At 37.4% G+C, this 72089-nt stretch overlaps 1 long non-coding RNA gene across 1 annotated transcript; it reads right to left on the reverse strand.

The window, feature by feature from the left end:
• Positions 1-4308: 4308 nt before the first annotated feature.
• LOC138814713 (uncharacterized) lies at positions 4309-7171 on the reverse strand. Its single transcript, XR_011368057.1, has 4 exons — positions 7070-7171; positions 6578-6769; positions 5835-5877; positions 4309-4894 (listed from the first exon to the last, which is right to left on the reverse strand). It is a non-coding gene; the product is annotated as an uncharacterized lncRNA (long non-coding RNA).
• Between the last annotated feature and the right edge of the window lie 64918 nt (positions 7172-72089).

Below are 72089 nucleotides of genomic sequence, written 5' to 3' on the forward strand. Positions count from 1 at the left end.
GTGTGTTCATTTTTGTTAAATTCCAGAAACTTTCAGATTTCTATTCTAATCTCTTCAGTGCCCCACTGGTCATAAAGCAGTGTGTTGTTCACTCTTCATGGGTTTGACCTTTTTTTTTTTTTTTTTTTTTTTTGCTTTAGCTGTTTAATTCTAAGTTTATTCTGTTGTGGTCTGAAAAGATATGTGAATTCAATTAATTTTCTTTCAATTTGGACAGAATTTCTGTGTGACATAGGATAGGTTCTATTTTGGAGAATCTTCCATGACCTGCTGTGAAGAATGTATATACTGATACTGAATGTATGTTCTGTAGATGTCTGTTAGGGGTAGGTGGTCAATGTAGTTATTTAGGTCTTCAGTTTATTGGTTGAGTTTTTCCAGTATAACCAATTGATGGATGACAATGATGGGTTGAGATGTGTTTTTAGGTTGTGTAGTATTTGGTTGATGATGTAGGGTGGTCCAGGATTCAGGGCATTGATATTTACACTTGTTATATCCTCCTAATTGAGAGTTGCCTTTCTCAACATGTAATGTCTCTTCCTACTAATTTTAATTTGAATTCTATTTTATCTTATTTTAGTAATTCTACTATGGCCTGTTTATGGAGTCCATTTACTTGAAAATTTTATTTCCAGCCTTTCAGTTTGAGTACGTTTGTTTTTGTCAATAAAATGTATCTCTTGTGGACACTGGATGGCTGTGTCTTGTTTTTTGATACTAGTATCTGATCTGTTTTCTAATTGGTAATTTAATTCCATTGATATTGAAAGTTAAGACTGAGAAATATGTTATGTTATAGCCCTGCTGTTAGGAGCTGTGCCTCATCTACTGTTAATATATTTACCTTGTTCTCTGGTAGGGAGCATTTTATATAACCAGATCCTGTTCTTCTTGATCTTCTCTATATAGGGTATATTTAATTAACTTCTACCCTGCTTATTTGGTGGAGATACATTGTTTCAAGTTTTCTTTGTCATGAAATATTTTTATATATCCTTTAAATGTAAAGGAGAGTTTGGCTTGGGACCATATTCACTATTGGTAGTTGTTTACCCTTAGTGTTTGTCATATATTATGCCAGGCTCCCCTTTTTATGCCTAGAAAAGTTGAGCATTTCTTCATGAGTCTAATGACCATTTTTATTTCCTCTTCAGAGAAGTCTCTCTTTAAGTCTTTAGCCCACTTAGTTATCGAGTAGTTGTTTCTTTGAGGATTTGTTGTCAGGTGATTTAATTTTTTGAGTCCTAAGTATAATTTAGATATAAGACCTCATCCGTTTTATGACTCGTGAAGATATTCTCCCAGAACGTGGGCTTTCTATTGATCTTGTTAGCTATGACCTTTGCCTTGCAGAAGCTCTGATGTTTCATGCAATCCCAATTTTCCAAACTTTCTTTGATTTCTTTTGTTTCCAGTTCTCTCTTAAGAAAATTTCGGCTTGTGCTAAAAAGCCCTAGACTTTCTCCTATTCCTTCAGGTAATGTTTTCATGGTGTCTTCTTTTATTTTGAGGTGTTTGATCTATTTGGAGTTGATTCTCCTGCAGGGTATTATATACAGATCTAGCTTTAGTTTTCTACAGGTGTTGAAGCAATTTTGTCAACACCATTTACTCAAAAGGCTGTCTTTCTTCCATTCTAATTTTTATCCCCCTTGTCAAAGATTACGTGGCTATAGGTCAGTGGGTTTATTTCTGAGTCTTCAGTCTTATTCCATTGATCCTCAGGTCTGTTCTTGTGCCAGTAACAAGCTGTGTTTTACTATGGCTTTTTAGTAGAGTTTGAAATTTGGAACTGATAGTGCTCCAGTGCTGTTCTTTCTGCTATGGATTGGCAAACCCAGAGCTAGCATTATACTTAATGGTGAAAATTTAAAGCCATTTCTTATAAATTCAGGAATGAGATAAAAAGTCTGCTCTCTCCACTACTCTTCAACTTTGTATTAGAATGCTAGCTGGGGCAATAATACAAGATGCAAACTTAAAGGTCTCCAAATAGGGAAAGATGAAGTAAAACTCTCCCTCTTTGCAGATGATATGATCCTGTATTTAAAGAACCACATGGACTCCACTCCCAAATTATTGAGCTCATCAGAAACTTTGGCAAACTAGCCAAGTATAAAATTCACCCTCAGGAATCAATGGCTTTCCTGTATTCCAATAATGTTAAGATTGCGGGTGATATTAGGAAAGCAACCCCTTTTTAAAAGCCACACAAGAAATAAAATATCTAGGAGTTAAGAAGGACCTCTATGAAAGACATTTTCAAAACCTGAAAAAGAAAATGAAAGCAGAACTAAGGAAGTGGGAAACCACCCATGCTCATGGATTGGGAGGAATAACACCATGAAAATGGTAATACTGCCAAAGGTTATATCCAAATTCAATGTGATACCTACCAATATCCCAATCTCACTCTTCAATGAAATAGAAGTAATCCAAAAATACATATGGAACAATTGAAAACCCAAATAACACTGAGGTTTTTTTAGTGATTCTCATTTTGTATTAACACTTTGATTCTAGAAAGTAATCTACGGATTTTAACTTTCTTCCCTCCCTTTGGATAAAGCTCAAAAAACCCTGCCTCTAACTCCCAAGACACTTAACTCTTAGGTCTGGACAATTGTTCTTAGATAGTGGATTACTTAATTGTATTTTGAACGCATAAAACATGCATATAGAAATCTCACATTTTGATCTCATGAGAAAACAGCCTTTACTCCACTCTCAGATTTATTTCCTGAAATGCATTTTTAAAGAGAATATGTTTTCATTTTTAGATGAAAGGCTTGTAGGAAACTATTTTCATAACCTGGCTCCTCCTCCTGCACCTCAACACCTAAAACACAAATTTCAAAACGCATTTAAAAGAAACAATACAAAAACCAAACACTGGGAATGCTCAGATGCAGAACATTTTACAAAACCCAGAATATAACTCTGCTGTCTGAGGGAGGGGCTCTCTGAATAAATTAACAAACAAACCCAAAAGAGCATCCAGGAGTATCGGATGGGAGTGTCCCTGGCTGCTACTCCATGGACAAGGAGCATGGAATGGCTTCCTAAGCCTGCTGGCGAATGCGTGGGGGAAAGTTTCCTTGCCAGTCTGAGTACAAAAGTTGGCATCACCCTGCTTGGGCCTGTCTTTTTTGTCTTTTCCCCACAGCAGAACAAAATCAACCCCTCCTCCACGGCTGATAAATACTGTACAAACTGATCCACAGAGTGGCATCTGTTCAGTCTGCACTCCTTCCTAGGTGGGTGGACCTTGTCCCGTAGTATGCGTGTACTCCCAGGGGCTGATCCTCATGGACCCGGCCCAAGGGACAGGGGGGTGCTAGATGTGAGTCAGTGGCACTGTGTTATTCATGCAGCAGCTGCCAGGTTGCTGCCCTAGCCCAACAACAGGTGCACCCTGATCTTCTTCCACAGTCCCAGGCGAGGGGTGCTCACAACGGCCCTAGGTGGGCAGGCTTCCAGTAGGATCCTACTTCACCAGAGGGACCAGCATGCCTGATTAAGTGGCTGCAGCCTGAATTAATTATTAATTATTTAATTGTTTAATGGAGCAGTATTTTTGCCAGTTGTGAGGCTTGAACTCTGAGCCTGGGCACTGTCCCTAAGCTCTTCAGCTCAAGACCAGTGCTCTACCACTTGAGCCATAATGCCACTTCCAGCTTTATCTGCTTATGTAGTGCTGAGGAATTGAACCCAGGGCCTCATGCATGCAAAGCGAGCACTCTACCACTGAGCCACCTTCTCAGCCCTGGAGCAGTTTTAAAGAAAATGATTCACATTACTGTATGATATTATTGGAGAGTAACTTTTCTTCCATATGTGCCCAAAGCACAATGAAATGTAAACAGATTTGAACTCACGGTTGGAAGAGTATCCTACATACCACTATAAGTATTGTGACATTTGTCCAAATTGACAGAACAGCTTTCTAGGACCTCTAACCTGCTATTTCATAGACCTTTTGTAGCCACCTTATTTCCCCATACAGGCATGGCCTGGCTTCCTTGCCGCTCCCTGTGCATTTAACAGTTCAGTAATATGCAGTAGGCTCTCTTGTACAGCACCCTGTCACTCTGTTATCCCCCCACAGAACACGTATGCACAATGCTTCAGATTGTAGGCTTAAAAAACATAATTAGGATTCATGAATACTAGATTATATAAAAAACACTAACATTTTAATAAAGTTAGAAAAATAGAATGAGCATTTTATAACCATCAGGACAAAAAAAATACAGGTTTTCCCAGGAATGGGGGAAGGAATCTCTAAATATAGATTGGCTTCTAAGTTGCCTTCAGAAAAAATTCTGCCTCAGAGTCCTAAAAGGGATTTACTTCCTCATTAAAGACAGGGTTTTCTTCCTGAGTCCAAGGAGGGACAGATTCTAATTTCTCAATTGGAAACTGGATCCCCTTCAGGAGGACAGATTGGTCAGGATATTCTGTGAAGAAAGATTCCCTTTCCTCAACTGAATCTAGATTTTGGACCTCACTTATTGGTTTTCCTGAAGATACACTGGGGTCATTTTCCATTAGCATACATTTACACTGCATACCAAGACATGTCTTTTTTACTTGTTTGGAGCTAATCTAGGTGGATTATCAACATCAATGGAAGATATTCTGGATCATCTTCTTCCTTGGCAGTAAGTGCAGCTACTCCTGCTTCACATGTGGGGTTCAGAACCAGTGGGATGTCCACAGGACTCAAAACCTGCTTGGGCCTTTCTATATATTAAAAAAACACCCTCTATGTTCACATGCCTTCTGGAGATCAGTAATGTTTTCTGATCTCCATGAGTCATCATAAACGACATCACTGATGGGTTCTTTATCTGGAGAACTGCAGGAGCTGCTCTACTGTGATACAAACCTGAGAATGGAAATAGGTACAGGAGTCTTAGAACTCAAGAAGTTAAGGTGTGACAAACTTTCATGAGAATCTAATGGGGGAAGCTGTAGAACTTGAGTTTGGACTGAACACTGATGAGAAGTTAGCATGTTTCTAATGAGTGGCTACTTCCACGTTCCTTCAAAGGAGAACAGATATTACCTGGCAAAGAATATCCATAAAAGGATATTTTGCCAAGCTGGGGAGTACTAAGGGCTCTATGCCCATCCTGCCCATGCCTAAAGACCCAAGTTCCATCCATATTCACCAGCTCTGAGGTTTCTAAACAAGGACTTCTTCCATTTTTTCTTGGTCTCATGGGCCATGCGTTCTTCTAGCTGGTCCAGAAGAATATGTAAGCAGAAGAGCAAGTCTAAAGAGGGCATCTTGAGCTTGACATACTGTGTAAGTTCTTTCAGGGTGTCATGGTTCTTGTTCTCATAGAAATCATCAAGGTAGAAGTCCATCCACATAGGGAAGATGGAACAAACTAGGCTATGGGCAGATTGGTGACAAGGAAAATGAGAGCCTTTCCTCCCCATCCTGAGCTTTGTACTATAGCCTCTTTCTGGCGGGACTTGCATGTTGTAGGAAGAGACTCCTGCAAGCAGGATGCTCCTCACAACCCACTTCTAGAAATTTCTCAAATATAATCATCTAAAATTCTCCCTATGTTAGGAGGAGAAGGTTGTTTCCCCTCTTGATCTGACTTGCTATACATACCCCCCTCGTCATCCATGAGAGTCCAAAACCACAACCACACCCACACTGTGTAATCTGCTATCCACTGAAGTGCCAAGCCTCAACCCCCTGGTGAAAATCACAACTGGTGTGCAAAGAAGGAAGTTGACTTTGATTCAGACACCTCAAAGATACCCAGTTTTCAAAGACAGAACTTCTCTTTGTGTCAACGTCCACTTACTTCTTCATCTTGTTCATCTTCCTCCCAGTTACGGTAGAAGGATCTGTACCAATGGGAGGAGAGAAGGAAGTTAACTCTATGCTTCTCCTTTTCTGAACTAACAGGACAGACATGGGACTGGTTAAGTCACATATGGTAATGTAAACATAACAGACAAAAAGTAGAGATATGTCTACACAATTTCATGGAAATTCTGTGAGGATGCTTATCAGCATTTGTCCAAATAAATGTCCCATGGCTCATGCCTCTAATCCTACTAATCAGGAGGGTGAGATCTAAGGATCACAGTTTGAACCCAGTCTAGTTTGTAAAATTCTAAAGACACTTATCTTCAATTAACCAGCCAAAGGCCAGACCTGGTATTGGAGCTTAAATGGTAGAGTGATATGAACAGAACAGCACTCAGGCCCCAAGTTCAAGTTCCATTCTTTCTTCCATCTATATTCCTTCAAAGGCCTCCAAGATAGTGATTTCCTAGGTGAGGGTGGATGTTGGGTGACACTGGCTCATTCCTTTAATCCTAGTCTCTCAGCAAGCAAACTGTTAAGGCTCCACTAGCTTCTGAGGAAAATGAAATGTTCTGGCAGGCCACTCGTAAGGAGTTATCCAGGGAGTGCACTTCTTTGTCTCAAGCCAAGCTCCTGTGATAAAACCCCATTGAAACAGTCTCAGAGAGGTACCAAGTATTCCAATAATCTGCCAGGGGGTCTCATCAGTCCTGGATTTGAATGAGGAACACTCACTTTTTAAACAATATCCAGCAACTGCTCCATTGTCTCCCACTCTCTATAGTGGCGGTGGAAGTTTCCAACATAGAAGAGATCACCTTTCTGGTAGGCAGGGATCAGGTCCATTACCAGTATTTCCAACAAGCCTGAGTCCAAGCTCCATATATTATAAGGCACATTCAGGATTTGAGCAGACTCATTGTCACACTAAGGTGGTAAAAAGAATGAATCTTTGAAACATGGAAATGGGAGTACACTTCAAAATGAGTAATAGAGTAATAGGATTGAAAAGTACACAGTAAATATTTTATCAATATACCCATATAAAAACACAAGAAGAAGCCTGTACTGTGGGCTAGAATGAGATTAAATAGGTTTCCTGTCATAGTTACACCTGACCTGAGTTGACTTGTGATTCCCTTTATTTCTTCTTATAAAAAGGCCTGAGACATTGGATTCGTGGTTTGGCACTGATCCAATGTCTGCAGTATCGAGTGAGGCACTCACCCCTCTCATGCCTGGGACCTGATTCTCTTGAACTTTGAAAGCAATACAGGAATGTCTTTCTTGTTTCTGAGCCACAGGCCAAGTGAGCTGGCTAGAGCTGACTGTAAGTTACAGTTGCCTGGGTCTCAGAGTTCCATATTCTATTCCATTGTGAGGGAAGTAGTGTCATCTCTCAGAGCCCAATGATCTAAGCTGCTTACTCACATAAGACCATCCCAAAGAAAAACGGGAGGCTGAAATTTCCCCTCCCACATCACTCTATACAAATGTGGACATTGTCAAATCCCAACATCCTCAGGTAGGCCTAGGAACCAGCATGGTCTCAGCCTCAAGGAAGCTTTCCTAGGTGAGATCCATGCCTTATTCCTTATTTTTCACTATTCCTCTTGTTCTGCAAAAATCATTTTGCCTCTTAGGGCCCTCTCAGCCTGCCATGTGCTTTTTGCATCTACTTCCTAGGACACTGTTTGGTTCATGTTTCCTAATCTTTTGTTTGCTCTTGAAGCCCCTGTGTGCTGTAATCTGCCCAAAAGACAAATACTTAGAGGTGGGAACAATCATAAAAATATTGAAAAAAATTTACACATATAGTCAGACATTTTTACACGTGTACATTTTTTTAAGATAAAAGACTATTTTTGATATTTTTGTCATATTTTATGACAGAGGGGAAGGGGAGAAGGGAAGAGGTGCTGCATTGTCTTCTCATAATTCAATGATTATTTTTTTTGAATGGGTGTCCAGTCGTGGGGCCTGAACTCTGGGCCTGGGCGCTGTCTCTCAGCTCTTCAGCTCAAGGCTACCAATCTATCACTTGAGGCACAGCGCCACTTCTGGATTTTTTCTTTTTTTGCTTACGTGGTGCTGAGGAATTGAACACAGGGCGTCATGCATGCAAGACAAGCACTCTACCACTGAGCCACCTTCCCAGCCCCTCAATGATTATTATTTAAAACTATAGTTGAAGGAATGTAAGATTTAAAGATAAAAACCGTGCTCCTGTTCTTTTTATAAGCTAGTTGTTTATAAAGTATTCCTCACTAAAGTCTTGTCACCTGTGTCTCATGAACTATCCTCCTCCTTCAAAATAATCAAGAAAAACCTTCACAAATAAGTGGGCTGTTGTCCAATCTCTGGATAAGAATTTAAGATACAATATTGCCTGTGACTCTGTGTGTGTACATCTCTGTGGGAGTGTTTGTGTGTGTGTGTGTGTGTGTGTGTGTGTGTGTGTGTGTGTGTGTGTGTGTGTGTGTGTGTGTGTGCCCATTTTTACTTTGACTTGTGGAACCATGTTATCTCAGAAAGCCTCAGGGCACTAATGGGATGAAAAGCTTGTTAGATTTTAAGGCTAAGATTAGGGCTGGGTCTCATTCCTCTTACTGTCTCCGTTGATTTAAAAAAGAAATCCTCCTTTATCTTTAAAACATACCCAGGAAGAAGCAGGTTATTACCCTACCAGAGAGAAAAGAGGCTGTGACCCTGAAGTGCTTAAGGCAATTCAACAATAACCTTGCCACTAATATCCACTGTGGGAGTAGAGAGGGTTATTAGATATCACTAAAAGAATGTCCCACATGATCTTATTTTGTAGTAGATATCAACAGGGAAGCATTCTCAGGTGATGGAGTCAAGCAGGAGTTCAGTCTATTTTACTGCAGTGGAGGTGGTCTGAGTGATGATGTGGATTTCCTCCAGGTGACTGTCAGGCTGTCGTTGAACTTTACCCATTAGGGTGTGCAGCAGCAGCAGCAACAGCAGCAGCAGCACAGGGTCTCTAAGTGGCTCCAAGGGACAGTCACACCTCGTGCTGAGCTGCAAATTCCTACACAACCTGGTTAAGGACACATGGCATAGGCTTGGCAGGCTGTGACCCCACTAGATTTTAAAACTATTTAGACAATAGCCCAGGACAATTTACCAAGCTGACAACATTTTAAATTTGATAGTTCTTTTAATAGGGCTAGGATTTTCTAGGCAGATATACAGGGCTCAGGCCTGTACTATTATTTCCCATGTCTTTTCCTTCTGTCTGTTTTGCCACATTTTAAAAAAAGTGAATCTGGTCCCTTGTTCTTAAAAGGGATGTTGGGCAAAGATTCAGCTTCTGTCACTTCTTCAAGCTGACTCAGGGATGTTGATCCTAGTTAGCCAGGAACCTATAAATATAGCCTATTTTACAAAGAGGTTATCAGGGTTAAATGTCATTAAGAACAATATTTTAACTTTTAACAAATGCACAGACCTTTTTTCTGGCTACAGCAGTGGAGCTTATTTAGACTTCTAGTTTACAAAAGGATCTTTCTGGATGGCATAGGAATGTGATCTCTAGTAATCCTAACAATGCCTCAGTTACCTATGTAGGCCTTCAGACTGATATCAATAGAAACACACTCTCAGGTTTACAAAGTTTTTCTCCTGAGCAGATGAATTTCATGTAGCTGGCATCAGCTCAAAATTTACTGCCAATTAGAGTTTTTGGCACATACAGGGGTTGGGATCAAAACTATCTTCCACATTTTAAAACCTTAACTTTTTAGTACTATCACAGATGACTGAAGAGTTCCTGTCCCTTACAAGGTAGATAGACATAGACAGTAGGCATGCTTACAAACTATGTTCCCATGAACTCCTGGCTCTGACCAATTTTTGAAAAGCCACACACAAATGACTCTAGGATCTGACATTATTTCTGCCATACAAGCAGTGGCTTATGGTGTCTGGATGCTCCTCCATTGTTTTCATCCCAGGAGTGTCTTCTCCACACTGGGAAAAATGCCTCATTGGCATTTCCCTTAGTTAGTTGCTAAACTTGAACTCGGGGCCTGAGTGCTGTCCCTCAGATCTACAGCAGGCTATCGCTCTGCCACTTTGAGTCCTAAAGAAACTCTGCTTGCTCTTTCAGCCATCTTTTGGCTGAGTAGAAGTGACAGTTTCACAAGGACCTTTTTCTGCCTGGGCTGGCTTGGAACCAGTTTGTAGATCAACAATTCTCATAAAAGGCCACTCTCATCCACTTAAAAGCAACAAGGTGTTCAACATAGAAGTGTCTTTTAAGCATGTTCTTACCTGAAAAGTACTAAGAGCCAAAGTTACATCTGATAAACTTACAAGAATCCTCACTCCTTTTTGTGGACCTGCTAGGAACTGTTACAAAAAAAAAACCTATGAGAGCAAACTGAAATAGGAATTAAGCAATTATTTTGGTAATCCTAATTTTTCCTTTAGCATTTTGAGGTAAATGTTTAGAACGTTTTTACTTTTAAACTTTATATCCAGAAATCAATTCCTAATTTGTTATCTCCGTTTTAATATTCTATACTTTAGTTTTTAGTTGCATTTTGAAAAATCCCTTGACCTCTCAAGGCTAGGTGTCACTCATTTTCTCTTGGATGCTTGTTTTAAAACAGATACACATGAAAACTTTTAAACTCAAATAAGAATTTTTTCTTATTGCAAAAATTACAATCACAATCACTGTACCAAGAAGCTAGACTTAACACCATTTAAAAAAAAATATCCAATAGCAGAATATCATTGAGAACAAATCACATTATATAAATAAACTTTTTAATCCTTTTTAAAGGCCTTCTTAATTTTAATTTTAACATATCCAAGGGACAGTTTTAGCAATGATAATCCGATCATTACATCATTCAGTTTTACCATCATGTTTCCAGTGTCTATCTGAAGGTAAGGTACAAAATAAAGATGAGCCACTTTGCCCTTCCTGTGTAATGGGCACGCACCCAATCCAACTCTTTAGGGTTATATGAACTGCATTTGTGCCAGCTTGCCCTCTTTCACCATGCATGGTTCCACTGTGCATGACCAGCTGAACTGCACTTCTGCATGTTCACCCTTCACTCCTAAAGATAGTTCTTCTCTTGTCTTCTAAGTTTCTCCTTGTTGTTAAGCCAGATATCTTTATTACAGTGTAAAGAGACTTATGCATTCTAAAATACCAGATTTTCTAATTTTCAAGTTAAAGAATCCTTAAAATCCATTTAAAACAAAGTGAAAATTCTTTAAAAAAATTTTTGGTAGTGTCCAAACGTCATAACCTTTTGAATTTTAAATTTTGAACTAACCCAATTGTTACAGAATGCTGAAAATGTCTATCTTCAACATATTACCAAACACATACAAAACATACTCACACAGATATTTAAGCATGCAAAAATAAAAACAACTTTTACTTACATTTTCTAAAATTTTCAAACAAAAATTTAAGACAATATTTCTTTTAAACTAAGTATCTTTGTTGAGTTTCATTTTTCAAGGGCTTGCTTTACAAAGGCATTTCTCCAATTAGTCTTTTGAATCCCTTCTGTTGGAGGAATGCTGGGGGGATGGTCACCTGAAACTAAACTGGCCTGATTTTTATCCAATTTTATACAAGAGCAGTTTACATTGTCAGGACTAGCTGAAAAGTGAAACCCAGCCACACAGCCTTCTCTGTGACTGAGCTCAGCTGGAGGCTGGAGCTTTTATTTCCCCAGAGATGTTCAAATAAATAACAAAATCACAAAAACCAAAAACCCACATTAAAGCTCGTACCAATTCTAAAACAGAACGAGACAACTCAACACCCAAAGGCTGAGTTTATCCCTACCAGAACTCTGTGCCGTTCTCACTCAGCAAGCTGAATCCAGAGTCTGCTGAATGAGCATGCTACTCTCACCCAGAACTTCCCTACCTCAAGAAACAGAACAGAGAACAATCAGGTCTCAGTGAATGGGGTGATGTCTCACCAACTTTTGTTGACCCAGGGGCCTTCCAAAGTGGAAGAGAAGTCCCAGTCATTTTGGAACAAGGGAAATAAGTCCCTAGCGGCCATCCCCTCAGACTGACAGATTTTCCCCCATATTCAGACCCTCCTGGGCCAAGGACAAAGGCTAATATAAACTCCAAATGACAAACAGAACACTCAACACAAAGAATTTACAAAGACACACTGCATCATTGTAAATTGTAAACAAGAAAGTGCCGAACTACATACGGAGAGTTTCCCCCAAAATGGAAAACTTCCCAATACAGATGGAAAACTTCCCACAAAATGTCTGCATGAAAGTGCGAGACTACAGACAGAAAATTTCCCAAAAATATCTGTACTAAACAGCAATCTACCAAGAGGGGTATGGGGACATCTTCTCAAAGAACCCCGTTGGCAGTCTTATAGCGCGTCTACCAAGAGTCCTTGCCAACCAGAATACAGACCCTGTGGGAAACCAGAATTACAGATACAGAAATTACAGGCAACCAAATATGCAGAACAGCAGTGCCTTGACTTAACAGCTGTTTTTGTTTTTTGATTCTCTGTGGTGGGGCGTCTGGATGGTTTTATGAGGGAGATTCCACATGAACCCCCAGAAATGTTGTACAGACTTGAGACGCCCAAAAGACCCCCAGAGACCACGACCAATATGAACAGCATAAGAGTCTTTTATTTGCAAGCTCAAGCTGGTCTTCTGTGCACTCACTAACCGGTGATAATAAGAATCCCTGAGCACAACATCAGCACAGTTTTATAGTACTGAACAAACAAATTTAGGGAATTTTCACACAAGCAGTTACATGATTGGTTTGAGTCCACCCAAACCACACTGCCTTTTCTCTGAACTATTGGTATGTACTGTTCCTGGAACACTTGGGAAAGTGTTTTGATTTCTTAAGTGTGGGCAGGGTTGGTGGCAACCTGTGGTTTTTTTCTCTCTCTTGGTATTACTCTGAGGGAAGCCTAGCACAAGATGGTAGGGTTAATCTTAAATTAGAGTTATTTTGGCTCTTCAGCCTGAATAAACCATAGCATACCACATACAAAGCTTTGGTAAAACACAGGTCTGGCTTACACTGTTGGACCAATAGGAGTGTATGTCTACTGCTGTTGCAGGTGTGTCTTAAGGTGTGTGGAGTTTTTCATCCTGATGATCTTGCAATGATGAAATTGACTAACTACACAATTACCTGGGCATAGCCCTGCTGAGACTTTTAATATTAAGTCACAGGTTAACAAAGAACAATATTTAAAATGAAATATATTGAACAACCAGACATGGTGACCAAAATAATTTTTACCTGATTCAGTGTATTTTTTACATGCTATATCATATGTACAAGTTCTTCATTTCCTTCTGTGTCATTATGTTGTCTTTCCTTATTTTGGTTTTGTTTTCAGAACCATGGTATAAGAGGGCATTTCTTATATTTTTGTCTTATAGTCTTCAGAAAGTTTACAGTTAAATAGGCTTAAGTTTCTTTTGTTAGAAAATTAAAAGCACATTGGATGGGGTCTTTATCATAATTTTGTTATGATAAAAAATACGTTTTTATTTCTGGCATTTTACCTGTATAATCTCATTTTAATCTTTTCCAAAGGACACTTTAGTGGAAGGAGGAAATTCAAAATGGATTCTGTTAGAGAATTTCTTTTTCATGTTTTTTTTTGGGGGGGTCCAGTCGTGGGGCCTGAACTCTGGGCCTGGGCAGTGTACCTCAGTTCTTCAGCTCAAGGCTAGTGCTCTACCACTTGAGCCACAGTGCCAATTCTGGCTTTTTTCTTTTTTGCTTATGTGGTGTTGAGGAATCGAACCCAGGGCCTCATGCATGCAAGGCAAGCACTCTAACACTGAGCCACCTTCCCAGCCCCCTGGTAGAGAATTTCTGTTGCTAAAAACTCTGGTACATAGTAAGGTAAGCAACTCAAAAATTATTTATTATGGAGGTGAGTTGAAAGTCATCTAACACTCTTTCCTCAATGAAAAGAGAGGATTTAAAATAACTAATATTTTTAAAGTTAATGGGCACAAATATGTAAGAATTTTCTAGAAATAAAATGATCATTCATGAAACCTTACTGATACTTCAAAGAATGGTTTCCAATAAGAAGAATCACCTTCATACATTTTCACACAATGTGTATCTGCCTGGTAACAGAACCCCAAACTAGAATAAAGCATCTAATAGCTGTCTAATTTTTGTTGCCTTTTTGCAAGACTGCTTTCTTATCATATTGATTAGTATGAATTCTATGGCCAGTACAATATCACATATCTCATAACAGTTACTAGATTGGACCTTCATGGATGAGATGGTGTGGGATTCTGGTGGAGCCCTCTCTGGTTAAAAGGGGGAGTTGGTATTGGCACAGTCTCTGTAGTGGAGCATGGTGAGTCTTAGGGAGTGAAGACCAGTCTGTGTTGGGCTTTGAGACCACAGGGAGGAGACAGGAAGTACTAGACTTGTTAGGGCCCTGGTCTCTTGTAGAGTATGCGGTACTTTAGTAAGAAGGCTGGGTCACAGGGCTGGAGGCTGATTGGGGCAGAGCTTTGAGAAGGAAGAACAAAGCTACAAAGGAGGAGGTTACTTAGAGGAAGGGTTCTGGGGGAGCATTGTGAGCCCTTGTGGGATATGTAGGATGAGGTTTTCCATAAGGCAAGGCAGTGAATGTAGGCAAGAGGCTGACAGAATGTGGGGATTCTGGTGCAGGAATGCGGAGCTATGAGGGAGAGGCTTTTCAATGTCTGGCCTTGAGAGGTCAGGGTGGTAAAAGGAAGACATGGACTAGTAAGGGGCGGGGATTCTGGTGGACAATGGCAGGCCTTTGGAGAGTATGTTAGGGTGGAAGTTGGGTTTCCTGAAGAGAAGAGTGCAGTCACAATGTATGGAGGAGATTTTCAGAACCGGAGCTTTGTGAGAGCACTGATAGGATGCAGTGCACCAGAATGGTTAAGATGGGGTTTCTGGTATAGTCAGTCACCACTTTGAAAAGAGGAGTAATGTTGGGTGGGGATTTCAGTATTGCAAGGCAGGCCATGGTCTTTGTACAGGGTTTCCAGTAGGGCAAAGCAACCTTCAAAAAGGGAAAACGGAGGGACAGGGATTTACAGTTGAGCCTGGTGAGGCTTCCAGATGGAGGCCATCTGATGCAGTTGTTTCTAGTGGAGCAATGTGGGTGTTGAGAGATGGGATAGTGTGTTGGGGGTATTCTAGTGGGTTTTTTCTGGAGAAATGCAGGGCTTGGAGCCATGGGGATAGTTGGAGGAGGGGCTTTGAGAAGGAGTGGAAGGGATATAAAGGTGTAGATAATTATGGGCAGGGTATCTGGTAGAGTAGGGTGTGGATCTGAGGGAGGAGCCAATAGGGGTCGGGTTCATCTGAGGAGTAAGGCAGGGCATTGAGAGAACACTTGTGGGAGGTGGTGAGGCTTGTGGTAGAACAGGGCTGGCTTTCTAGGCAGGAGATGGGCTGTGTGAGAAGCTTCTAGCCAAGCAAGGTGAGGCTTCAAGGGCAGTTATAGGGAGGTGAAGGGTTTTTGGTATTGCATGATGGGTTTTGTAAGAAGAAGTAAGTTCAAGGCTGGGTTTGAAAGGTTAGTCCAGTTTGAAGTAGGCTAGTTATGGGCGGAGGTTCTGATGAAAATAGGAGAGGATCGAGGGAGAAGGCTAGTTGGTATGAAAGGGAAGGGAGTAGCTTGGATGTACTAGGAAAGGGGAGCAATGTGACTATGAGGGAATAGAGTAGTGAGGGTGGGGTATCAGTGAGCTTGCAAGGTGGTTTATTGCAGTCATCAAAATGGTGATTTAAGCAATGTGTCTTTATCATTGGATGCATCGATGTTAAAACATATCTAAGAATGTGAAGCACTACTATACAGACCCTGAAGAAACTCAGAAGGATCTGTGAAATTATGTTGGAATAAAATTAATGACTAATTACAGTAGGAATTGATTTTCACTCGGCCCATAAATACTTTCCAGAAGAAAAGGCTACATTGAAAAATAAACAATTAAAAGGAAGCAGGCAGGCAGATCTTGAAGTAAACATTATCCAATGAACAACAGCTATTGAGGAATGATTGCAATCTTCTTTTACCTAAGTTACAGTTACTGACCTATATTCTTCCCTAATGCCAAATCAAAAAGCCATGAAAATGCAGTAATTATTGTCAAGGCCTTAGACTTTACAGAAAGAATTCAATGAATGTAGTTCTAGAAAGTATAAAGATAGATGTTGTAGCTAAAGATTGAAGAAAATATCCCCATCTCTGGCCCTCCAGGGTGAGAAAGGTTAAGCCAAAGCATAATGAGAATGGACAGAAGTACAGTAGTGCATACCAGTAGTCCCAAGATACAATGATGAAGGTGTATCGGGGGAGAAAATCAACAAGATCATAACAGGACTTAGCACTGGAGAGTAGAGAAAAGAGCAGTGAAAATTCAAGGAGAATTACAAAGGATGCCCTTGCATATATGGCAGTAGAGCACATCACATTGGGGTCTAAAGTACGTGTAAGAAACTACTTCTGCTCATAAGGTGTCACAAGAAGTGATGAACGTACGATTTACAGGATATTGAATAATCATAAAAGTCTTGCTTCAGTAGTGAAGAGTTAAACCTTGATAAACTCTGTTTTGAAACACCTAACAAACTATAAAAACAAGACAAGAAGATTCAAAATGTGTATGTTACTTGACTGTTTGCAATAGTAGAGATAAAAAAAATCAAATCACATAATGTGGATGCAAAAGAATAACATTATTAAGGTAATCTTTAAACAATACACATTTTATGTGAATAGTCCTGATTATAAATGATTTGTTTTTCTTAGAGATTTTGGATGCACAAAAACAACAAAAAACAAAAACAAATAAAAGCAAAAGACACTTGGCAATAGAGCTGGCTGCCAGTGCCTTATCCTTATTTCTAGATAGTCATGAGCCTGAGATTGGAAGATCATAGTTCACCGATGGCTGGGGTAGCAATCCATGAGACATTTATGTTCAATTGTTTAATCAAAGACAGATTGAAACTTTGGATCAAATAGTACAGACTCAGTCAGTCATTAGTGAAAAAACCAAGCAAGAGTTTGAGGCTCCAAGTCAAGTTTCATTACTGGGTGGCACGCGTGCGCACGCGCAGACACACACACACACACACACACACACACACACACACACACACACACACACACACACACACACAAATGGAATGAGAGAGGAAGAGGGAGAAAAAAGGGAATATTAAGAGTTTAAAATGTGAACCTGTCTTCCAGGATTATCCTAAGCATTTATTAATAAAAATGAAGGAAACCATGGAACCTAGGTTCCATGACTATTTTCCCAAGTCTTTCCATTTTCTTAAGAAAGGGGCTGTGTCATTCTTTCTGATAGAAACATAAAATTTCATTGTGTATATATACCACCTTTTCTTGAACTATTCATATATAGAGGGGCTTCTAGTTTGGTTCAATATCTTAGATATGGTAATAATGCTTCCAAAAACATAGTAAGTTTTAGCTTGAGATAATTTCCACAAATGCCCAGGAGTGGGATTGCTGGCTCCAAAGCTATGTACATTTGACCTTACAAAATGATGCTAATTGAAATGAACTCCAAGGTATGGAAACAAGTCATTTTTTTCAGATGTCAACCTTGATATCTCTAAAATAGTGTATCTAGATCTTATTTTATTTCATTTGTCTTTTTCAATTGGTTTATCCGCTGCAATCTCTGTCTTAATTCTGGTACCTTTCATTTTGTATATATATTTATCTGATTTTGAGAAGGAAAAGAAAAACATAGTGATGAAAGGAGTACAAAGAGCGACCCACTGCAACAATGATATTCACAAGACACTATGTCAGAAATGAACTTGACAACCTTGCGTGGGAAGAGGGGTAGGAGGTGGGAAAGGATATGATAACAACGATGGAGTGGGTAACAATATTCAACAAGGAATTTACCTTACTCATGTAACTCTACACACTCTGTAAAGTATCTTTGAAATAAAATAAAATTCAAAAATTGAACCTATCCTAAAAATAATATCCTTTTCAAGATAATACATCTCTCACAGTACTTGTGAGAGATTCTAGAGTCAAGCTGTTAGACCTGAAAAGGGATAGATTAGGAAGCCATCTCAAACAGCATTCAAAAGGCTGTGCTCTGGGAAGGTCAAACAGTCAAGGGAAGACAGGAGTATGAGGAGTTATTACCTCAAGGGTATTTAAGTTAGAGCTGTTGGACAATAAAAGATTAAGACTTTGGAGACAAGATGGATGTCTGTGATATAGTTGTAATGACCCTTGCTCCCTTCTTCTCCCTAACAATAAGGGATTCAATTATCACTATGTTTACAAACAATACCTCATGTTAATAATTACAACCACAAACTAGATTGATGCCTTAGTTTGTGGACATACCTGTAGCCACTGACCACCCCCTATAGTAGAATGAATATAAAGTCTGTTAAGCAGGATTTGGGGATCCAGAAGCTGGTAATAAGGCATTGGGTCCTCTGGTGTCTTCATTCCTATCACTTCCTGTGATTTCTCAGTTCTTTGGCCAGGTATCCCATTGTATTTGCTGTCCAAAGGTTGCGGTTAATGACAGTACTTATATTCTGAATACCTCAAAACAAACCACATAAAAATACTTCCTCAAAGAAGATTGACAAATGTATAGGATCACCTGGAAAGATACCTAACATCAGCAGTCAACCTGTGATCCTCTAGCAAAAAAGTGCAATTCAGGACTATCTTTACTTGTGATAATATAAGAAATGGATAATTGTCCCTTTTGTATATTTGGTATTTGGTATTGCATATATTTTCAGAAACACATATACATTGTGAAATAATGTTATTTATTTCTTAGGTCAGACCACGTCACTGGAGTGATGACCCAGTTGCCTGAATTACAAATAGGTGAGTGTGAATTGCCTAATTACGACCATTTCTCCATGAAACTCAGCAACACAGAATGAAGTATCAGGGTCAGGCCATTCCATACCTGTGAGGATTTATACCTAGATTAGAGTAATATACACCTCTCAGTATTCATGGCACATTCGTGTGTTAAAATTGTCATCAGATCAGAAAAATGCTAGAGCTTAAAGTAGAATGATGGGCAATACATTTTCAATGCAAGAGTGATATCACCCCTGCAATTATTCTCAGTGGAGAATCCTTTCTATACATTTTACTGACTTAACTTCTACTTTGTGCTTTACCATTATCAGGCAGGATCACACTGTATTGAGCTACAATACTGCAGCAACCTCAGCTGCCTTTGAATGTTACCTCCAATCTTGGTACTAAGGTCAACACTGCAACTCTAACCACATAGTTAGTGGACACACGAACTTTTCAAGCCTGGTTAACAATTGAGCTATCACTGCTCATTGCCAGTGTTAAAGATCTCACTCTTTAGATTTATTGTTTATCTTCTTATATTTCCAACACTGCCTTAGATGTTGGTTTTTGAAGTAGAACTTTTAGTTTGCATCTGATTTATGGAGGTGTTACTAATGCCAGTTAAACTGCATATATTATAATGTAAGTATTTTGATGTTTTCACATGTGAATTAAATTTTGGTAATTGAGGAAGTGAATACACATCACTCACAAAAGTTTCTTTATGTGTATTGGTATTGCCATATTGTGAGCTTCCTAAATGCCATCCATGGAAGCACATGGCCCTAATTCCATCATTTCTGTCACTGAGACAAGGCTTGGAATGTCCAGACCATTTGGCACCTCATAGTAAGAACCTTTCTACAAAGAAGGGGGAGAGAATAGCAAACAGAGCAAATGAATCTTCCAACAGTTTTTAACATATTCATTATGCTTAGCCATTAAGACCACCATAATAGTATTGTTTACCTACTCTTTTCTGTTCTAAGCAGTTTTATTTATGGATCTTTAAGAAATTATAAAAGAATAACATAAGAAATCTATATGAATCATATAAGAAATCACAAAAAATAGTCTGTTAGGTATATATACTCCCAAAGACATAATTTCAGGAAAGCATTAAGCACTTAAAATATAATGTAATGATTCTTTGTTGAAAACTTCAGCAGTTGTAGTTTATTTATTCTGATAACAAAGTTTATAAAGTAAGTTACAATAGTATTCCAAATGGAACACAGAACTAGAAACATGAAGGGTAGCACTAAAGAATATTACTGCTACCATTAATAGAGTAAGAATGAAATTTAGGCAAAACTCCTTCAGAGTAAAAGCCACAGGACACCCCCATCATTACTTTCATTGTTCATATGAAGAAAAGACCTTTTTGTAGTAGACAAATTTTCACAGATATTAACATCAATTGGGTATATATTTCTTAAGGCAATCAGGAAGGATGCTCTCACCATGTTAATTGAAGCTGACTTCTCTGGGACCTACTACAGAATGCACAGACACTATTCCAAGCACTGCACCTGCATTAGGTAATTGTAGTGCTTATGAGTGTTTTTCAAGTTAGAAAATGAATTAAATATTTTATTAAAAACAGAAGTAGGCAACAAGGTGAAGCAAATTTCCCAAATAACCAAGACTGATCAGTTCTAGACCCATAATTCAAATCCAGGTTTGCACCAGGCAAATCTGAGTATATTCTTTGTCATATTCATTACCATTCAAGAGCTATGGAGCAGATGAACCCACATTATCTTCCTATAATGGCAATAAAAATGCTTCAGAATATAGATATTTTTAAATGAAAAGGGTGTGGCTAATGAAAGTATAAGTGATCTTTATACCAAACAAAGATCAGTTTAATTTCTCATGAAATACATGAATGAACATCATTTAGATTCCACTTTTCATTACTCCTGGAGTAATTGCTTAAAGAGAACAATTCCATGTCAAAGACACTTGTGCTGATAAACACAGGCTTTTATCATGAAGTACCGTGAATACACAGTGAATACTTTGTTATGGATATATAATCCAAAAGAAATAATTTAGTGGAGGTTCTGGGAAGATGGCGGAGGAGAAGCTGGAGGCTAAACAAGCTCTCGCATAGAAAGCAGTTTTAGAGGTCCAGCAAACAGTCCTAAGCCAGAGAACCACACCAAGTGTGCCTTCAAAGGACAGAGAGTTAGGCCAGAGAGGGAAAATAAAGGCAAGGAGACAGCTCTGAGCACTTGCCAGCAGCTGCCGCTGCTGCAGCAGCAGCTGTGGCGGCGGCTGCGCCATACCTGCCATATCTGAATCACAGAGAGTCTGGGATGAAGGAGCCAGACACAGAGGGTGAGCAGATTCTACTCATCACCAGCAAGAACCAACAAGGATCAGAAATCTTCATCCTTCAGTTCACAGACCAGAGACAACCCAGGAACCAAGACTCGGTGTGAGTAGAAACCTGACCTACTCACTCCTTTTTAGGGAGCAGAGGAGGGAAGGCCACCCCTCCCCCCCAGTACTGGAGATCTCTATCTTGGATACCGACAAAGCTCGGCAGAGCTACTAGCTCTAACTCAGGCCTTGGAAGTAAACTAGAGTCATTTAGCAGGTCACAGGAGCCTAACCTGAACTGCCAGACTCAGCTCTACCCAGGGAAAAGTCACCCAGCTTGGGTGCCAGCCCCAGGAGTGGCTTTCTTCACCGGGTAATCAGAGGCAGAGGCTGCCCCTCCCTTTAGCAGCCTCAACAATCAATTGAAATTCAGTAAACAGAAACCCTGAGAATGGCTCCAGGCTGGGCTCTGTGAGTTTCTCACAAACCAGCCCCCAGCAAAAGCTGCTGTTTGCTAAAAGGCCTCAACTCTACCCAGAACCTAGCCTCATCACAACATCTCCAAACTTGAGGAAAAAGCCATCTCCCTCTTTTGTGATACTCAAAGCAGAACTGATTCCCATTGAACTAACCTGGGAGGAGGAATGCAAACCTTTGAGGAAAGCAGAGCATTTTTCTGCCTGTTCAAACAAACTGATTTAAGAAACCAACCAAGCCACAGGAACACAAGCAGACCAGAGACTCCAACAAGAGGCCGGTTAAGGACACAAGGGAGATTCAGGATGTTTCCCACCCCCACCCCAAAAAATCAAAGAACTATTGTTTTTGAAGTTGCAGAGCTTCTGCAGGGCAAATGACATAGCTAGCAAGATCAATAGAAAGCCCACGGATTGGGAGAAGATCTTTACTAGCCATAAAATGGACAAGGGTCTCATATCTAAAATATACTTGGAACTCAAAAAATTAAACCCCCCAACAACAAATCCTCAAAGAAACAACTGACAAATAAATAAGTGGGCGAAAGACTTAAAGAGAAACTTCTCTGAAGAAGAAAGAAGGATGGCCAATAGACACATGAACATCCCTAGCCATAAAAGAAATGCAAATCAAAACAACATTGAGATATCACCTCACTCCAGTTAGAATGGCAAAAATCAAGAACTCTAACAACAACAGATGCTGGAGGGGATGTGGCAGAAAGGAACCTTACTTCATTGTTGGTGGGAATGTAAAGTTGTTCAACCACTTTGGAAATCAGTATGGAGGTTCCTCAAAAGACTTCACATAGAACTCCCCTATGACCCAGCAATCCCACTTTTGGGCATTTACCCAAATGTTTACAAACAAGACCACACTAAAGCTACCAGCACAACTATGTGTATTGCAGCATTATTTACCATAGCTAAGATATGGAGCCAAGCCAAATGCCCCTCAGTAGATGAATGGATTAAGAAAATGTGGTATATATACACAATGGAATTCTATGCCTCCATCAGAAAGAATGACATTGCCCCATTTGGTAGGAAATGGAAAAACTTGGAAAAAATTATATTAAGTGAAGTAAGCCAGGCCCAAAGAAACATAGGTCCCATGGTTTCCCTTATTTGCAATATCTAGTATATGTATGAGTTAAGCGGAAAAGGTCACATAAAGTGATGTCAGGAAAATGAACCCTTAGATGTGTATTTTAATGTTTTTTTCTTTCATGTATGTGTTTCTAACGCATTTATAAGATTATCTCTTTGTTGCTTTGTATGTCCCTCCCCCACAGTATAACCCCTGCTTTCACTATATTTGATGTCAGTATAACTTGTGGAGGAGATGGGGTAAAACCAGTTGTTTAAGGATACAGGTGGACCTGTTGCAACAATGAGAAGTACAAGTTGTCATGTCCAAAACGAGCTTTATAACGTCGGTGCGGGGGGCGAGGGGAAGAAGAAGGATTGGGATTGGGGGGAGAGGGAGGCTGGGAAGGGATATGAAGGGTAAACAAAGGAGGAGGCTGCAATGCTTGGTAAGAAATGTACGCATTATCCTGCCCATGTAATTGTAACTCCTCTGTACAGTATGTTCACAAATAAAATTAAATTAAATTTTAAAAAAGCACTATTGTTTTTGTACCTTTTATAAAATAATTTTTTATAATTTTTTTTAATCTTTGATTTTTACTTTTTGAAAAAAAATTGTTTTCTAGTAATTTTTTTTTCCTCTTAGAATTTTATTTTAGGGGTTTCATTGTGTGTGCGTTTTTCTTTCTTTTTTTGTTTGTTTTTTGTTTTTGTTTTTTGTTTTCGCTTTCTGTTTAGCTCTACTGAACCTCTGATCTTTTTTCTTTCTTTCTCATCCTTTTCACCTTTTCTTCTCTTTCATTCTTCTTTATGTGACTTAATTGTTGTTCTACACATCCTCAGATAAACCTGTAGTCAATTATTAGACCTTGTACTCCATTGTGTACACACTGAATCCACAAATTTATTACTCAATTCAAAACTTCTGAGACTGAAATTCCTTAAGAGCAGTACTACCTCTTTATACCTATATAATATTTTAAGTATTTTTATTTTTATATCTCCTTTATATCCTTCCCCTTCTCTCATTATATTCACGTTCTTTTCTGAATAGTTTGTTTTTGAGCAAGTATATTTCTAATTTTTACCTTTCCAATTTTTTTGGTCTCTTTTTGTTCCCTTTCTCTTCCTTCTTTTGTTTCTCTCTCCCTACTTTCATCCTATCCAACCTATTTCCGGCTTTGAGATTAGGACTTAGTTAACACTCCCTGTGCCTTCCCACATCACTCTATTCCTGTTTTTTACCCACAACTCTTCCTAAACCTAATAATTTCTGGTTTACCAAATACTTCTTTGTGGTTCGTCGCCTATTAATATATAGTTGTTCGATGTTGAATAGATTTATCTGTTGAACTAGATTGTACCTGCAGACTATTGACTGTGCAAATACAGACTTTGGTTGATACTTGCCTTAAATTTGTGTTCTAGCACAAAACTGGTGTTGATTTCATCCCAAATGGGCAGGGTAAGCCGGAAAAATACAAGAAAAATGGCAAATCCATGTATCTCAAATCCCACTCATGATAATCAGGGGACAGAACAGATAATGAATAATCCAGAGGAGACTTCCCAAATAGCTCTACAAGCACTGCTGGCAAACATGATAAATGAAAAGATTGAAAACATACAAAGGACTCTGTATGAGCGTGATAGGGATAGAAAGCAGGCAATGCAAAGTTTTATACAGGAATATCATGAGCAAGAGGAACCTAGTCAAAAACTGATACAGGATTTGCCTGAGCAGCTTGAGAATGTTAAAGAGAAAGGCAGGAATGGCATGAGCAGGCTGAGAACATTCAAAGAGAATTATAGGAATGGCATGAATGGGAGGAAGCTAAGCAAAGAGCAATACAGGAATTGAGAGAGCAGGAAGAGAATACACAAAGAACACTAAAGGCATTCATGGAATCCATTAACAAAGAGCAGAAGGAAGTCAGGGAGAACACAAAGGGAATACTGACTGGAATCCAACAGATGGAATGGGAGTGCAAGGAAACCATAAACAATTAACTAAGTGATTTGAGAATAAACACCGAACACCAAATTAAGGAAGTAAAGAAGTCAATACAAGATCTAAAACAAAGCTTCAACAAAGAATTTGAAGCCATCAAAACGGACCAACTAGAAAGAAAAGAAATAAAAAAACAAAGTAGAAAGTCTTGACAGCAGGTTAGACCGTGCAGAAGATCGAATCTCAGGGATTGAAGACAGCCTAGATATTATAGAGAAAGAACATACATCAATCCAAGACAAGTCCAAGAAATATGATAGATCTATCCAACACTTGGAAGACACAATCAGAAGGCTTAATCTAAGGATCATATGTGTAAAGGAGCACCTAGAAACAGAAGTTAATGGTCTTGGAAATTTGTTTAACAGGATCCTAGCAGAGAACTTCCCAAACATGCAAAAAGATAGGCCTATTCATATGCAAGAAGCTTTTAGAACTCGAAATAGACCAGACCAGAATAGGACATCCCACTGTCACATTATAATACACACAGTATCAACTCAAAACAAGGAAAAGATCCTTAAAGCTGTCAAGGAGAAAAAGACTAATCACCTATAAACGAAACCAATTAGAATCAACTCAGATTTCTCAGCTGAGACAATCAAAGCAAGAAGAGCCTGCAATGACGTATGCCATGTCCTAAAAACAAGCAAATAACAACCAAGAATACTGTACCCAGCTAAACTCTCCTTCATAACTGAAGGCCAAATAAAAACCTTCCATATCAAAGAAAAATTGAAACAATACATCTCCACCAAACCAGCCCTACAAAAGATTCTTAAAGATGTCCTACATATAGAACCCCAACAAGACCACAATAAAGGCCAAGAAACTACACCCAAACTGAGAATCCAAGAACCATAGGAAGAACACAATTTTCACAGCCCCGAAGAAGGTGGATAACATGGTAGGAACTCCCAAATACCTCTCAGTCCTATCTCTTAACATTAATGGACTCAACTCTCCATTTAAGCGACATAGACTGTCTAGTTGGATTAAAAAAACAAGATCCTTCTATCTGCTGCCTTCAGGAGTCACATCTTGCCTGTAGAAACAAACACATTTTCAGGGTGAATGGCTGGAACATAATCTACCAATCAAATGGCCCCCATAAAGAGGCGGTAGTTGCAATTTTAATATCAGACATAATAGACTTAAATTTAAAATTTGTGAGAAGAGAAAAAGAAGGTCGCTACATACTAATTAAAGGATCTCTCCTTCAGGTGTATATTACAATTCTAAATATCTATTCGCCAAACAACGGAGCACCCAAATTTATCCAAGAAACACTACTTTCCCTCAAATCCCACATAGATCCAAAAACATTAATTGTTGGGGATTTTCACACACCACTAGATAGATCAACTCCGCAAAAACTCAACAGAGAAACCTCAGATCTAAACAACTGCATAGATCAACTAGATTTAACAGACATCTACCGAATATTTCACCCAACAGCATGAGAATACTCATTTTTCTCAGCAGCAAATGGAACATTCTCTAAAATAGACCACATTTTAGGCCACAAAGCAAACTTGTCGAAATTCAGAAACATTGAGGTAATACCTTGCATTCTCTAAGACTACAAGGGAATAAAATTAGAACTCAACACTAAAAGCCACCAAAGAATGTCCAGTAACACATGGAGGCCGAACAACACACTGCTGAATCACAAGTGGGTCCTGGAAGTGATTAGAAAGGAAATCCAAATATTCGTGCTATTTAACAAAAATGAACACACAAATTACTAGCTACTCTGTGACACAGCAAAAGCAGTACTCAGAGTCAAATTTATAGCTCTGAGCTCCTACTTCAACAAATTGGAGAGATCTGAAACCAAGAATATAATGAGACATTTGAACCTCCTTGAAAAAGAGCAGCAAGATAAACCCCAATCCAGTCTACCCAAAGAAATAATTAAAATTAAATCAGAATTAAATGAATTAGAATCCAAAAAAAATATAGAAAGAATCAACAAAACAAAGAGTTGGTTCTTCGAAAAAATTAACAAAATTGACAGACTCTTAGCAAATCTTATCAGAAAAAGAAGAGAACCCACCCAAATAAATAAACTCAGAGATGAGAATGGGAATATCACCACAGAAAAAAACAAGGTTCAGAACATTATAAGGGAAAACTTCTCAAAACTTTATGCTAATGAGTTTGAGAACTTGAAAGAAATGAATCTTTTCCTAGCAAATATTGACATGCCAAAACTAAACCAAAATGAGTTAAACCATCTTAACAGCCCCATATCAAGCATTGAAACAAAAACAGCAAGAAGAGACTTCAAAGTTAAGAAATGTCCTGGACCAGATGGTTTTACAGCAGAATTCTACAAGGCCTTCAAAGCTGAGTTCACACCAATACTCCTCCAACTCTTCAATGAAATTGAAAGAGAAAGTTCACCACCGAACACATTCTATGAAGCCATCATAACCCTCATCCCAAAAACAGGCAGGGACTCATCGAAGAAAGAGAACTATAGACCCATTTCTTCGATGAACATTTATGCAAAACTTCTCAACAAAATTTTGGCCAATCGACTTCAACAATTCATCCAAAAAATTATACACCATGATCAAAAAGGATTCAGATCAGGGATGCACAGCTGGTTTATTATACGCAAATCAATCAATATTATTCATCACATCATCAGGAGCAAGAATAAGAACCACATGGTTATCTCAATAGATGTAGAAAAAGCATTTGACAAGATCCAACACCCCTTTATGATGAAGCTTTTGGAAAAATTAGGAATCCATGGAACATTCCTCCATACAATAAAGGCTGTATATGACAAAACTACAATCAGCATTATACTTAATGGTGAAAAACTAAAGCTATTTCCTTTTAACTCAGGAAAAAGATAAGGATGTCCACTCTCTCCACTTCTCTTCAAGCTAGTATTAGAATGACTAGCTACAGCAATAAGACAAGATGCATATATAAATTGGATCCAAATAGGGAAAGAGAAATAAAACTCTTCCTCTTTGCAGATGACATGATCTTGTATTTAAGAATCCCGTGGACTCCACTCCCAAATTACTCAAGCTGATTCAATACTTTGGCAAAGTAGCAGGGTATAAAATTAACCCCCTAAAATCAATGGCTTTTCTGTATGACAACAATGAGAAAAGTGTGGCTGAAATTAGGAAAGCAACTCCATTTGTAATAGCCCCACAAATAATAAAATACCTAGGAATTAACTTAACTAAAGAAGTGAAGGACCTCTATGATGAAAACTTTAAGAACCTGAAAAAGGAAATCAAACAGCACTTAGAAATAGGAAAAAACTCCCATGATCCTGGATTGGAAAGTTTAACATCGTAAAAATGGCAATATTTCCCAAGGCCATCTACAAATTCAATGTGATATCTATAAAAATTCCAACGTCATTCTTCAAGGAAATAGAAGACGCAATCCAAAAATTCGTATGGAACAAACGCTCCGCTAAAATGCTCCGCAACGGAAAGAACAGTGATGGAGGAATATCAATACCAAATTTCAAACTCTACTATAAAGCCATAGTAATCAAAACAGCATGGTGCTAGCACAAGAACAGACCTCAGGACCACTGGAATAGAATGAAAAACCCAGAAATGAACCTACAGACCTATAGCATTCTAATTATAAGGGAGCCAAAAAAATACAATGCAAGATAGACAGTCTTTTCAGTAAATGGTGCTAGCAAAATTGGTTAACTACTTGTGGAAAACTAAAGCTAGATTCTTATTTATCACCGTGCACCAGAAGCAACTCCAAATGGATCAAAGATCTTGGAGTCAAAGCACACATTCTGAAAACATTACAGGGTGGAATAAGAGAAACCCTAGGTCTCCCTGGCACAGGCCGAAATTGTCTTAATAGAGACCCAGAAACACAAAAAATCAAAGAAAGTTTGGACAAATGGGACTGCATGAAGTTGCAGAGCTTCTGCATGGCAAAGGACATGGCTAGCAAGATCAATAGAAAGCCCATATATTGGGAGAAGATGTTCACTAGTCATACAATGGACAATGGTCTCATATCTAAAGTATATTGGAACTCAAAAAATTAAATCCCCCAACAACAAATCCTCAAAGAAACAACTGCCCTATAAATAAGTGGGCTAATGACTTAAAGAGAAACTTCTCTGAAGAAGAAAGAAGGATGGCCAATAGACACATGAAGAAATGCTCAACATCCCTAGCCAAAAAAGAAATGCCAATCAAAACAATATTGAGATACCACCTCACAACAGTTAGGATGGCAAAAATCAAGAACTCTAATAACTACAGATGCTGGAGGGAATGTGGACAGAAGGTAACCTTACTTCATTGTTGGTGGGAGTGTAAACTTGTTCAACCACTTTGGAAAGGAATATGGAGGTTCCTCAAAAGACTTCACATAGAGCTCGCCTATGACCCAGCAATCCCACTTTTGGGCATTTACCAAAATACTTACAAACAAGACCATACTAAAGCTACCAGCACAACTATGTTTTTTGCAGCATTATTTACCATAGCTAAGATATGGAACCAACCCAGATTCCCCTCAGTAGATGAATGGATCAAGAAAATGTGGTATATATACACAATGGAATTCTATGCCTCCATCAGAAAGAATGACATTGCCCCATTTCTTAGGAAATGGAAAGACTTGGAAAAAATTATATTAAGTGAAGTAAGCCAAGCTCAAAGAAACATAGGTCCCATTGTTTCACTTATTTGCAATATCTAGTATATATATGAGTCAAGCAGACAAAGTCATATAAGGTGATATTAGGAATATGAACCCTTAGATATGTATTTAAATGCTTTTTATTCTTTTATGCATTTGTTTCTAAAGCATTTATAAGATTATTTCTTTGTTGCTTTGTATGTTCTTCCCCCACTGTATAACCCCTGCTTTCACTGTATTTGATGTCGCTATAATTTGTGGAGGGGAAGGGGAAAAACAATTTGTTTAAATAAGGATACAGGGGACCCGTTGCAACAATGAGAAGTACAATTTGTCATGTTGAAAATGAACTTTACAACTTTGTTGAGGGTTGGGGTGGATTGGGTGGGGGGTGGGGGGAGGCAGGGAAGGGATGGGAAGGATAAACAAAGGAGGAGGCTACAATGCTTGATAAGAAATGTACTCACTATCTTTCCCATGTAATTGTAACCCCTCTGTACAGTATTTTCACAATAAAAAAAAAAGAAAAAATTTCATGACTAGTTACATCCTGGTAGTACCAAAGAAAATCTACTCCCTATTCTAAAACACATATCAATTAATGGATATTAGTGATATCAGTTAAAATTATGTGTGCATAATATATGTAATGTATTCTATTAAATAACATATAAATCATATGTTTATAATATGTGTATCATTACTGATCTTCTGTAATACATTATTTGATGTAGTATTATACTGGGAAGCATACAAGGAATGACAAATTTCTTTAAATAAATATAGTTGTATGTTTTCGTCACATAATTTGTTTTTGTGCCAGTACTGAGACTTGAACCATTGTCTGGGTTTTGTCCCTGAGCCATTTTACTCAGACTGGTTTCATATAACCATCTTCAGATCACAGCCCATAAGTAGCTGTGATTACAGACATGAATCATGTTATATTTTTTAATTCCATCCTTGGCATGTTCTTACATAATTATTTTTGAATATTAAATGACATTATGATATTAAATTTCTAAACCAATTCAGAATAAATAACGATTTTTTATGTAAAACTATATGTTGCAATCGAAATTTTAAGAACCCTACTTTACTATCAATTTTCAAAGATATTGCTAGTTTAATTCCTGGACAGACAAGTAGAAAAATTAAATTTTGTGTGCATAGTATATGCAGTGTACTATGTTATATAACATATAAATGATATATTTATAATATATGCATAATTAGGGATATTTTATAATACTATAAATAATATATATATATATATATATATATATATATATATATAACTGGTTTTAATATTATTCTGTGAAGGATACAAGGAATGACAGTATCACTATCTTAACTGTCTTCTTTTCAACAGTGTGTAAACTATGCTATAAACATATATCTTCAAGAAAGCATACCTCTGTAATCCCATATTCACCTTCAAATATTCTCCACGTTGCTATGAACATCCTCTAAGATTGCCACACTCATCCACAGAAAACAGTTTGTGATACTTTCTGGATAATGTTCCTTGTCCCCATCCCTATCACCCTTTCAGCAATTTCAGTGAAGAGCATTTTCTCCTGCTTTGCCTGTAGTAAATATCATCTTTTGTTATTTCACAGCAAAGAAATTGTGGCTAGCAGGGTTGAGCACTGGTATATTCAGAGGTTCTCCAGTTGTGAATTTTTCTTTTCTTTCTTTGACAGTGAACTGGAATAACAAAAAAACATTTAAGGCAGTGTGTTTTGGTGTAAATGAAAACATACTAATTTGAAAATATTATAAATATTCGTTCTTTAAATTTATTTTTAATTCAAATATAATAGGTGTGGTTTTAGTGGTGCATGCCTATAAATCTAACTATTTAGAAATCTGAAAACAGAGGATCATGGTTTTAAGCTAGACCAGGTAAATGGACCATTAGACACTTATCTTCAATGAAGAACCAAAAAGCTAAAAGTGGAGCTGTGGCTCAAATGGAAGACTGACAGCCTGAGCACAAAAGAAAAATAAAAGGGCCTAGGCCCTGAATTTAAGTCATAATGTTAGCACTCATGTACTATATATTCTGTGAGATAATTTGTCAAAAACTGGTCATAGATTACATATGAGGTGTGAAAATGTATGTAAGTCTGAAATGACCCCAAGGTATTTTGACAAGACAGCTAAAAGAAATATCACTTAATCAAATAGTAATGAGGGATAAGTTTGTAGATAAAGATCAAAGCTCACTTTGGAATCTTTTTTGTTTGTTAAAATCAGTAGCTAGGAGTTGTCAGTAGAGAGAATGCTATTAAGGACTTCAATTACAGAAAGAACAGAGCTGGAGGGGGAAAAAAACAGAAATAATTACATGTACTCAGTGGTAAAATCATGAGAAGGAAGATTACAGAACTAAGCCCTGGGATACACAAATATGTAAAAGATGACAAATGAAAAACAGTAATAAGTATGTAATGCAGACTTATATAGATATGTATTTTTAATGTTTAATTGCTATGAGGTGATTGTGTGATGACCTAAAATTTAAGAAATTGGTAAGGTCAACTATCTCTTGGGCCAACCGTCGCTGATATTTTAAGTAAAATGGGCCACAGTAGTGTGTCTTGATTTGCCAAAGTGAAAACAGGTCAATATTTGGAAAGCCATTTTTTGTACATGTGGTTGGAGTGAGAAATACTGGTTTGTTCAATTGTCAGTAGAAGGGTACAGTTTTAGCTCAATGATAGACATCTTTCAAGGATCTGGCTAAAATAGCATTACTGGAAGCCAGTCCTAAATTTTACCTTTGTCAAGTTATCAGATATTCAGTCTATCACATGCCCAAATAATAGAGAATGGGAACAGGTATACATTGAGCACTCACAAGTCTCTGGACTTTCTCAGGAAGAGCCTTCTGCGATTGTGGGATGGATAGGGCTGGGTAATTTACAAAATATCCATCATAGATTGAAAGTATTCTGCTAAGTTGTCACCTGAGATATCGGATGTTTTAACTGCATTGTATTGATTTTTATGAGTCAGTTAATCAGATTCTTTATAATATATGATGTTACTAGACTGTGAAATGCATGTTTGTTGCATTTCGTTTGTATAATATATAGTATGTTTTGAAATTTTTTATAAATCATTCACATTTTTATTTTTTTTCGATATGGATTACTCCTAGTTCTCAAGAGTGGGGAAATGCACAGGAACTTTGTAACTTGAAGTCATATGTGTCATGTGTCATATCATATTTTCCTTGTAGAGAGTTGGTAATAAATTATATGTAATTTATTTTTCATTTTTATTTATTGTCTATTGCAGAGTTTGAACTCAGGGCCTGGGCACTGTTCCTGAGGTCTTTGACTCATTGAGCCACAGTATCAATTTTAGTCTTAATGATTAATTTGAGATAAGTGTCTCACGGGAACTTTTCTGCCCAAGCTGGCTTTGAACTGTGATCCTCAGATATCAGCCTCCAGATTAGCCAAGATTATAGGCATGAGCTATCAGCACCTGGCTATATGTAATTTAAACTGTAGTTTTCTTCAAGTGTTTCATCCTACACTGAAGTTATTTTTCTTACAAATTTTCTAATAATATATAATCTATTCAATTTTGAAAATTACTGCTGTACCTCCCACTTATTTGTGGCATTTCTGAAATCCAAGTTCCTCTGTGTGTCAGGGTGGATACTGTTGCCTTTAACAAGTATTATTGTTGAATACATAGCATCTGGCTACTTAGAGAGCAAAGGCTGTGAAGCTACAGTAGCCACATAAAGAACTTCCAGGACAATTAAAGGGGAAATCATGTGTTCTCTGTGTAGGTGAATAGGGCACATAGAAAAGAAAGTCTTCTACTTGAAAGTGATTGAGTGTGTATGCACATAGGTTTTCACTTATTTAACTGTTGCTATAGATTTACACATTCACTAGTATAAAACAATATTTCATATATATATATATATATATATATGTGTATGTATGTATATATGTACATGCAGATCACAGTTTCCAAAATCCAGAGAACCACCTCCATGTGTATCGCGTTCCTATGTTGCTTTGTCCAGTGGTAGAGAAATATTCAAGCATATATCTTTCAATATGTTGCTTGTTCCTAACACTAAAATTAGGAAGTCTGTTAATATATAACATATGTTTTATTAGAATATATTTAATATATCATATATAATGCATTTGTATATTATATATATTATTTATAATACCTGACAGTATTATAAATTTATAAGGAAAAATACAATAAACATATCAATGTCCATACTTTCCTAGCCATGATTAGGTTCAGTAGAGTTAGGTGCATTACATCTCAACAAGGAAAATCTACTGAGATTCTGACGACGTTGAGCTAGATAAGGAGAATTCCTGTAAACAAAGCCTCACCTCAATTTTTAGAAAAGATAAATTTGGAAGCTTTTTTTCTGTTTTTTGGGGGGGAGGGGGTTTCTTTCGCCGGTCATGGGGCCAAAACTCTGGGCCTGGTTGCTGTCCCTCACCTATTCATCTCAAGGCTAGTGTTCTACCAGTCCAGCCATAGCGCCACTTCTGGCTGAGGAATCAAACCCAGGGCCTTATGCATGCAAGGCAAGCACTTTAACCACTGAGCAACCTTCCCAGCCCAAGTTTGGTAGTTTTCCAGAGAGGAATTTGGCATTTGCTTTGCATCCTTGGTTAGTAATGAATAGGTATTATTTTGCTCCAAATTTTGTCTCCTTTTATGTTCCCTAAATAGTTACACAGGATTATCATTCCATCACATATATTTAAGTCCTTCTTTTATTTCTTTTTATCTTTATTGTTTTGTTGGTGTTGTTTTGCTGATCCTGTTTCTTGAACTCAGGGGCTAGGCAGTGTCCCTGAACTCCAGCCTAGTGCTCTACAACATGAGCCACAGCACCACTTCTGGCTTTTTCTGTATGGGCTTCATTTGAATCATAATACTCAGATCTCACCCTCCTGGGTAGCTTTGATTACAGATGTGAGCCACCAATGCTCAGCAATCCCTATCTTTTAAGTATTATTCTAAAAGCCTCCTATCCAAGGTCACTCCTAAGATAGTAAATGGACCTATGCTAATAGTTCCTTCACACTCTCATCTCCTGTAATTGCTATGGTGTGTCTTTTCCATCTTATCTTGAACCTACTTCACTGCTCTATTCCTAACCCATGGTTCTAGGTGTGTCACAAAGAATTACCTAAATTTAGTAGCTATAAACCCTGGATTAATCAATTATTAATTTCATTTAATTTTTTCCAATATGATTGTTTTTCGGCACAAATCTGAGCTTATACTCACCTTCTTGCATCTACTTCTTGGAATGAGCACAGCCTGGGCCTATTCTACTTCAAATGCAAGAGGTTATCCAAAGAATAACCTACAGTATTCCTGCCTAGGAGTCAGGACAAGTTGTTGAGTGCCTGAAAGAAGCAATGAATTCCTAGCATGGGAATTGGTGGGAGAGGCAACAGCCTAGAGAGCAAACTGGTAGTCACAACATTTAACAACTTCTCCTTTGGGGAAACTGACCTCCTCTAAAGTGGCAGTGAGATAACTCACCTAGTATATTTTCATATTTTAATGAAGTTGTCATGTTTCACTACACAACTCACTTGTAGTCAAATAGAAGGTCATTCTTTTGTGTCCTCCTTAGACCCAGTCTCAATCTCCATCTTAGACTTTGCTCAGACTCTATTCCTACCAGAAGATCCCGGATGAAGGGGAAAGTGTGATCTCTTGGCTTCTGACTGGCCCTGTGGGAACTGAGGCCACTTTTATTGTTCAACCTGTTCCTCCTGACAAGACTGTGGTGGGTGGTGGGAAAGCTCATTCTCTAAATGGTGCCCTAGTACCAAATCTCTTCAGAGAAAGTCAAAGAATGACAGATTATGCCTGAGGGAGTGAGTTTCTCCATTTCCAAAAAGGTCAATTAATATCTGATTCTGAGGCCCACGTGGAGTTCCTCACCAGATCCTCCAAGCTGGAGTGGATGTTAGGTCAGACTCCAGGCCATCCATCCTATTTCTCCAGCCCTTTCTCATGAACCAAAAAATCACAGGAGTTGAGTTCAGAAACAAGGAGAATTGAGAGTAACAGACAAATCATTGGCAGGGGGAGGAATTAGAAACTTTGTGTGACAAAGGCTCAGATAATCAAGGATCACTTACATTTGTGAATCACATCATAAGATTAGGGAATAAAAGTAATAAATTACTACCCAAATTAATAATTCAACTGCTCTGACTACATAACAAGTGCTCTCTCAAGAATTAGCTGTCCTAGCTCTCTTTAGATGAGGAAAACGGTGCACATTCTTTCCTCACAAAGTTCTACTGAGTATCTTCATCCATACCCTAGGTTGTTCTTACTCTCTACTTCTGTGTTGCTTTCCTTTGCTGGGTTCAATCAATTACACTTAAATGTGTTATCTTCAGACATGTAATCAAATTTTTTAATCCATTTGTTATAAAATAAAACTAATTATGGGGAAACAGATGTCTATGGTACATTTTCTTCCATGGCATATTTATTTGATATTATTATTATTTTAATAGTTTCATTTTTAAAACTTGAAAATGTTTTGTTACTATTAGCACTAATTAGTTGCACATTTTTTGTATTTTTCCATGTCGGCATATTTGTTATTAATCTTCTAACATTGTCTTTTTCCCTAATTGTTGCCTTCTTTAAATTGCTTCAAATTATAAACTATATATGATGGTCCTGGATGTATTCATGTATATATTTAAATTTTGCTTTGATATACACATATTATAGGATATCTTCAATATATTTTAACTGTTCTGAAAATCAATATGGAGCTCCCTCATTAAAACAAAAACACAATGCCACAAAATTAGGATTAGGTATATATCCCAAAATATTTAACAATGATGCAGGAGAAACAAGCACTTCTCTTATATAACAGAATATGTTTATAGCTATGAATAGTGCATTTTCTTTATTCCTTCTTTCTTGTGCATCTAGATTGATTACACAGCTTGGTTGCTATGAATATTGCTGCCATGATCATGGATGTTCATGTTGACTTGTATTCCTTCAATATGTATCCAAGTTGCCATAAAGGTCATTAACATATGTGTCTTTTGGTATTATGTAAACTTCCATTATGTTATCCATATGGGTTGCCCTAGTTTACAATGCCACAAAACCAAATACAGTTCCTGATTTATTTCAACCTCTCCTGCAGTTTATTTATTTGAGTGGTGATATCTATTCTGGTGTGTAAGATGGGAACTCAGTGACTTTCCTATTTATTTTCCTATGTATTTCCTATGTGGATAAGAATCTCAAACATTTCATTTACTTATTAAAAACTTAAATTTGCACTTCATTTCTGATCAGTCACTTTCTTTTTCTTTTGGTATTTGATCAATTCTTAAATACTATATTATTCAATTTTTTTCGCATTCTAAATACTCACTTTAGTAAAAAGATTTTTTTCATTACAATGGTGCACAATTAACAAAAACAACTGATTGTACATTTATTTCACTGGATTATTTGTTTGTTTTTAAAGCAAGGAAATTATTACAATAAAGATGCTGAACTACTTTCACTATATAGACTGGAAGGATAGTATCTCATATTGGCCTAAACTAACCTTAGAATTAACAGTCACAGCCTGGGCCATAACAGTCTGGGCTAAGTAAAACAAATAACAAAGCACAAACTGCATCTAAAGAGAGCAAAGGGCTTCATAAAAGTTAAAAGAAAGGCACCACTTTCATGAAGCAAATGCTGAAGTTCACAAGCAGACCTTAGGAAACTGAATATCAAGAAGATCTAAGGATAAAATTATATGGAAGGACAACTTTAGAACTCAGAATTCAGGAGGGGGAACAACCACTAGATACAAAATTCAATGCTGAAAAGAAGAAGTGTTTGACCCCAAACCTCAGCTGACTTTTTCACATCAAACACACACAGACACACACACACACACACACACACACACACACACACACACACACACACACACACACCTAGTGAGAAGTTTTAGCCAAAGTACAGCCATTCTGGACTTAGACTACATTTTGAAGGCCTTTACAGAAAGTATCCCTTGTGAAGGCCTTTACTGAAAGACTTTTACTGAAAGTTATAAATAAATCAGGTTCCCGGAAAAAATGGGAAATGTCCCAATAAGGTTCTGCCCATCAGTCCCCTAGCAATAGCCATGGATGACAGGTTCATATGGATGACGAGTGACAAGAAGGTAGCTAAAATTACAGATGTTTCTTAAGATAGCATAGTAAACATAGTTTGCTGCTTATTTGCTTAGCCTGTGCACGCTAGCCAATAAGATTGTTATAATATTCACTCACTAAATATCAACCAATAATAAAACTGCCAAGCTAGGAACCCCCTTACTTCAGCCCTATATCCTATAAAAACCCTGTTAACTGAAGGGTCAGGGCTCTCAACTCTGACCTGCTGCGATGGTGACAGTTGTGAGTCCAGGCTCGAGCTTGCAATAAATGACTCTTATGTACTTGCATGGGAATTGGCTGCTTGCTGGTCTTTGGGGATCTTTATCTCAGCACAAGATTAGTGTACATAGAGAACTCCAAGGGCAGCTCTATCTGTGACAATGAAGCTTTTTCCTCTTCCTTTTAAATTATCAAACGTGATGGGGTGGTTGGCTCCACAGTTGCCCCACACCTGAACAGGAGGAGTCAAAGAATGACTTAGACTGCAGGATAGCCTTGTGTTCCCCTGGCTTTCTGTGTAAGAATGCAGTTTGTGTTCCCTTAAGCAGTTGTGGCCAAGCTGAAATGGGAGTACACTTTGCCTGTAGGATTGCATCCTGTGAAACCTGCATGCATGGTGAAACAGAAGGGGGAAGCACGGTGAGCATCTCCGGGATGGCCTCTCAGAGGCCAGGAGAAGTTGACTCTTAAAGTTGGACATGGCACGAGGTTTGAGGACAGCGGGAATCCAAAAGATGGGAGAGGCACAGGAGCAAATGCACCTCGCTGTGGAGACTCCTCAGCCATGTTAAGGAAGTTCCCAGCCCACACTTGGCAGCCACCATGCAGGTCACCAGAGGCCAATTGTTTGGTGGTCAGTCCCTGGTCCTGATCCAAAGCCAGAACTTCTGCAGTGGCCCTGGGCCTGGCTGGTATGGAGCAGTGCCCACAAGCCATTCTTCCTCTGCCCTGCTGCACAAAGCCTCCCAGCAGCTGCCTGGTCTGCAGCACCCATGCCAGGCCAGGTACGTGGGGGCAGACTGAGGCTCTGCTGGCAATTCCTGATGCCTGCTTCAAGGGGAGACTGAAGCCTAGCCCACAGCAAAGCTGGCCCTCACTCACTTCCAAGGACCTCCAGAGAAGCATGACCACCACCGGCCCAGCATTGCTGCCCTCCCAGCCCCCAGAGTTTACCTACAAGTCCTTGCCTTTGTTCTTGAAATTCTTCAGCCATGGTTGTCTCATTTCTCATTGTCTGGGTATGATTTGAGATTCCTTCCTCTCCTCACCCAGCCACCGAGCCCCAGGGGCCAAACTCCCAGCCTCACAAACTCTCTCCAGAACCCAGCTGCCTTTGGGGCTGCTGCTTTCTGAGCCACTGGCTTACTGCCTCCTTCCTCCCTTCACCAGCCTCTGCCAGAGCCTCCCGTCCTCTCCTTACTACCCCAGCCCCAACCCCAGCTCAGCCTCTCCCGTGGCCTCCCCTCCTATCCACAGAGCTTCAGCCCCAACACCAACATGGCCATGGCTCTGGGGAAGACAACTGTGGGCCTGGCCCAGCAGAATCAAAGGTGCCACAGTGTGCAGCCGGCTGAGAACTGGAGGCAGCATAGGTCTCTGATCACTATCTTTCACTTCACTTACACAAGTATTAATTGTATTAATTTGGTATTTAATTTTGGATTTCATAACTTCTTATTAAGCCTTTGCAGAATAGATGGTAGAAATATAGTCCCAAAATTCGGATTGTCTCTTTTTTAATTCTTTCAAGATTTAGAAATATTTAAGTAGTTATAAACACTCATTTCCATATCAGAGTGCTATTCAGAAAATAATTGCTTATGCATCTGTTATCAATTATTTACAAGACTTAAAACTTTTAAAGTTTCAAATATTACAGGAAGATCTTTGATTCATGTTGAATGGATGTGAGTAGGTTGAGTTGTTGCATACATTTGTGTGTGTGTGTGTGTGTGTGTGTGTGTGTGTGTGTGTGTGTAGGGGGGGTGTATGTGTATCAAGGGTTATCCTTGAAATCAAGGATAAGGATGTTGAGCCCTGGTCTGAATTTTTTCTTTTCCTGAGGGATACATTATGATGTTTCTTTGTTGGTGGTGGGCTCTGATTGCTTGTCTTTGCCCTATGTGCATATTCCAGCTCAATTTTTCAATTAAGGCTTCTTATTTATTATTGAGCATATACAGCTCTGATATTGCTTTGACTTTAGTCTGCCATGTAGGATTTTCCCTTCCTCTTTAAAAATTAACATTCAATATAAATTTTACCTCCTGACTGATTTTCCCTTTAATTTGTATTTTGAAATAACTATTATAAGACCTTTGATCTCTGTATTCATGAAGAAAAACCGTTTGGAATTCTCTGTTTAATGTAATAACACCTGGACAGATTTATTAGTATCAAGATCTTAAAATTTCTTTTGTAGTTTTAGTTTAAAATACCTCCTCCATGCTTTTAGCATGGGGAGACAAAAAATTCCTAGTAACAATGATAACATTTTTATTTTTAAAATATCAGACAATTCATAATTTTGAATATGTCTATTGGCAAATGAATACATTTGCTCAATAGATTTTCTTGATACACCCCTGCACAAAAATACCACTCATAAGGGCTGAGAAGGTGGATCAATGGTTAACAGCTTTCCTTGAATGCATGAGACCCTGGGTTTGATTCCTCAGCACCATCTAAGCAGAAAAAGGTGGAAGTGGTAATGTGGCTCAAGTGGTAGAGCACTAGTCTTGAGCTGAAGAGCTGAAGGACAGCAACCAGGCCCAGAGTTCACCAACATCAACTAATAAAATAAATAAATAGAACTCATACTCAAGTACATTAATTTCAAAGGTTGATTATCATTTTAGTTATTGGCAGGGTGCCAAGACATAGCAGACATCTGTCCCAAAGCTTTAAGAAGGATTTCAACACCTGGCAAGTACTAAAAAAAAAGTAAAAAAAAATATCTCTGCCAACAACATATAGAATTGCCACTCAAAGAGAAACTGGTATTAAGAATGAAATACTTTTTATACTATTGCTTAAGAGATTCTGGCTCTATATTCATTATCATATAAATTGACCTTCACAAACTCCATCAGTGGGCCTGAGTCTTAAGGGAACCTACAAAAAGTGGAGGAAAGAATCAGAAACCCGGATTTTTAAAATTGTTATTGTTAATGTAGTGTAGATGCGGATCACCATTTTGTAAGTCAGGTGAGTTCATTTCTTGTTTGACAATCTCATCACTTCCTTTGCACACTCTCTCTGATTTTCCCTCCTGTCCCTGTCCACAGTGTTATACCTCATTTTGAATATAATATCTACAGAATACAACTGCTGCATTTGTTTCCCTGTTCTCTTTGAATATCTCTGGCTCCCTCAATGCCCATAAATGGATAAACAAGAACAGAAAAATCCCTCTTCTTTCCAATTCCTGGAATTCATTTCATATAAACATCAGTAATTTTATGAGAGTGTCAGACTCTGCCCACATATCCTGAGCACTTATACTTCCTGCACCCAGTCATAACTCCCACCAGATTCTAAGGTCCACAAAGTAATTATTTTCACTTTCCAAACAGGAAGAAGCTGAGATTCAGAAAGATTAAGTAACTTACAGGAAATACTGGGCTAAGCATAGTGGCTCACTCTCATACATTACCTATTCCATACAGTAAGATCTGAAGGTCATAGTTTGAACCAATCCAGGTTGACATATCCAATACATGTTTATCTCCAGTTAACCAGAGGAAAGCGAGAATTGTGTTTTTCAAGTGATAGAGCTAGAAAGCCACCAGATTTGAATTGGAAACCTAAAGGATAGTGTCAATATGATGATTTTAAGAACCAATGCTGTCCCATATATAATCTCAGACCACCACCCCCCCACACACTCCTTAAAATACATGTTAGTACTGAAATCCAAATAGCTGTTTTTTTATTTTTATGTTTTATTTTTAGCTTTAGTGAGGTTTGATTTGATAGTTTGTATTGATGAGCCACAACTTACATTTTTTGTTACAATTATATCCATGTCTGTATTCAGAGAAATATTCTCCTAGTTGTCTTCCTCCTTTTCCAGCAATGATAAATTTTCTCTTCTTGTTCCAATTTCTTCTTTGGGGACTCAATATCATAGACTTTTCTGTCTTGCACTGTCTATAAATTCATTGATCCGGTAGATCTTAACCATAGTAATAACCTGGACAGAACCTGCTTGGGAAAATTGTTCTAAGCTCACTATTCTGTGGAACTTGTTAGTACTCACCCATAATCACTTTGTCTTCAGAATTTGGAACATGTTGGGTGCAGGAATTCAGGGGAAGCACTTACTGTGTGCTATTTTATTCTTTTTGGATTTAATAGCAGCTTCCACCTATTGTCTACTTTAAGCATTGTGTGAAGAGAAAGATTGTACCTAAGAGACAGAAGTACCATATTAACTGTTGCTCTCAAAACACAGGAGGAAGGAAAAAAGTTCTGAAGGAGCCATATAGCCTAGAAACTGAGTTCTTAGAAACTCAAGCTGCCTTTTATCTTACCTTCAGCATAGAAAGTCAGAGACTTCAGTGACTTGTAAGCTCCAATTATATTCCTGAGCATGGGCCTCCCTTTCCCTTTGCCTTTCTGAACTTTTACATCAGGGGTAGGTGAGAAGATGTAACAAGAACACCTAGAGTTTGGGCCTGGGATTAAAAACTTCATTTTGTGATCATAAACATTCCACCACTTCCTGAATTTGATGTGAGGGGCAGAAGGAAGTTAGGTTAGGAATTCAGAAACTTATAATTACTTCTAAGTTTGCTATCTAAACTCATCCTTTCCCACCCTCAGAATCCTATTTCTCAATTGTGTAGACAGCCTTACATTATGTTCTCCTGGAGCATTTGGGTGTGGGGTATCATCTGCTTCTTATGTGTACTGCCAATGGAGGTTTTTTCCTAGGCTCAAAACAATTTCATTGATGGGGCCCTGTGTAATAAGCTAATCAGGGTTGTTCATGCGTTCATACCCGAGGTAGAACTAGTAAGGGCTGAGTAGTAGTCAGTGCTCACTTGCTGCCAGTGGTATTGCTCTGAGGAATTTCTATCAATGTTGCCCACAGTATATAGTACACGGCCTCTCATAAAGGCTCCAGACCCAAACTACTTGAGTCTCTGTGTTAGTTAATCATCATTGAGCAACTATGTTCCATTGTTTGTGAGACATTCACTTCTCAGAGCATATGCATATGAGGGCCCAAGAAGAGAATTGTCTGGATGGAAGGTACTAGAAGGCAAACCATCTATTATGATAATGGAAACCCATGGTTTGGCATGCTAATGTTTTAACCTGTGCACTGAACTAACAGGAGAATATGACACACTAAGAAACCTACCAATTATGCCAAATAAAGAGATATGGTGAATGTCAGAGAAAGGACATTGATTTAATGGTAATCATGACAAGACAACAGCTTAACACACCTTCAGAATACTAATCCATACTCACCTACTATTCTATTCACCCATATCATTTGGTCTGTGTTGTATGTAGGAGTCCTCAGGCCTTCAGATCAGGAAGATCTAGGGGAGACCCTAAGATTGGTCTACCAATTGGGACATAAAATAACTAGTTTGATGAAAGCCCTTAGTAGTGTCCTACAAATATGTGGATTTATCCTACTATATTTGATAAGTATCCCCTCTCTAAATTATCTTTGGTTGGGTCACTTGCTGACATAGCAGCTGTCTAGTATCTCCATTGTGACTTCACTTTATTCTACTGAACAAGAAATGGAGAAGGAGAGACTGACCACAACACATTTGCATCTTTCTCAATGAGCAGTGAAAGGCAGGAGAGTATTTAAGGTGCTCCTCATGTTCTCAGTTAGCTAGTACCACCTGGGATTCCAGCTGAAATCTTGATAAACAGATAAAAAAGTTACATGTAGCTTTTTGTGCCAGATTCACAGCTAGAGAGATAGATGAGAAAGTGGAAGGGCTTGGTGTGATAGCCACAGGTTGACATGAAGCACAATTCAAAGGAAGTGGAGATGAAGTGAGCTAACTGGAGGGAAAAGGAGAAGCAGCTGAAGATGATGAGCACCTAGGGAGAGAAGATAGAGCTAGTTTGAGGCCTGCTGGACATCAAAGTATCCCATCTGAGGTAGAACAGTCTGGCTGTCCAGAGCCACAGCGAGAATTTGGAAGAGCATCAGCAAGTGCTCTTGCCTATTTCTAGGGAGCTCCCATAATGCCAGGGTAAGAATTGGCAGCTTCTCAGAAGACTGCTGTTGAGCACATCTCAGATCCCTTTCTATCATGATAATTGACACTGGAGAGGAGCATCAAGAGTTGTTTGAGGTGATTGCAACTCACTATGTGGAGCCTGTTCTGCAGTATTGTGGAGTGTGGTCTCTCAGGATGCTTAGGGCAAATATGATATAGCTGGTGTCAAAGAATGCAATCTACTTGGAGTAGGTATTTATAGATGGCACATGCCTGAAAACAACAAGCTGATAATGAGCTGCTAGAGGTCAGTCCCTAAAGATCTAACAGCCAAAACCTGAGAGGCAAACCCAGAGCATTGAACCACATAAGCCCACCATTCCAATTGCTTGTACCATAGTACTGGCTACCCATTTTCACACCCATGACCTTGTTACCCTGATTGTGCCCCACAATCCCTCACAACTTTTACTCCTTCACTTTTTCGATGCTTTCTTGTCCTTGCTAAATAGTTTTGTATGCCTGTATTAGCTGTTGCTGCTACCCAATTTCCTGCCACTGCAACTCAGCAATTACAATCACAACTACCATTTCCCTGGTATCCTAGTCTCTACTACTCTTTTCTGCTACCCATAATTCATAATACCATGGTTCCAGCCACCTGATCCCTGAAACCCCTGTCTCTGATACCCCATCCCCAAACAAAGTAAGTGATGAGTGGTTACAGAGAGTCGACTTGGATATTCCTCTTGCAGGCACATTAGGAAAAGTAATTCCTCAGGCATTTAACATGAGGGACTAACTGGCAGTGGAAAGAAAAGACGTTACTCAGAGATGACTAAAATCCAAGGACATGACTTATAACTTGTTGCTAGGAAAAGGAGGCCCTAAGGTGAATGTTAATGAGCAAAGAAAATTTTACAAAAATTATTGGGGATAATATAAAAGGTTTAGCTTAGTATCTTCTACTAGTGGTCTGAATTATTTTATGACATAGGTATGTAACTATTTTGTATTTTAAAAGTTATATGAAGATGCAATTCATTTGGTATTTATATTAATTGGTGGAATAGTTGCATAGGATCACATTAATGATATTCAATAGTTTATGCTCTGTGATATGCTCTTGAGCCTGCCATTGGCAATATTAATTGAGCTTTCTAACAACAAATGGAATTTCATTGTCAAATACTACAAGGAGATTATGGATGCTGGTACCAAAATGAAAGCTGGAACAGGAAAACTGAATAAAGCTACAAGTTTGAAGGGAGAGGTCAGTGTCAGGGTTATGATAAAAGAGAAATTATTCACCATGGAATCTTGGAAGAATAGAATGTGTTTTGTTGACTTTCTAGCCTTTAAAACATTCTTAGAAAGCAGAACATTGTTTTTTTATTCTTGCTATTTGGAACCTCTTTAATGAATGGTTTAAAAAATTATCAAAATAACTTTGAAAATTCACTGGTGTGAATTTTCAGAATAACCTACTCAAAGTTGCCTTGAGATGCAGGCAGGCCGCATTCCTTTTCTATAAAATTAATGAAATAAGCTTCCTTTGAATGTTTGGACATTCCATGACACTTGTTCAGAACAAGAAAAGATAGGAGAGAGAAAAAAATAGGAAGGAGACTCAAGACTGCTGAAATTAGCATATTCCCCATTTGGACTTTAATGGAATTTTTCTACCAAGAATAAGAATTTCATCTTAACATAAGAATTTCAAAAAGGATGTTCTACAGGATAGCTTCTAAATGTAATATTTAATACTGTTGGATTACTTGAAAACAAAGGTTTACAGAAAACTTTAAATTTCAGAAAAACTGTAATGATCCAATAAACAAGTAAAAGAAAAATAATTTTAAAATTCATGGTTCAAAGCAAACCCTAGGAAGAAAGTCTGAGAGTTGCTTATCTAGAAACAGTAAGTGGCACTGTGGCTCAAGTGGTAGAGTGCTTCCCTGGAGCTGAAGAACTCAGGGATATGTTACACCCTGGTCCTGATTTCAATCCCTATGACTGACTAAAATAAATTTTAAAGAATTAAAGCATTAGGGCCGGGAAGGAGATTCAGTGGTAGAGTGCTTGTCTTGCATGCATGAGGTCCTGGGTTCAATTCCTCAGCACCACATAAGCAGAGAAAAGTGGAAATGGTGCTGGGCTTAAGTGGTAGAGCATGAGCCTTGAGCTGAAGATCTCAGGGACAGCACCTAGACCCAGAGTTCAGGCCCCCTACCACAACCACCACCAACAACCAATTAAAGCATCAAATAATCTGAAGATGATGTCCAGAATAATGAATGTCTCATTATCCGTTTACATGACTTAGTGACTTGAAACCTAGTTTACCAGGAGAGTGGTGGGCAATTTTTGTGTGCCAAAACGTGCAAAATTATTTTGTACTTTCCCAAGGAGGAAGAAAGGAGAATGGGGGGAGAAGGGTAGGTGTTTGGTGACCTTGCCTTTTGGTTCCGTGATTGTTTTCTGGAGTCAAATTCAGAGAAATTCTGCTTGCAATCCCAGTTGCATTGGGAATTAAGAAGCCATGTCCTGGAAATGGTTTTGTCCTGCCCTTGGACTGGTTCCAACCACCACTGGATAACCCAAGTCCCAGTTCATGACCAAGATGCTTTGAAGACTACTGATCCACTGGGAAGGTGGACATAACCACAGCCAGATAAGGCAAAAAAATGCAATGCCAAGGGCAGCTCTGGAAATCTACACCGGGCAGATAGTTTTTATATATTTTTATTGTAAAAGTACTGCATATAGAGTTTACAGTTACATGAGTACAGTAATGAGTGCATTTCCTATCAAGCATTGTTACCTACTCCTTTGTTTTTCCCCTACCATCCCTTCCCTCCCCACCTCTCCAACTCCTCCTTCCTTGACCCCTACCTGACATTGTAAATTCATTTTCGACACAATGTCCTGCACATCTCATCATCACAATGGGTGAACTTCCATCCCCATTTAAGCATTCTGCTATATCCCTTACACTCCCCAAATTACAAAAATGTATATACAAGATGCAGAACACTGGAATCAAATACAGTGAAAACAAGGGTTATACCGTGGTGGGATGAACCAACAAAGGAATCACATAGCGCATTATAAGTATATTAAAAACAAAAACAAGAAAGGAAAACCCACTGTGTCTCTGATTTTGGGTACATTTAATTTATCATCATCTTAAATGGTCATATGTGCATAGCCTTTGATCTTCTCTGTTTGTCCCAGACATGTACTAGTCCTTGCAAACAAGGGAAACCATGGGACCTATGTTTCTTTGGGCCTGGATTACATCACTTAATATCATTTTTACCAAGTCTTTCCATTTCCTAACAAATGGAGCAATGTCATTCTGATGGAGGCATAGATTTCCATTCTCTCTCTCTCTCTCTCTCTCTCTCTCTCTCTCTCTCTCTCTCTCTCTCTTTATATACATACATATGTATATAGATATACATATATAATTGTATATATATATATATATATATATATATATATATATATCACATTTTCTTGATCCATTCATCTACTGAGGAGTGTTGAGGTTGGTTCCATATCATAGCTATGGTGAATAATGCTGCAATAAACATGGTTGTGCTGGCAGCTTTGGTATGACCTAGTTTGTGATCATTTGGGTAAATACACAAAAGTGGGATTGCTGGGTCATAGGGCAGCTCTACGTGGAGTCTTTTGAAGAACTCTCATACTGCTTCCAAAGAGGTTAAAGAAGTTTGCACTCCCATCAATAATGCAGTAGGGTTCCCTTTTAGCCACATCCCCTCCAACAACTATGGTTATTATATTTCTTGATTATAGTCTTTCAAACTAGAATGAGATGCAGCCTCAATGTTGTCTTGATTTGCATTTCTTTTACGGCTAGAAAAGTTGAGCATTTCTTCATGTGTCTAATGGCCATTTTTATTTCCTCTTCAGAGAAATCTCTCTTTAAGTCTTTAGCCCAATTAGTTATCGAGCAGTTTGAGGATTTTTTTGAGGATTTGTTTGAGGATTTATTGTTGGGGGGATTTAATGTTTTTAAGTTCTAAGTATATTTTAGATATAAGACCTGGTCCATTTTATGACTTGTGAAGATCTTCTTCCAGAACATAGGCTTTCTATTGATCTTACTAGCTATGTCCTTTGCCTTGTAGAAGCTCTGATGTTTCATGCAATGTCATTTGTCCAATATTTCTTTGATTTCTTTTGTTTCTGGTTCTCTATTAAGAAAATTTCTGCCTAGGCTAAAGCCCTAGAGTTTCTCCTACTCCTTCAGTAATGTTCTCATGGTGTCTTCTTTTATTTTGAGGTCTTGATCCATTTGGAGTTGACTCTCGTGCAGGGAGATTTAGCTCTAGTTTTCTAGTGGAGTTTAACCACTTTTGCCACAAAATTTACTCAAAAGGCTTTCTTTCTTCCATTTTATTTTTCTAGCTCCCTTGTGAAAGACTAGGTGGCCATAGGTCAGTAGGTTCATTTCTGAGTCTTCATTCCTATTTCATTGGTCCTCAGGTCTGTTTTTGTGCCATGCTGTTCTTTTACTATAGCTTTTTAGTAGAGTTTGAAATTTGGAAATGATAGTGCTCCAGTGGTGTTTTTTCTGCTAAGGATTGACAAACATACAGCTAGCATATACTTAATGGTGAAAAGTTAAAGCCATTTCTTATAAATTCAGGAATGAGATAAAAATGTCTGCTCTCTCCACTACTCTTCAACTTAGTATTAGAATGATAGTTGGGGCAATAAGACAAGATGCAAACTTAAAGGAAATCCAAATAGGAAAAGATGAAGTAAAATTCTCCCCCTTTGCAGATGACATGATCTTGTATTTAAAGAACTGCATGGACTCCACTCCCAAGTCACTTGAGCTGATCAGAAACTTTCGCAAACTAGCATAGTATAAAATTAACCCTCAGAATTCAATGCTTTTCCTGTATTCGAAAAACGATAAGAGTGCAGCTGAAATTAGGAAAGCAATTCCTTTTTAATAGCCGCACAAAAAATAAAATACCTAAGATTTAACTTAAGAGATGAAGGACTTCTATGATGGAAACTTTAAAAACCTGAAAAAGAAAATAAAAGCAGTACTAAGGAAATGGGAAACCTCCAATGCTCCTGGATTGGGAAGATTAATCTCATGAAAATGGCAATATTCACAAAGATATATACAAATTCAGTGTGATACCTATCAATATCCCAATCTCACTCTTCAATGAAATAGAAGTAATCCAAAAATTCATATGGAACAATAAAAAACCTTGAATAGCAAAGAAGTTTATCGTGATTCTCATTTTGTATTACCACTTTGATTCTACAAAGTAATCTATGGATTTTAACTTTCTTCCCACCTTTTGGATAAAGCTAAAAATACAACCTGCCTCTAGCTCCCATGGCAGTTAAGTCTTAGGTCTGGAAAATTGTTACTAGATAAAGAGCACATTTTGATCTCATGAGAAAACAGCCTTTATCCCCCCCCCTCAAATTTATTTCCTGAAAGGCATTTTTAGAGAGAATCTGTTTTCTTTTATAGATGAAAGGCTTGTAGGAAACTATGTTCATGATCTGTCTCCTCCTCCGACACCTCAACACATAAAACCCAAATTTCAGAACGCATTTATAAGTAACAATACAAACACCAAACACTGGGAATGCTCAGATACAGAATGTTTAACAAAACCCAGAAGATAACTCTGCTGTCTGAGGGAGGGGCTCTCTGTATAAATTAACATACAAACCCAAAAGAACAGCGAGGAATACAGGATGTGTGTATCCCTGGCTGCTACTCCATGGACAAGGACCATAGAAGGGCTTCCTGAGCATGCTGCAGAGTGCGTGGAGGAACGTTTCCTTGCCAGCCTGAATACAAAAGTTGGCATCACCCCTCCTGGGCCTGTCTTTTTTGTCTGCTCCCCACAGTGGAGCAGAATCGTCCCCTGCTCCACGAAGGATAAAAACTGTACAAGCTAATCCACAGAGTGGATTCTCTTCGGTCTGCACTCCTTCCTAGGTTGGCCATGCGGTGCGTGTGCTCCCAGGGGCTGATCCTCAGGACCCAAGCCCGTGGGGCAGCTGGGTGCTAGATGTGACTCAAGTCACTGACTTGAGTCAGTGGTGTCATTCATTCAGCAGCCTCAGTGTTGCTTCCCTAGCCCAAAAGGAGGTGCATCCTGATTTTCTCCCGCAGTCCCAGGAGAGGTGCCCACAAGGCCCAAGTTGGGCACGCTCCCACTGGGATCCTACTTCACCAGAGGGACAAGCATGCCAGATTAATTGGCTGCTGCCTGAATTACTTATTATTTTATGGAGCAATTTTAAACAAAGTGATACACATTACTGTATGATATATAATGATATATCCTTGAGTCTCTAGTCTAAAATCATATTAACGATACTAGCAAGAATGGATTTTATTGTTTGTATTTATAAGGCCATAATGGCATTTGGAAATAAAATTACAACAAAACTCTTATCCAAAAAACACATGATTAAATCTCAGAATTTGAAAAAAAATTGTATGGAAGTAGTGCAAATGAAGTTATACTAGAATACTAAAATACACACAAAATATATTATATTAGTTACATTCAAAAGTAAAATAAGTAATTACAGACAGAATTCCTACTGGATAAAAAATATTACAATGTTTTAACAGGTTGAATTGATATAGGTTATATATTTTGTTTTTATAAAACTTATTTATATGTCCCAGTTCTGTTTATCTCCGTAAAGGAAAATGTTAGAAAGTAGAAATTATATGTGGCACCTCTTGCTTACAGTACCATGAAGGAGAGTAGCACTTCCTAATGAAGTCCTTGGATGAAACCCACACCCAGCCCATGTAGACCTATCAGATGTCCATGTGGTGTCCCTGAGGGGGTCCAAGACACTGCATTGGTGCTGCAGCAAGTGCAGGACTTGTTGCAGTAGACGGTAGCCAAAAAGGCTCCATCATTGACCAAACCAAGAAATCCAGACTCAGGTGCCAAAGCCATGGGGATAGGCAGGGCAGACCCCAAGTCCTGCTTTCCACCTGTGCAGTCTACATTGCCAAGGCCAAATCCATTCCCCTGCTTTGGAGACGAATGATGGTATGGGGTGAGCTCATTGCCTCCAAAAAGAGCATCCCCGGAATGGCACCCAGAGCTGGGCCCATGTGGACCAGAAGGACGACGGAGGAGGCTACACAGCAAAGTCAAAGGGGCTTCATACTCCCGGTGGTGCAGCTGATACTCTGCAAGTACAGGTTCCTCTGGCAGTGATGGGCATATGCAGGCATGGCCCTGTACCCGAGTCCACAGGGACCAGAAAATGGAGGTCCATAGAGACGCTGAAGGGGATCAAGGTTGCTGAGCTTCTGCAGCTTTCACAAGCCTACTGGCAGAGGGGCTAGCACACGTCTCCAGTCCACAGATGAACTTAAAGACTGATGAGGTGAACCAAGGTTGCACTGCCTGGCCCCAAGTTGGCTGGCTGCACACCCAACCTTCTTTCTCACATGGACTGTGCAGTGTACAAACATAGTGTCCCCCCACCACACAACCTTGGGTGCAGGCAGTGACCCCATAACAGAGTCTCCCTGGAATGGCACTCGCACCCAGGACCACTGCAGAGCAGTACCAGCACAACTGGAGGAGAGGGCATCAGTGGACTCAATTCCAGCCCCATGGCTACCAGCTCCTGGGTGAAATGGAAAAACTGAGACTGGGAAGTTAGGTGGGCAGGGTGGGCGGGTTTCATCTGACAATCCTGGCGAGTATGCACACACATACACTCACTGCACATCCACTGCAAGGGAAGGGGCCACCCCTCTCAACGGGTGATCTGATGAGGCACCCACAACCACAGAGACTACAGGAATGGATGCTCACATGGGGACTTGGAAAGGGCTCCAGGGCACAGCCTTGGAGTACTGAACAACTGGCAAAAAAAGAAAAAAGAAAAGACCAAAAAAAACCCCGAAAAGCATCCACTAAAACTTTCTTTCTGAATTAAGGGAGGTTGCATTAGTTCTTTCCCATATTTGATTCATGAAAAAGAAATCCTGAAGTGCTCTGTAAAACACCAAAGTCAGGATTTCATCTGAAATCCTCACTGAAGAATGAATAAAATAATCAAGCAACAGGTAACACCCATATTGTCACCGTGCTATCTCTCTCTGATTAGAAATCAATCCTGCCATGTACATGCAGATCACTTATGCAAAATGTTTTCCAACAATTCTTGTTGTTATATTGCATTTATCTTCCTCCTCCTGCCTCCTCTCTTGCTCCTCTTCCCCAGGGTAATGAACCCCTCTTGCTTCTCTCCTCCCCTCTACTTTTTCCCTCTCCCCTCCTTTTCTCCCTCCTGCTATACCTTTCCTCCTTTCTTACCCCTTCCTCCTCCTTTCCTTTCCTCTTTCTCCTACACTTTCACTTTCATCTACTTCTTTATGGTCCTGGGGGTTGGACACACACTAAGCAGATGCTCTGCTGCTCACTACAGGCCTCCAGTTTGGACTTCATTTCAATGACTCGCTATTTCTTTGCTGCAAACCCAGCAAAGACTTTTGATTCAAGATTTAATTCATTGTACATATTCTACACCATAAATATGTGCTACTTCATACATTGTGGCTAATAGGTTTTGATTATATTTTGGGCTTCAGTTAAACTCATTAGAAACAATGTGTTTGAAGGCAATCTAATGTGATCCTGTTACTCCCACATTAATGAACTGGTTAGTTTGTATCTAGTAAAAGTACTACATATTGCTCCCAGTTTAATGAACTGTCACTTTGTGGTAGCACCCACAGAAACACTAACACAAGGATTGCTTGGGATCAGAAGATTAAGTCCTGACAGGAAAATCCATGAGATATTTATCTCAAAATAACTACTAAAAAGCCAGAAGAAAACCTATGGGTACGAGGTTTAGTGCCATACTTGCACAGAATAAGCTGATGTCAAGTCCCAGGCCTGAGTTGAAGACCTGTGGTGGGTGCACACACACACACACACACACACACACACACACACACACACACAAACAAACAATTTCCCAGCTAGAGCAAGTAGAATATCTGTTTTCCCAGTACCATGTCTGAGTTTTATCCCATATATTTGGATATTTTTGAAAGCTTTATCATCAAATTACCTAATTTTAATAAACGACACCCTGGTCACTATTCTTTAATTTGGTTGGAAAATATTTTAAGGCACATTTTCAGGTAGAAAATTGAAATTGTTTTCAAAAGCGTGACGTTCTTGGTTTGTAAGAATGAAAGAATTGTGCCTTTAATTCATTAGTTCATAAATTAGAAAAGTAACCCTAACCCTAGAACCAATTGCATTTGGATTCTAAAAGCCACACAAATATATTAGATTTATTAATCCCTTCTTTGATTCAACTCATCTTTCTTAAAATAGTTTGTAGTTTTGCTCAATATGTTGTTATTTTTCTAATCTGAAACTTAACTGGAACATTCAGGAACAGCTGTGATAATGGAAGTATAATGTATTTCTAATATCTTTTCCTGAATTCTTAGAACCTAAAATAAGTTCAGATTTACTAAACATTTATCCAATTCTTTTTTTTTTCTTTTTGTTGGTAGTGGGGCATCATTTCTGGGCCTGGGTACTATCCCTGAGTTCTAGGCATGGGCACAATCCCTGAATTCCTTAACTCAAGGTTTGCACTTTACCTCTTGAGACACAGCACCACTTTCTTGTTTCCTGGTGGTTAATTGGAGATAAAATTCTCACAGACTTTCCTGCCTGGCATGGCTTTGAACTGTGATCCTCAGAAATGAACTTCCTGAGTAGCTAGGATAATAGGCGTGAGCCACACGTTTAATCCATTTCTTTACTCTATCCTCAACCCCCTTTAACCAGAAACCAAATCCTAATCACAATCTGAGTTAACAACAAATGGTTAATGTAAGTAAAATTGTTTGGAATCTATTGAATCACTCATTTTTTTGCTTCTACTACTTAGTGGAAAAGTAAATTTTACTCTTAAGCTTATCCTTCCCTAATCCTAACAAGAACTAAAACTAACTCACAGTTTAAACCAAATTATATCTGAATGGTTAAAATTACACCAACACTGGTTTTAATTCATTTTAACTTTGATGCCATTCATTCTTTTTAAAATATGTTGCAGTTTTACAAAATATCTTACATCTTATTTCTTATCCTAACCCCAGCTCTAACTGGAAAACCTTGCCTAATCCTAAGCCTACATATAACTTAATCAAAATGATAATAGCAAGTTTCTATTTCACAAATATCATCTCTCTTGCTCAGCGTGTAGTTCTAAATTTTACTTGCATTTTGAACCTAAATTTTTAAAGTGTTTTTCTATTTCATTTTTCTATTTCATTTTCTATTTCTATTTTCTATTTATATTTCTATGTCAGGTTTTATTTTTCATTAATTTTTAAATCTTATTTTTTTGTAAAGAGGCTTACAAAGCGATCACAATTACATGTGTAAGGTAATTGGTTCTTTTCTTGTAGAGCATTGTTACCCTCTTCTTTGTAGTTGTCCCACTAGCCTTTCCCTCTCCCACCTCCCTCAGTATTCCCTCCCGATGATGGATGGTGTAAAATTCATCTTCAATAGAGTGTGTTGTAAGTATCATTGTTTCAATGTGTTGAACCTAAATTTTCTGTTACCCTAACCCTAATTCTATTTCTGTCTGGGATCCTAACCCTAACCAAAATAATAATGATAGCTCAATTCAGAAGTTAACTGAAAATACTCAAGGTTTTGTTCATCCTGTTAATCCACTGTACATCTTGAATTAAGTTGCAGTTCACATAAAATTTTCCAAATTAGATTATATGTGCATATATAAAGATATAATTTGATGTGAAATGCAGAAGACCTTTGGAGAAAATAATAATAAAAAGGAAATAGAGGGAGTATAATCAAAAGTTTTAAATATATTATGGAAAGAGCATAATGAAAATGCCACTTCTGAAAATTAATAACCATTAACAAAATAACTAAAAATTAATAAATACATAACACTGCCTTCCAGTGTTCTTTTTTTTTGGGGGGGGGTGGTCTGGTCGTGGGGCCTGAACTCTGGGCCTGGGCGTTGTCCCTCAGCTTTTCAGCTCAAGGCTAGCACCCTACCACTTGAGCCACAGCACCACATCAGGCTTTTTTTTTTGCTTATGTAGTGCTGTGGAATCGAACCCAGGGCCTCAGGCATGCAAAGCAAGCGCTCTACCACTGAGCCACCTTAACAGCCCCCTTCCTGTGTTCTTTAAGAGTGCCATTTGTCTTTTGAAAGAAATACATGTGTTAGATAAACTTTGTTCATGCATAATTTATATTTTTCTTGGCTAATTAATTAACTTAATGAATAAAAATCAAATAAGATTCCATGACAAAAAATATAAACAAAAAATATAAACAATTACTTAGAAATTGCTTGAGAAAAATTTATAGTAATGAGTTTTAGGAACTAAATTTCTATTTCCTTACAAAACAATGATTTAGGGTTACTAATCTAGTATTTCCAGTAAGTTTAGAGAACATAATTGGCATGAAAGACAACAAATTGTACATCTTTTGTCTTGCATGAGTGATATTTTAAACATTTTCTTTTATTCAAATGTATACTTAGGTTTACTTTTATAAATAAATGCAATTTTATCTCCTTTCAGAACAAGTACTTACCCTGCAATTCAATGTATTACTATATTCAGATATTTGAATGCTAAGTTTTCTGTTTAATATACGATCTAAATTTTCAGAATGACATAATATTTGTATTTGTAAATGTGTAAGCTCTAGGATTTTTGCTTCATCAATATAAATTATCTCAATATAAATTATCTTCATGTTGTGAAGGCTCCAGTAACCAGTGTGGTCAAAAACAATTCTTAAATTCTCAATTTAAAAACTAATCATTTTTAGCCTTTTATTATATCAGTTCTTGTCTCTTCAGAGTAATTAAACTAAAATAAATACTATTTTTAAACATTTCACTCACGTTGTAAATAATGTTAACATAGTTGACAAAGAGACTAATCCTTTCAAAGTCACCATATTTGATGATCTTAGTGTGATGAATGTAGAGAGTATAAGAACCTTATACTCAATAATAGTTTCGGTTAAACTAAATTAAATCATATATCTGGAATTCTAATTTGGAGGTAAATCACATGGAAATAGGAAAATAATAAGAAAAATTATAACTTTGGGATTATGGTCTTCTTAAAATTATTTTCTTTTTTTATTGTGAAAATACCGTACAGAGGGGTTACAATTACAAGGGCAAGGTAATGAGTACATTTCTTATCAAGCATTGTTGCCTCCTCTTTTGTTTTCCCTTCCAATACCTTCCCATCTCCACCCCCTCAGCCAAAGTTGTAAAGTTCGTTTTTCGACATAATGACTTGTCCATCTCATTGTTGCAATGGGTTCACCTGTATCCCTAAAATTATGAAGCAAAAATATCTCTAAGAATTATATTTTTTAAGCCGGGTGCTTGTGGCTCACGCCTGTAATCGTAGCTACTCAGGAGGCTGAGATCTGAGGATTGCGGTTCAAAGCCAGCCCGGGCAGGAGAGACCATGAGACTCCTATCTCCAATAAACCACCAGAAAACCGGAAGTGGCGCTGTAGCTCAAGTGGTAGAGCGCTTGCCTTGAGCTGAAGGGCTGAGGGACAGCACCCAGGCCCAGAGTTCAAGCCCCATGACCAACCAAAAAAACTATATATATTTTTTTTTCAATAAAATGTTTCAATCCTTAGGTAAGGGGAATTATGCTTTAATATATAATTTATCTCAAATTAGAAATTCTGCAACTAATCTAATGTATGTTTCCCTGCACAAAATGCTGTGACTTCTAGTCTTGTCATGTGATTTTAATTATATTTTTTGTTTGTGACATGTTCCCTATTTACATTTATTACATACTTCTATAATTTTACAAATCATGCCTGTATCCACTAATTTATGTAATTTAATATTCAAACAAAATTATCTTTTTTCCTGTCTCCCACAGGGAAGGATGAGGTGCTGCAGTATATTAAATGCAAGCACTCTAAAATAGAGTCTGTATGGAATGGAAATTTGTAAAATGAGATGGGATCATGAGCATTTTCTACTTGGCTGAACAGTAGAGTATATGAAACATATGATGGAGAAATAGATCAGCCAGCAAGCACAAAGTACTAGTGATAAGACCAAACTTTTGAGCAGGTTAGCACATCTTTTAGGAATGTAATTCGTTCATATGAACTTCAAATTTTGTGGCTTTCCTTGTGTGATTAAAATTTGAAGTCCATATGAACGAATTACATTCCTAAAAGATGTGCTAACCTGCTCAAAAGTTTGGTCTTATCACTAGTACTTTGTGCTTGCTGGCTGATCTATTTCTCCATCATATGTTTCATATTATTAAGCATATTAATAATTCAGCTGTCAGTACATTGCAAGAGACTCCTGAAATCACATCTATTGCTGTGTAATATTCAACTGAGAGGAAAAAGGTTAAACTGATCTCCAATTGCTCCCTTTGGCCTTCAATATACTAATTAATTGTCAAAACAATCGCGTTACATGTTAGTTTATTTTCCCTATTTAATTAGAGATTAAGCAAGTGTTTATCTCAGTAAAAAATGAAGACAACGGTATCAGAGCTCTGATATGAGCACCTCCTCCCTAATAATTATTGCTCTATGGACTATAAATATGGAAGCCACACTAAAATTCTCTCTCTCTCTCTCTCTCTCTCTCTCTCTCTCTCTCTCTCTCTCTCTCTCTCTCTCTCTCTCTCTCTCTCTCTCTCTCTGTCTCTCTCTCTCACTCTCTCTCTCTCTCTCCACACACACACACGCAAATACACACACCTGCCACCCAGAAACATCAGAGATCAGTTCCATTCCTTTGTAATTATAGTTGATTGGTGTTTGCTCCATTGATTTTTCTTTGCTTCAGGATCTTGCCTGGACCTGTATGTTTCTCTGAGATCAAGTCCCTTCTTTTTAGTATACTGTGTGTCTTTGTATGCTTCAGGCCAATTAACAGTAACCTGAATACAATATCTACAATCTTGACATTCAAGTCAAACTCCATGAACTCATACTATTCCAAAATACTAAAATGTATTGGATCTAGAGACCAAAAAAACATCCACCTTGTTATTTTAGTAGGAATTGACATCATGAAATAGAAGAATATTGATCAGGAACTGAGGTAAGAGAACGGGAGTATGTGGAAAAATGCAGAATATTGTATGTGAGTTAGAAATACAGAATCACCTTCTATAGGCCCATATATTGAAAGCTTGCCATCTTATATTGAAAGGTCAATTTACATATACAGTTTTCTAGTTACTTTTCTTACCTATCATTTCTGATCATACATCTTCTTATGAATTTTTATAGTATCTTTCAATATATCACATGATTTGCAGGTACTAATCATCTTAAGGAAAGACAGTCTACTTCTACATCTTACATTCTGTGTCAAACCCTTATTTTTATTTACCTGTTTGCTGAAAAAGTGTATTCATGGAAACAGGATATTGACAGCAAATCTGGGTGTAATTTTCATTTTGTAAACTTCAAATATAATATAAACTTTGTATTGACTAGTCATTTTCTAATAATAGTGATATTCATGAACACAATGATTTGGTGCCTTTAAGTCAATTGGGAATTGATGTGGTAGTCCTTGTGTCTAATTATCTTAACCATTATATTATTTATATATAAACATGTGCATTGCACTTTTATATTTTTATAGGTAAAATAGTCTCCAGGGGTTTACGTGAAAGTGATAATGGGGGGGGGGGTGGCTTCTAGTTCCAAATCTTATATTTCAGTAAAAGTACTAGACACATGATGTTTACTGGAGCAATATAAAAGAGAGAACATATTTCTAAAGAGAATGCATTTATTGATTAAAACATAAAATAGAGTAAAATAGGTTTCTTGCTTGAGAATGCATAAATTACATATAAATGTAGCTCAAGATGAGGCTCAGAGATAAATTCGTATTAATATTACTGAGATTTATAACACAATATAAGAAATATAGGTATTTGAAGGAATTGGTCATTCAAAGATATGTAATGGATGAAGAATGGAATTGAAAATAGCAGAGGAAAACAATTCAACATGCAGGTATTATGATTTTATAATATTAATAAGAAATAAATGGAGCTTTTGATTTTCTGAAGAAGAATGTTTAGCCGGTAATTTCAATGTAAGGCATCAATTGTAATGAGTCTAAAGTCTTTTCCTCCAAGATATTCGCGAGTACTATACTCGTCCTCTGTAGAGTAAGAAGTGATTATTTACATTAGCTTTGCTTAATATTAATTTACTTGTAGCAAATAGGTTAAAATGTCTTCTCGATTTCTCTCAATGTAATAACAAATATTTCTGTCTCTTCAATGAAGCCTGAAATAACTACTTCAAAATAACACAAGCAGAAAAACAAAAATAACCTGATACAACCATCACAAATCCTAAATTATGTTAAAAAATCAACAATATATAAAACAAATCTGAGGAAGAGGAAAAACAATGGCAGAATAACAACAGAAAATTTCCCTAGCTCTCTCTAATGAAACAGAGTCCTGGCCCGTACTCCACTTCTAGAGGGTCACACCAAGACAACTATAATTATAGATATAAAGCTGTAATTATAGATATAATTATAGACATAAAATTCATAAGAAGATTTTATACTATATTCACTAGAAAATAGAAATCTATGAAAACCTGCCCAGCCAGGCAGGTGACTACTGTGACTGTATTGAACAACATATTCAAAAGCACATCTGCAATGTAGAAATAAAAGGGCCACGTGGAAAAAGGTAGAAATAGAAGTGTACATCACAGAAAGCCACATCCATACACAGAGCTATTCATTATACCATTGGACCGTCCGAACTGTCACTGGAACCATAAGTATTAACATCACAACATCTCACCATAACTGATTTATACTTCTACACTTAATTGTATAGAAAATACCTAACTCCAGAAAAACAAGTCAAAACAGAAAACCAAACCCACACCTGGCAAACCAACCAAGAACATAGAGAGTCAATTATTAACATCATAGTTTCCCCAAGAGCAAACTTCCAAATGGACAAAACCAATCAGAAAAAATACAAGAAAAATTATGTCAAGGTACTTCAATTCACACAGTAAATAACCAGGCATTAGAACAGACAATCAAGGACATAGAAGATATATCAAAATATATTACAAATGCTGCTGAAAATGTGATTAATGAAAAGAGAGAAAACCTCTACAAGGAAATTTGTGAACAAGATGAGAACAAACAACGATTAGCAAAATAATTCGTGGAGAAAAGAAACAAAGATAAATAAATTCTAAGAAGTAAAGGGAGTCCAAGGAAAAAATGGATGACTAGTTAAAAGATATGAGAGAAGGCAAAGCTAAGAAAACAACCTTTGCAACCCCCTCACCCAAATAAAAAATGTACAGAAATTCCATACAATACCGGAAACAAATATTTAATAAAGAGATAGAAGGCCTAAAAAAGGACCAATTAGAAGACAGGGAAATCGAAAACAAAATAGAAAGTCTCCACTGCATATAAATGACATATAAGATAATCTCAGGGTCAAAGACAGAATAGGTTTAACAGGAAAGAGGAAATTATCATTTAGAACAAATACAAGAAATAAGATATGATATTTCCAGAAGTACAAGACTCATTTAGAAATCAAATTTCAGGGAGATAGGTATCAAGAAGGAGAAGAGTAGGAAACTAAATGGATGGGAAACATATTACAGAAATATAGCAGAGAACATGCCAAACATCCAAAGAGATAGGCTCATTCAGAAAAGAGAAACCTTTAGAACACCAAACAGAGAATTCTAGAACTGAACAATCAACCACTACATCAAAATCCATTAGAGGATCATTAAGGATAAAGGAAAGGATTTTTAAAGCTGCTACAGAGAAAAGATTGATTATTTATAAAGAATATACAGTCAGATTAAATACAGATTTTTAGCTGATATGGCAAAAAGGAGAGCCTGGCATGATATATGACAAACATTAAAGGTAAACAACTACCAATCATTAATACGGTCCCAAGCCAAACTCCTTAACATTTAAAGGAAATATAAAAATATTTCATTACAAAGCAACTTAAAACAATGTATCTCCACCAAATCAGCAGGATAGAAGTTAATCAAATATACCCTACATAGAAAAGATCAAGAAGAACAGGAACTGATTATGTAAAATGCTCCCAATCAGAGAACAAAGTAAATATATTAAGAGTAAATGAGGCACAGCTCCTAACAGCAGATGTATAACATAGCAGGACTATCAGGAAATTCTCAGTCTTAACTCTCTGCATCAATGGACTTAAATTTCCAAATAGAAGACATAGATTAAATAGTAGTATCAAAAAACAAGTCGCATCCATCTAACATCTACAAGAGATATATTTTATTGACCAAAACAAACACATACTCAAACTGAAATGCTGGAAGGAATATTTTCAAGCAAATGGACACCATAAACAGGCTGCAGTAGAATTACTAACATAAGATAAAATAGAATTAAATTAAAATTAGTACGAAGAGACATTACATATTGATAAAGACAACGCTCAATTAGGAGGATATAACAAGTCTAAATATCAGTGCCCTGAATCCTGGAGCATTCCACATCATCAACCAAATACTACTTAACCTAAAAACATACCTCAACACATCATTGTCATCCATGAATGACCTATCCAGGAAAAACTCAACCAAGAAACTGCAGACCTAAATAACTACATTGACCACCTAGCCCAAACAGACATCTACTGAATATACATTCATCATCAGAATATACATTCTTCACAGCAGCTCATGGAAGATTCTCCAAAATAGAACATATCCTACGTCACTCAGAAATTCTGTCCAAATTGAAAGAAAAATTAATTGAACTCCCATATCTTGTCAGAATGTAACATAATAAACTTAGAATTAAACAGCTAAAGCAAAAAAAAAAAAAAACCATTGTCAAACCCATGAAGACTGAATAACACGTTGCTGAATGACCAGTGGGACACTGAAGGGATTAGAAAACAACTGAAAGTTTCTGGAATTTAACAAAAATGATCACACAAAATACTAGCTTATCTGGGACACAGGAAATGCAGTACTTAGAGGAAAATTTATAGCTCTGAGTACCTACATCAAGCAATTTGGGAAATCTCAAACAAATATTTTAATTATGTACTTCAAACGCCTTGAAAACAGGAGCAAGCCCTAACCCAAAGCAGTAGACAGAAAGAAGTTTAAAAAATCAGAAATAAATAAAGACAAAATAAAACATAGAAAGAATTTTTTAAAAGAGTTGGTTTTTTTAAATAAATTAACAGACTTGACACAACCTGACTAAGAAGAGAACTTATATAGATAAGTTAATAAAAAAAGCCAGCAGATTGGGAGATCTTTATTTGCTCTGCAACACACTATGGCCTCATATCTCAAATATATTTAGAGCCCCAAAAATTAACTCCCCCCCAAATAAAAACAAATCCTCAAAGAAATAAGAACTCTCTTAATAAGTGGGCTAAAGATGTAAAGACAGACTTCTCTGAAGAAGAAATATGCATGGCCAATAGACGCATGAAGAAATATGCAACATTTTTGGCCATAAAAGAAGTGCGAATCAAAGCAACATTGGCCTTCCACCTCACCCCAGTTAGAGTGATCATTATGAAGAGAACTAAAACTAAAGATGCTGGGCTGTGGGGATGTGGCCAAAAAGGAACATTACTACAGTATTGGTGGAAATGTAAACTTGTTCAAATACTCTGTAAAGAAGTATGGAGGTTCCTCAATAGAGCTCCCCTATGAGCCCGCAATGAGGGATCAAGAAAATGTCATATACGTTTACAACAAAACTCTATGCTTCCATCAGAATGAATGGCATTGCCCCATTTGTAAGGAAATGCAATCACTTCTAAAATATAATAAGTCAAACAAGCAAGACCCAAAGAATCATAGGCCACCGATTTTCAATCCTTTGGAAACACTAGAATATGTTTACAATAGTCACAATAGCTCAAAAGCAATATGCATATCACCATATAAAATGATGCTTATCGAAATGAGCTTCAAGAAATAGATACAAGATGATTGTATAGTGACCTGTTTTTGGTTGTTTCTATTTACTTTTTACCCTTTGGGTAATTCCTTGTACTCACTGTTTTTTATTTCTGTACCCTTTGTCTTATACATGTTAACCTGGTTCTAACACTATGTTAGAAATGAACTTTACAACTTTGCGGGAGTGGGATGTCAGGGTTGGGGGAAGCAGGAAAAAATGGGGAAGGGTTAACACTTAAAAAATGTACTCATTACTTATGTAACTGTAACGACCCCTCTGTATATCACTTTCATAATAAAAAAAATAAGAGGACTAACTCAAATAGAGAAAATTAGAGACAAAAATAAGACAACACAACAGATATAAGCAACATTGAGAATGGTATAAGAGAGTACTTTGAAAACCTTATGCCAATAATCTGGAGAATCCGGAAGAAATTGATGCTTTCCTATACTGAATCTGAAGCAAGAAGTAAAACATAAGAATTAATGAAAATTAAATGCCAATAAACCACTTCCCATTCCAGAAAAGGCTAGCACTCAATGAATTTACCATGAAATTAAGGCCTGCAAAGAACTTACAATACGCAGGTCTAACTCTTCAATGGAATGGAAAGGGAAATGGAATTATCAAACACATTCTATGAAAATAGAATTAGACACTTCCCTAAATCACATAGGGACTCACCGAAGAAAGAGAACTCTTTGATAAGCATTACTACAGAACTTCTTAATAAAATTCTCACCAGCCAATTTCAGTAACTAACAAAAAAAGCCATATGGTATGATCAAAAAGGATTCATCCTAGGATACAATTTGATTCAATATTCTTGTCAATAACCATAGCACAAACCATCAGTAGAAGCAGGGGTGAGAAACACATGATCATCTATATGGATATATAAATAGCTTTTAAAAACCTCCAATATCCTTTTATGATTAAAAAAGTCTGAGAAGCTAGGAATGCATGGAACACTCCTCAATATAATACAGAGTATGGTTATGATAGAGATAATTTGCATTTACCTAACAGTGGAAGCATTAAGACATTAAAACAATGAATGAGACAAGGATGTCCACTCTCTACTACTCTTCAAAATGGTAGTGGACTTTCTAGCAAGAGCAATTGGAAAGAGAAAAAAAGGGGGGGGGATACAAATAGGGAAGAAGTAAAACTATCCCTTTTTACAGATGAAATGATCCTGTATTTAAAAGTCCTTATAGCTTCCTCCCTGAAGTTAGGAAAGGTGATGCTAACCTTCAGCTATGTAGCACGGTATAAAACCCACCAAGAATCAGTAGTTTTTCTGTGTTACCAACAATGGGAAGAACCAACCTGAAATCCAAAATACAACCTCATATGTATTAGCCTCAAAATCAAATCTAATCTAAACAAAAAACAACAACAAAATGAGGAATTAATTAATTTAACTAAAAATGTGAAGGAACTCTACTGTGAAAACATTAAATTCTAAAAAGGGAAATTGAAGGAGATTCAAGGATATGGAAAAACTTTCAATGTTCCTGGGTGGAAGAATTAAAGTGTCAAAAACTGCAATACTGCCCCAAACAATTGACCATGTGATACTCATCAAAATCCTAACAATATTCTTCAATGCAGTAAAGAAAGCAATCCAAATTTAATATGGAATTACAAAAGTACACATGAAACAGAAGACATAGAAATGAACTCATGGGCCTATAATCATCTTACACACACACACACACACACACACACACACACACACACACACACACACACACACACACACACACTGGAATTCTATTCACCCATCAGAAAGGATGACTTTTCACCAATATTAAGGAAAATGAAAGGCTTGGGAAAATTATACTAAGAGAAAAGAAAAAGGAATGCAGACACCGAGCAATATAGATTTCATGGATTCATTCATGGTAGCTAGAAGGTGCCCACAAATCTACAAGTAAACAAGACAGATTCTACCTCATCCCAATTAGAATGCCCATTATCAAGAAAACTAGCAATAGAAAATGCTGGCATGGATGTAACCAATTGGGAACTCTATTACACTGTTGGTGGGAAACTAAACTTGTTCAACCACTGTGGAATGCAGTACGGAGTTTCCTGAAAAGACTAAACATATATCTCCCTTTACACCCAGTAATTACCCTCATTGGCAGTAATCCAATAAATAACAAACAAGCTCAAATGAAAGCTACCAGCATAACCATGTTCAGGGCCCAGACCCAGAGTTCAAGGACTGGAAAAAAGTTACCATTGCTGGTATTTGATTCCGCAAATATGAACCATTTGTCATAGGATACCAAATCATTCTATTTGCAGTAGCTAGAATAGGACTTAAATGTAGTGCTTGATAAAATGGCTTCTTTGTTGAATGTTAGGAAAAGATCCAAGAAAAGGGAGATTTTTGTTGTTGGTTGAGGGGCTTGAAATATGGGCTTGGACACTGTCCCTAAGCTCTTCAAGTCAAGGTGAGTGCTCCACCTCTTGAGCCACAGTGCCACTTCTGGTTTTCTGGTGGTTAAATGTAGATAAGAGTCTCAGGAACTTTCCTGCCAGGTTGGCTTTGAACGGCCGTCCTCAGACCTTAGCTTCCTGAGTAGGTAGGATTACAGCTGTGAGCCACTGGCACCAGGCTAAAAATGATGGATTTTTAGAAAAGAAAATCCACCTCATCACCTGATTCTAAACCTCAGATATCATTATTAGAACATTTCACCCTCTACTCATTTCATCAGACATTTGTAAATTTTCTCTGTTCCTTCATGTGGGAATACTGCGGTCAGTATTTACTCAGCTGTGGGACTGGATCAATTGTATGGTAATTGCTAGCACCTAAATCAAGAACTGTTAGATCAAAACAAATGAAGCCCTCATTTGGAATAATTATTTACTCTTTTTATTACAAATCTGTGCTTGATTACTTCCTAATGTGATGTTGGACCTCCTAACAGAGTGATGGCATTTTCTTTCTCTTCAGCCTTCTTCCACATGTGGTCAAATATTTAAGAATTCAAATATTTCCATTGCTAATTCATTAAGCTGACCTCTAAGAAAATGTGCATTTCTGGAATTTGGTCTGCTGTCTTGTTCTTATATGTGCAGGCTTACTATGATTCATTTGTTCTGCAAAGAATTTTATTTTCCAATATTTGTGTGACCAATTTTAGTCTCTCTGATCAGTCTTCCTGACCCTCTCTCTGGGGTCTCATTTCAGTCTGCCTCATAAAAAATATATTGGTTATCAGCTAAATAACTCTCAGCTTCTCTTTTTTTGCCTGACTTCAAGTAGGCTGTGATAACAGCCCTGACTGGCTGTATTAACTGGATTTTTTTGTTTGTTTGATTGTTTGATTGTGTGTGTGTGTGTGTGTGTGTATGTGTGTGTGTGTGTGTGTGTGTGTGTGTGTGTGTGTGTTTGTGTGTTTTGTTTTAGAGGTCTAGGATTACTATTCAAGGTAGTAGCATTTCTGGGCCCCAGTGATTCCCTGGCTTAGGGTCATTTGGTTTTTCCCTGAAAGATACAAAACACAGGTGACTAAATTCCTGTTAAATTGTCTCAAAATGAGGAAACCTGGCATCTTTACAAAACTATGAAGAAGTCTGTAGTAATCCAGCTACAGAAATGGTCTATCAAGATAGCTTTTCAAGGTTGACTGTGAAAAATGTTCATTTTCACGTAACCACCATAAAGCAGATCACATCTCTGGGAGCAGACTTTTGGAAGGGACGTTCCCAGCCTTCCTTCTCTTATGATAGATCAAACCATAATATTCTGCAGTTGTGGCCAGCCTGGAGCACATTTTCCCAAGAATATTCTGTAGTGTAAAAAGGACCAGCTATCAAAATAAAGGTGAAAATTCTTTTCTACCTCAGACTGATTTATCTTGCTTATATCTGTTGTTATTTCCATTACTTCTAACATATGGATAAGTTATATTAGTATTAGACAACTGGCAAAGGATTAATGGCAAAGAATCACTTTCATATATCCAATATAATAACTTAACCCAGTTATGGAAAATTAAATCTAACTGTAGAAACAATATCAGGAATATAAAATAAGTCTCAATGTGCATAATCTGGCCCACATACACCATCATCTACTCAGAAATTCAGTCTCTCTATAAATTTTTATTTGGTACAAAATAATAAAAATTTAATTAATGAATATGACTTTTAAGTATCATCTGAAGTACTCCTCATGCATATAATTCTATATACTTGTATAGATGTCACCTAGACAGGAATTTAACATTCATGTAGAAATCAAATTTCCACAACTTAAACTAGATGAAACGGGTCATTCCCTCGTGTATTGTGTGGTATGAATTTTACCACAGTGCTAAATCCTTCCACCTAAAACCGAGTCATGTGCAATTATTTATTATTTGATATTACGATGAGTGTTAAGTGTAGAATACACTTTGAATTATTACATTAATTCACAGAAATAAAACAATAATGATAAATTATTTCTTTAAATTCTAATGTTTCTCAATTTTACAATTCATGAAATATATCATTAAAATTAATTTCACTTTCTTCTTTTCTATAGCTGCTAAAATTAAAATTTTATATTAAACATTCAATACTAAGAAATCAAAAATAAATGACATTATAATAATGATATATTATTTAACTGTGATTTGAATTATAGTGCTAACAAATTGTGATGTACACAACATTTAATAGAATTATGGGTAATATTTTTTAAACTTACCAGCTTGTTATTTGTTACCTAATTGTGTCATTTGTTATTCTTGGTCCAAGTCATCTATTCAACTTGCTTAGTTTTCTATTTTATCTCTATTGGTTTACTGATTGTGCATTTTGTTTCCCCATTTTAATGACTGACATGAGGCTGAAAATCTGTGTGCTAGTTTATTACTTCCTATGTAAAAGTAAAATTTCTGGTCTCCACAGCTGTTTTACTGCACTATACTACAATATTTTCCCCCTCTGCTATCTCCTGTATTGCTGCTCTCATAGATTTTATTTTCTATTTAAATTCTATTGTTAAGGAAAAGTACAGAGGGGTTATACTTACACAAGTAAGGTAAGGAATTCATTTCTTTTCTAACTTGTTACCCCTTCTCCAATTTTTCCCTCTTCTCTCCCAACGCCCCCCCCCCAAGATTATTTCCAACATATTGTCTTGTGAGTATCACAGTTGCATAGGTTACTCCTTTGTCCTTTGTCTCACCATTTTGTTTTTTCTCCTTCCATTTCCAAGTTCAGATCAACATATTTACAATACCCGGGCATCAGATTAAAATACAGTATCTTCAGGCGATAAACTATAGGTGTGGAAAACACAAAAGGATAAAAACAAATCACGTAGTATATTAAGAACAACAAAAAGTTAAATCAACAAGTTGATTTAACTTTAAATCACCTTATAGAGTCATATGTACATAGCTATTGAGCTATTCTGCTCAACTATTAATATTATCCTTTATGTACACAATAATGTTCCCCTATTACCCAGTAATCCCACTTCTGGGCATTTACCCTAGTGACCACAAACAAGGCCACACTAAAGCTACCAGCCCAATTATGTTTTATCACAGTAGTATTTACCCTACTTAAGATATGGAATCAACACAGATGCCTCTCAGTAAATGAATGGATCAAGAAAGTGAAACACACACACACACACACACACACACACACACACACACACAACAGAGAGATATACGTACATGCAATACTATGTTTTCATCAGAAACAAAGGTATCATCTCATTTTTAAGGAAATGGAAGATCTTAAAAGACTTCACATAGTACTCCCCTTGGAAAAAATCATATTAATGAAGTAAACTGGACAAAGAAACATAGGTCCCATGGTTTCCTTTATTTGCAATAATTAGTTTACACCAAGGATAATATCATGTATTTTAATTTGACATTTTGTTCTATATTGAGCATGCAACATTATTGCTATAGTGTTTGTTATTATTTCTGCAAACAAGCAGGTATATTTAAAGAATTATGTTCATCTTATCCATTACTGAAGGAAGCACAACAAAAAGAGCAACCCCTACTCAGAAGAACAACTCCTACTTACAAAGCTTCATTCTAGTTTTTTTATTGTCAAAATACTGTACATAGGGGTTACAATTACATGGACAAGATAATGAGTACATTTCTTATCAAGCATTGTAGCCTCCTCCTTTGTTTCTCCTTCCAATCCCTTCTGATCCTCCCCCCCCATCCAAACCTCCCCCTTTTCCCCCCACCAAAGTTGTAAAGTTCGTTTTCGAGATAACGACTTGTACATTTCATTGTTGCAATGGGTCCAACTGTTTCCCTATTTAAACGATTTGTTTTTCCCCTTCCCCTCCAAAAATTATACAGACATCAAATACAGTGAAAGCAGGGGTTATACTGTGGGGGAGGGACATACAAAGCAACAAATAAATAGTCTTATAAATGTGTTAGAAACAATCGCATGAAAGAAAAAAAATTGAATACATATCTTAGGGTCCATTTCCCTAACATCACCTTATCTGACCTTTCCTGCTTGACTCAGACATATACTAGATATTGCAAATAAGGGAAACCATGTAAGGCCAGTGTTGTCCCCTGTATCCTCATGATTGTACATTACAACTCTATACCGGTTCATCTTGTATATCTACTATCTTCTACATTGTGACCTAAATGCCCCAGCAATTCCACCTTGCTTTACTTTTTAAAAATTTCTCTCTTAATGTTTGATGTTGGTGTGTGTGTGTGTGTGTGTGTGTTTGTGTGTGTTCTGTGTGTGTGTGTATGTGTTTACAAAGATCAGAAGACAATATTTTTCTTCATTTAGAATACATCTTTCAGGTCATTGTAAGTTGTGGTTAATGGGAGAAGTCTCTTGATATTCTAAGGATGAAACAGAAAAAGATATTTTTGCATGGCTTTATTAGTCTGTAGTTGAACACTGAAATTCGATTTATATCTTGGCTGTTGTTGTGAATGATGAGTACAATGTACTGCAGATATATTTGAGTTACTCATAGAGAAATAATCACATGATTGGTGGGGCAGATGATATTTCAACTTTGGAGTTCTTTAGAAAGCTGCATATTACTTTCTACAAGGAGAATACTAACCTGCATTTTGTTGAAATGTGTAGAAAATTTCCTTTTCTCCACACTCTCAGCATTATTACCTTTATTAAAAAGTAAAAAAGGGCAGGTTTTTATTATCTTCAGTACTCCAGACTGGCCTTAGACTTAAATCCAACCTCCTATATGCTTGGAATTAAAAGCCTTTACCACCACACCGGATTCCTTTGATTTTTTTGATAAAAGTTACAATAATTATGAAGTAGTATCATAGTAAGTTTGAGTTACATTTCTCTAATGACTTCTGCTCAAAAAGAATTAAACCAGCATAGAAGTGGTATTAAGGAACTTTGTAAACCCACTGGAATTTTTCAGGGTTTAAGGAGAGCATGTCTATTCAGAACTTTTGTCCACTTTTAATCAAGTTTCTTTTTAATCTCATCTTTAATCTTTCTATACAAAATCAATAATTAATTCAAGGTATTAGAAAGGAACAATATTAAGCAACTCCTAACATTTTCCATTTTAAATAACATGATATTTCTTAATCATTTTCTGTTTATGCTTGAGACTATATAACTCACTTTAGTCAGACCTTTTACAAGGTTGTATGCATTTTATTTATTTCACATTGATTGTTCTTTCCAAAGACTGCGTGTCTAATTTCCTTGTTTTCTTTCAGTCTCAAGTAGTTCAGATTTCAAATGAAGAATAAATGTACAGAAGCAAACAAAAAATAATATAGTTCCCCTCATCTGATGATGTCTTTACAAGAATGAGGAAAGAGTTCATCCAAGGACCTATGATAGGACATCAAAAAGAGAATCCATTCTTGTAGGTCTTTCTTAACTTTGCAATGTAACTTAAATGATGTAAAACACAATATAATGCTCAGATACTTTTATGTTTTATCAGTTTTGCACATTTTCATATGGACTTCACCTCAGTCTACAACATTCCTTCATTATTTTGTCCTGATATTTTTACACTATCAAGACATAAGATAACAAGTTTGATTTACAGCATGAGAAATAATCCACCTGGCTTCCTTGGAAGAAGAGCATGGTCAATAGATAACATTACTTCTGTTTGCTCACTATATGGAATGATTTCTGTAATACTTTTCGCATTCTTTTTAGTATTTTAAAAAAACTGCTGACTAAACTCAAAACTCATTCATGGAAGTTTATGTTAAGTATTTCACAAGTTTTATTTTCCTTAATTCTTAAGATAACATTTTCTATAATGCTAATGTTATTGCCATTTTAGTGTTGGGAAAAATTGTAATTAAAGTCAATAAGTGCATGGTCCAAGCACACACTGTGAGGAAGGAAATGAGTCAAAGTTTCCAAAAGTCTTTCAGCAATACACAAAAGGTAGGTAAAATCTCTCCATTCTCTTACACTCTCTATTCAAGGTTCATATTGTCCAAGAAATAATACCATAACAATTATTGGCCATGGTGATTATTTTCTGTTACCTTTTGTCTTCAACACAGACTGTGTTGGTGATATTGGGTTATCATGCACAGAGCTGAGCTTATAAGAGAGACAAATATATTCTGTCCCATTTTTCCAGGTTCCATTTTAAATATCATCACTTACTTTCTTAAGAATCTAAAAAACAAAAAAAAATCACAAATAATCACTCCAAAGTGCTTTATAAGTAGGAGATGATAAAACAAGCCCCCGTGAAGTAAACTTTCTTCCACTTTTAAAATTATTCTGAAAGCCTTGTGCTGGTTGGTCACACCTGTAATCCTAACTACTTGGCATATTTACTCAGGAGCCAGAGATATGTGGATAACAGTGCAAGCCAATCAGGACAAAATAAATTCATGAGATAATTTTTCAAAAATTTTAATGTTAGCAAAGGGCCAGGAATGGAGATGTAGCTCATATAGTAGCTCACCAATCTAGAGAGCAGGCCTAGCAAGACTTTGACGCCCTTTTTTCAAACTGTGAGCACACCAACATACATGCAAGTGCATGAGAACACGTGCACGTGCACACACACACATTCATTCAAAATACCTTCATATCAGTGTTTCGCATTAATTTCTTTGTTAAACATATTATATGAGTAAAATAAAGGAAATAAACTCTTTCATCTCAGAACATTTTCATATGTTTTTTATTTTAAA

The sequence above is a fragment of the Dipodomys merriami genome, unplaced genomic scaffold (genome assembly GCF_024711535.1).
Source record: "Dipodomys merriami isolate MVZ:Mamm:240054 unplaced genomic scaffold, mDipMer1.0.p SCAF_601, whole genome shotgun sequence".
Taxonomy (NCBI): Eukaryota; Metazoa; Chordata; class Mammalia; order Rodentia; family Heteromyidae; genus Dipodomys; species Dipodomys merriami.